The 72089-nt window shown below is 37.5% G+C and overlaps 3 protein-coding genes across 3 annotated transcripts; 2 read left to right on the top strand and 1 right to left on the bottom strand.

Moving 5' to 3' along the window:
• The first annotated feature begins 6071 nt into the window (after positions 1-6071).
• Positions 6072-14464, top strand: LOC121428202 (Y-box factor homolog). The gene is made up of 7 exons (XM_041624811.1): positions 6072-6216; positions 7562-7625; positions 8678-8711; positions 9758-9847; positions 10694-11005; positions 12213-12497; positions 13025-14464. Exons 1-7 carry the CDS (start codon positions 6156-6158, stop codon positions 13106-13108), a joined length of 930 nt encoding a protein of 309 aa, XP_041480745.1. The 5' UTR covers positions 6072-6155; the 3' UTR covers positions 13109-14464.
• Positions 14465-20220: 5756 nt separating this feature from the next.
• On the bottom strand, positions 20221-45933 carry LOC121427361 (peptidyl-prolyl cis-trans isomerase H-like). The gene is made up of 6 exons (XM_041623718.1): positions 45768-45933; positions 43021-43109; positions 41508-41595; positions 40061-40153; positions 23755-23883; positions 20221-20995 (listed from the first exon to the last, which is right to left on the bottom strand). Exons 1-6 carry the CDS (start codon positions 45831-45833, stop codon positions 20927-20929), a joined length of 534 nt encoding a protein of 177 aa, XP_041479652.1. The 5' UTR covers positions 45834-45933; the 3' UTR covers positions 20221-20926.
• Positions 45934-45949: 16 nt separating this feature from the next.
• On the top strand, positions 45950-48853 carry LOC121427362 (N-alpha-acetyltransferase 38, NatC auxiliary subunit-like). The gene is made up of 3 exons (XM_041623719.1): positions 45950-46036; positions 47038-47302; positions 48255-48853. Exons 2-3 carry the CDS (start codon positions 47053-47055, stop codon positions 48356-48358), a joined length of 354 nt encoding a protein of 117 aa, XP_041479653.1. The 5' UTR covers positions 45950-46036; positions 47038-47052; the 3' UTR covers positions 48359-48853.
• The last annotated feature ends 23236 nt before the right edge of the window (positions 48854-72089 follow it).

The following is a 72089-nucleotide window of genomic DNA, read 5'->3' as shown; positions in this document are numbered from 1 at the left end:
TTGTAACAGGTACATGTACCATCACATTACTCTGACTCTCACGAACACACTTCTGATGTCCACAAGATGAATATGCTACACTAAAATTACAATTCCTGTTCACTCATGCATTACATTTCAATTTAGTAATTCATGAAATATGCCTATTAAAATCAAACTTATCTTACTCATGAATAGCATAACACCCTTAGCTTTGTAAGTTCCAAAGGACTAACCTCTCAAAAAAATGTATGGCTAATTCCTGCCCAGCCTAGCCAAGGTTAGTCTCTCAGGAGTAGAGAAGTGGGGGAGGGGGTAGAGATGGAGGGAGGGGTTGCAAATGTTCTGTTGACCTTTAACCCATCAACATTACTTACTTCACCTACCTAAGTCATATTATACCCTCTTCTCCTGACTGTCATGAACACATTGTTGAGATCCACATGATCCATATGATAAAGCTGCACTAAAAATTTCAATTCATTATCACTCATGCATTAAATTTCAAGTTAATAACCTATGAAATTTTCACAAAGAACAAACTGATGACATCTGATCTTTAATTCACCAAATAACCTTCAATTTTGCAAGTACCAAACAAAAAAATCTAAAAGAAATTGGAAGGCTAATCCCAGCCCACCCTAATTTGCATACCCTTTGTTTCAGTGGGCAGTGCTCGCTCAAGCATGAATAATTTCCCAACTTTTTTGTGTCATTTGAAAGTTGACTTTATTGGCTTTCCATATCTATAAGTCTTTTCCCCAAAAGTGCTTCATTTCTTATTTGGCAGCCATTTCAAAAGTGTATAGTTTTTTTTGGGACGCACTGTATAAAGATTATTCAAAATCTTGGCTTTCTGGCAATATTTTTTCTTTTAATTTGCATTATTGTGCTATTTATACACTGTAAAACTACTAGCAATTTTACAAAAAAAATCGTAAATTTACAGAATGTTTATCTACCTTTTAAAAACAGACGACAGAGTGAGTTAGCAAACCAATCGTATTTATGCAGTGATATTATGTAACGTAGAATTACAAGTTAAATGTAAAATATAATATTTGTAAACAGGTAAAAATACCAACGAAATATCGTGTTTTAAGTTGATTGCAGGGCATCTATCGTCACGGTAGTGTACATATTTGTAAAATAAAATTAATGGCGATTTTCGTGATAAACGAATGTTAAAATTATACACTTATCCATTTTTTTTAACAATTTACATTGTTTGTGAGTCACAGCTGTCCGGTAATAATTACTGTTTTTACAGTTTTGTTTTTAACAGTGCACCTTTTGGGGTTTTACTTTTCCATGGTCAGCTCCTCTCCTCTATTTTCAAAACTTTTCCGCCGCCCCTAATTCTGATTTTCGAGGGATGAACACGAAATAGGGCCATCAATGTATTGCTTTGATTTCGTGAAATCTAGAAAATCTCGAAATTTCATTTTTTCTCCTTCACTGCTACAGTAATTCAGTGAGAAATATTTTTTATTCCGAAGATGAGGAGCAAGATGACTGGCCATTGACGTGCAGATTGAGGTGCCATGGATTCCCCCAAATTTTTACGACCCAGAAAAAAAAAGAGAAAGGGAAGGAAAAGGAAAGCGTGAAGAGTGAAATAATTATTAATTTATGAATATTATGTCAAAATCTATCACAAAATTTGAGTTTGGGAGTTCAAAATGCCTAAAATTTTGCTCACTCGCAACTTTTTTTTTCTTTTTGCCAAATACGCCATATCTGGCCCTCTCAAAAGTTTCGGATAATTGGGCCACTGATCATAATTTCCCACGTGTTCAGAGCTACCAAGTCTCACGCATTGTGCGTGAGACTCACGCATTCAGGGTCCGTCTCACGATCTCACGCATAGCACCCATTTTTCTCACGCATCGGGACCCGACAGAAAAAAAAGGAGAAAAAGTAGCATTATTCGCCAGATTATACGACTGGCCGACCGCCTTCGTGTCTAGCCAGGCACGCGAGACGAATCGAGAGTGCAGTCAGCGCACAGCTAGTACGTGATACGATGAATCGCGTGCGTGCATCGCATAGTTTTGAAGCCCATTTCTCATGTGCGCGCGCGTTGCGCGCGCCTTTTCGCAACGTACGAGTGTAAGTACTGGCCACGCGCGCACAGAGACGTCGAGTCATGAAAATCTCACGCATAACATTTTTTTGAACTTGGCATCTCTGCGTGTTCAATTTTCTATTGTTTCTCGATCCATCTGTTTCTAACAATTTTGAAAGGAAACTGTGTCTCATTAACAATGAACATCAAACAATGCCGGGAAAAAACATGATATGGTCATCAAGCTTAATTAATACAAGCATCGACCCGCATCACCATCATTTTCCCCTCCTTGTCGTCATATTTAAATTCATTTCTTTATTCCATTCAAAACATAATACAAACTAAGTACAATTTTACAGACGAGTTATCATACTTCGTAATAAAAAAGTATATTGAGCATAAATGGAAATGAGGGGGTCCACTAAAAAGCTATATGAGCTATGGTATGATGTTCGACCGTAAGTTATGAAGGGATGATAACACAGGCCACCCTATTTATACCTGAATTATTGGGGGAATATATTCTCCATCAACCCCCCCCCCCTTCCCGGGAGGGTTGGTCGAGTACAATGTGTTTTTTTCGGGGGGGGGGGGTGCCGGGACACTTTAGCACAAAGCTTGATCTGAGTTAAACCAAGTTTAACCACACTAAATTAAGTCATATTATTATTGGGAATCGCGTGAGGGCCTATAAAATAATGTGTTATCTGGTCGTAATACTTAATTGTGACTGAATTTTATGCAGGGATATAGCAGGGGCGGATCCAGCCTTCGCCAATAGGGGGGGGGGGGCGGAATTTTTTCAGCCATATTTTCCCCGATCGGCCGCTCAAATATGATTTTTGTCGGGATTTTTTGTTCCTTGGAAGGGTAGTCCTAATGGTCACTTTTTAGCTTTATTCTTATGAAACAAATGTGTAATACCATAACCCTTATTTATATAATGCGAGCGCGAAGCGCGAGCTAAAGTTTTTTGAAATCTTGTACTTTTGTATATGTATCATGTACTTTTTCATAAAATTTGAGCATTCTGGGAAAATGCTTGTTTTCCTGAAAAAAAAAGATGTGTATGCAAGTTTATTCGAACGTAAAGAGTTAGCAGAAATGAAGTGATGGAAAAAGGTACTGTAAATACTTGCTTGCAATTAGCCATGAAGACGTTACATATTTTTAAAAATCAAATAATGCGAGCACGAAGTGCGAGCCGAAATTTTTTGACATTTTTACCTAAGGAATGGAAATTCTTAGCACTTTTTATAACTTAACAGAATAGGTATATAATTAAACATGCGAGCACGATCGAAGCGTGAGCAAAAAATGTCGATATTTAGACCTACTGAACAAGACACAATTAGTTTTGTGAATCATGAAAAGGATGAGTAAGTGGGGATCTTCCTTACATTAATAATGCGAACGCAGAGCGCGAGCAGAAAATTTTTGTATACGTTTTGAACTGCTCAAAATTGTACATGTTATGAACTGCTTGCATTTAGCCATGAAGACGTTACATATATTAACATTCAAATATTGCGAGCGCGAAGTGCGAGCTGAAAATTTTTGATCTTTTTTACCTGAATAATGGAAATTCTAAGCACTTTTGTAATCTTGGAAGGACTCTAAGTATATAAACTAAACTTTATTGATGCGAGCGCGAAGCGCGAGTGGAGAAATTTTGGACACTCTATTCATGTTTTGTAAATCATGAAAAGGATAAGTTATTATCAATTTTCATACATTAATAATGCGAGTGCAAAGCGCGAGCAGACACTTTTTGATATTGTGATCTGAAACTGGATAATGATTTGAATAGAGAACAATCTGAATAATCTGAATAAACGTTTGTTTCCACCTAGAATTGGGGTATTCTAAGTACCTTTTTTATCATGAAAATTAATAAAGCGAGCGCAAAGCGCGAGCTAAATAAAATATATGATATTCCGATCTAACAAAGGGTCAATTTAAGATCTGTATTGCAAACACTTTGTGGGAAAATTGTGAATTGTGATGGATCACAGTTAATAAAGAGCTGATGTATATATTATTATTACTTTGAGTTTTTACATAGGACCGGGACATTCTATAAGGGCATTATGTCATCATATGAAAATGATGACTATCTTCCTATTTCTCTTCCTAAGCATGAGAGCGCGAAATCTATAATATTATGGCCTGAAAACTGGACATTTAAAGCACTTTTGTAAGATGCATGACAATATTTATCAATGCGAGAGGAAATCGCGAGCCAAAATTTTTGATAAACTGTCATCAAAGTAGTTTGATTTAAAATTAATATTGGGATGTACATAACTCACTAATCAAAATGATACGTTTTGACAATCTGACCTGAATAGGGATATTTTGAGAACTTTATGGAATACAGGAAAATAATAGGTATCTGACAAATCAAATTTTGCGAGCGCGCTCAGAAAATGATAATATTCAGACCATAACACATACATTTTTAAAGAGCACTTTTTAAAAATCAATTTGTAAATCAAACAAAATAATGAAAGCTCAATTTCCAAGCTGAAATATGTTTTGTATATTGACTTCAAAGTTTGATATTTCAAGCTTTATATTGAGCAAGATATGCAAATCCCCTAAAAGACAATGCGAGTGCGAAGCTCGAGCGAAAATTTTATATCCTAACAAATAGATTTTTCAAAAAAATATTTTCAAAGTCTTTCCCTCATGTTATTTTATTCAATTATGTTCCTCCTCTTATGTTTGCCTTTCTTCTTTTCTCCTCTCTTTTCCCTTCCTTTTCTTTTTTGCTTTCTTTTCCCCTTTTTCTTTTTTTTTTGCTCCGCCAATAGGGGGGGGGGGCGGGCCCCTCGGCCCCCCCTGGATCCGCCTATTATAGGCCCGATCGCATTGAATGAGCTGCAATTTTAGTGAAAAGCGGCTGCAGAGCTCCCCGGCGGAGGGCCGCGCTTGCTGCATGCATCATGCACACATGACCGTTCCATATGGATGCATACGCAATCACACGCTGGCGATCCGTTCTAAGGACCCCCGTTTTCACAAACATTTGTCGTTCCGAAGCCCGTTCCGAGGACCCTCCTTTTTACAATAAGCCCGCTCCAAGGCCCCGGTCCAAGGCCCCCGTTTTTTGTCTCGTCCGCGGCACACCCCCACCATTTGCCCACCACTTTTTTGGTCGAGTGCCCCCCCGGGAGATGGAGTGTTTTAAGGAAAGGACTTGTCGGAGCAACAGTGCTTCCCGGGGGGGGGGGGGGCACTTACATTGACGAGTGGATACCATGTGCGACCAAAAAACACGTAAAAAGGATGTCCTTATTTTCACGATAGGGCACGTTACGTACGTAACGTGAAAAGGGTGTCAAAATCACAAAAATAATGAAAAAAAGGTATCTATTTCTCTAGGAAAATAACGTGTTTAGGGTCGAATTTGCGGGGATGATAAAACAAAATTAAAATGTTTTATAAAGGATGTCCTTTTTGCCCCAACACTACGTGTTTAGAGTCCTATTTGCGCGAGGTGTAGAAGATGGGGTCGTACTAAAACTGGGACTAAACCAAATAAGGTAAAGCCGACAGCCAAAGGACCCGTAACAATAACACATTCCTGTACTTGTTTAGGGGTTCATTTCAGGGAATATTTGCCAAGAGTATCGTTTTGTTTCCAATACTTGTTAAGGATAGGGTTTCACACGCCAATACCTGTTAAGGGGTGCATTTTCAGAATATATGGAAATTACGTGTTTATAGGGTGCTTTTCGAGACCCCATGGTCGCGCATGGTATCCACTCGTGAATGGAAGTGGCCCCCCGGGAGTGCTTCCCAGCCAATCAAAACCAAGAAAAGATGTCAGATCTGACAACCTGTCATGCTTTCGGACCAAAGTGCCTTGATGGAGCCAAGGAGTTGGAAGCTCCAGCTCCTTGATGAAAAAGCGCTCCCCAGAGACACGAATCTTTCGTTTTATGCGTACGTTGGGCGTGTCTCTTTTTCTCTTCCCACAATGCCGCAGTCGAGGTTGCGTTAGCTTTGAGATGTTCTTCCGGTATCTCATCAGCACAAAGAAGACCGTTGTGCGAATGAGACGGAATTTTTCGACCTGAGAAAAACATCATCCAGGAAAATGTCCGAGGGCCAAGAAGACCAGCCCCAGACCAACGAGGCTCCAGAGAAGATCGTTCTGGGTATGTTGATAAAGTTTGGTTGCATTTTGTGAACGGGAATGTGGAGTAATAATTAGTTAAATTTGGGCTTGTCAGAGGAGTCGTTAGTCGTGCAGTCACTTCCCACGAAGTCGCGTCATGCCACAGCCACACAGCATGTGCAGTACTGCACACGTACCGCACACGTGTATGCGCATTCCTGCGTCAGTGCGTGGCGTGGCAAATCTCGGTGAGTCCGAACTTCGCGGATGGTCATTAACTCATAAAACTAGCAAATATCCTTAAAATCTGACAACATTAACGTGAAGAGCGACTTGAAATTATAAGTTGATGGAAGTGTTAAGTTAAAGATTAGTTCAGTATTCATGAAAATATTGACACAAAAATCGGCAGGTACCGTACCCGCGGTGCGTTGTTTATTCATTGTTGTGACGTTACTTGTCTTGGACTTATGTGAGACTACCACATACCGACCACCTCTTTCATGTCTTTTGAAACCGACCACCTTGCGCGCTTTAAAATTATTGCGTATTACAAGGATATGCGCGGGAGAGTAGGCGCAGCTCAGTGACACGACAGTGTCCATAGAAATGGTAAGAATCGATTTTACGGAAAAAGAAGCAACAAAAAGTAAAAATTTAGAATTATTAAATGCAGACCCAAACCCCGCTGAAAAACCAATAAATCTGATAGGAAACTGCTTTAGAACAAATATCTGTCGTCAATCGTCGAATCATGCGCCGGAGCTCACAATGGAAGTAGGCCTAGTGAGACAATCATATGATTTAGCATGTTGACATCATAGAACTGATTTGGAAGAGTCAAAATACTTCGTCATCGCGACAAGAATCGGCCGTAAACTTAGTGTATCGCGGGTGGTCGGTTTCAAAAGATGGGTGCAAATGAGCAAATGTAAAATCGTCGTATTTATTGTTCGTCGATATATGCGCGGAGTGAATCGGAGTCGCTGTGCGAAACATGGGAATCTGATCTGCTTAATTTTCTGCACAAATGAGACGAAAACTGGGTAAAATTGATGAATATTTTCGCAGATACAATGCTTAGAAGATTAGGTGGTCTATAAGGGGTAGTTCCAACCTAGACCAAAAGCTTTGGTCTCTGTTTGTTGGTTGTTCAGCTGAACTTCGTTGGCTTCACTCACCAAATACAGAGACCGAAGTTCTAGCGCGATCTGTACAGGGGACTCAATTGCCATATGTTTATGTACTTGACATGAACTTGGCCATGCCAATTACCCATCCCCAAAGTTCTGACAACTCATTTACTCACAAAAATGTCATAGTACTGGATCTGTGCAAAAATCACCAATCATTTACCTTTCCCTTTTTGCACATCTCTGTTTTAGCCACAAAAGTTTCCGGAACAGTCAAGTGGTTCAACGTCAAGAATGGCTATGGATTTATCAATCGGTAAGGCTCTCTTCGCTATCCATCTATTATGTCAGTTTTGTTAAATGTGAAGAGCTGGATCCAAGATTCAATCATGCAGAGCTGAACATTCATTTTTTTCTTGGGGGGGGGGGGAGGGAGAATGGTTGACAAATTAGTAACAGCTTTATCATTTTTATAATGTCACAATTGTGATAAAAATCCCCAAAGAAGGAGTTCATCACTTCAGAATCAGACAGAATTACAAACTTACAATCAGGGGGCACTTTTTGCTTCATAAGAGAAGGGGAAGTACAAAGAGGGCACTGCATCCCACTGTTATTTGTCTATTGTAATCCATGTTACAGGTTGAATTTCTGTCCAAAGTGATCTGAATTTGGTAAAGATAGGTTTTTGTCTCACCTGCATAGCAGAGCGGGACTATAGGCGCCGCTTTTCCGATGGCGTCAATATCAAATCTTAACCTGAGCCTGAGGTTAAGTTTTTTAAAAAGACATTACTTCAAAAGTATATGGACCTAGTTCATGAAACGTGGACATAAAGTTAATTAAGTATTACTGAACTTCCTGCCTGAGTTTCACGGTCATTTAGGGTCAATGAACTTAGACCATGTTGGGAGAATTATTTTTAAAATCTTAACCTAAAGTGAAGTTTTTGAAATGACATCATAACTTAGAAAGTATATGGACCTAGTTCATGAAACCTGGGCATAGGGTTAATCTAGTATTAGTGAACATCCTGCTTGAGTTTCAGGTCAGATGACCAAGGTCATAGGTCATTTAGGGTCAATGAACTATGGTCAATTTGGGGGTATTTGTTGAATTATTATCATAACTTAGAAAATTTATGCATCTGGTTCATGAAACTTGGACATTAGGTTAATCAAGTACCACTGAATATCCTGTGTGAATTTTAGGTCACATGACCATGGTCAATGGTCATGTAAGGTCAATGAACTTTGGCCATGTTGGGGGTATTTGTTGAATTACCATCCTACCTCTGAACTCTGCAAGAGGCGTTCCACTTGTTTTTTTACCTATGTCTTATCGTTTATCTCTCTCTCTCTTGTACAGAGATGACACAAAGGAAGATGTATTTGTCCATCAAGTGAGTATTATCTGCTTTTTTCTTTACAAATGAATGAATTTTAGGGGTGGTGTAAGCCTTTAAACAAGGCCCTGTGTCTGTGATATTTACATTTCAGTCTCATTTCAGCCACTACCTGACAAAGAAAAGAGCCAAGTTGCGAGGGCCTTGTCAAGAGGCTAGGGTGGTGTTGGGTCAATTTCACAGTCACTATGGCTCAGCTGTGTGTTCCTTGAACAGTTGCTTTTTTATGGCTACTATTTTATTATTTCTTTGAAAGACAACGATGAAGTGGGACCGTTTCAGAAAGCTGTTCGTAAGTTAAGAGTGACTTGAAGAACGACTGGTGATCCTTTTCCTCTTGGTAAATGATACTCACCATTGAATTTTCATCAGATAATGTAGCACGTAAGAAAGGTTTGCCAGTTCTTGAAGTCGCTCATAACTTATGAACAGCTTTATGAAACACCCACCTGAACTAAGCTTGTATTTGATGAGGAAATGAATATAGAAAAAGAGAATGATTTAAGCAAATAATTCAGAAAAAATCTTGGAGGTTTCATAAATTCGACATTTGAAATGAAATGCAGTCTTTAACATGTTAAATGAGGCTTTGGAACTACCGATCAGTCAGTTATTGTACATTGATGCATGTACTCTATGAGAGAGGAGCTTTGATACATTTTGTGAAGTTCATTTTAAGAACAGGAAATAAATGAAGGTTTCTGCTTTACTTTTTATAAATGGGATTTGTAAAAATCGACAATAATTAGACAAGGGGCCTGTTGCAGAAAGAGTTTCGTTTAAACGCAAGTCAAAAAATCAATCGCAAGTCCCAAATGCGCGCTGTTGATTGGTTGAAAATCAAGTTGCGCATGATTTTTAGAGTTGCGATCGACTGTAACTCTTTCTGCAACGGGCCCAAGATCTCTGCAGCAGTTGGTGATCAGGGGCCCATAACTGGTACAGAACACAATCTTGTCAAAGCACTATTTACAACAACAATATTAATTGAACAATTCCCTCATATGTATTGTATGTCTCGTGTGAATCTTGTTTGTTTTCAGTCAGCCATTGTAAGAAACAACCCACGCAAGTACCAGCGAAGTGTTGGTGATGGTGAAGTGGTAGAGTTTGACGTTGTAGAAGGAACCAAGGTAAGAGAGATTACTGCTTCAGTTATGAATTCAACACAGACACTGTTCTCACTACCTTCCTAAAACTAGTTTACTGGAAATTAGTTTAGTGGAAAATAGTTTAACATGTAATGAGAATGGTTGAAGCAATTTTCAAACCAGTTCATAAAACCACCTCGCGATGTAGTTTTTTTTAAGATCACTTTGCCTTGTTAAACTGGTTTTACATGTAGCGTTAGTGAGGACACAAGTCACTCAACCGTTCTGGAAGTAATCTTCGCACATTTTGAGCTCGCTATTCGACACACTGTGTGTAGAATGTGTACACTGCGGTTTCAAATTTTGCGCAAAACATGTTTCCCCACTGTGAGCGCGCAAAATGTGTCCCCCCACTGTTAGCATTCCTGTAGCAACAAGATCGCTTTACATGAAGTGATTTAAAAACCACTGCCAGGTAATCAAACGGGAATGCTAGCAAAATGATCTTCCAAACTGGTTTCCTGAACCGGTTTCCAGTAAACTAGTTTTACAAAGTGTAATGAAAACGCTGTCATAAATGCCAGTAGTCATAACAAACTAAAAATGAGTTTGAACAGAATCTAATAATAGTCATCCCAATTTTATATTATGTACTAAGATTACAGAAAAATGAATGTATGCACCAAATGTTCCTGCCAAAAATTTGTATTTGCTGAGAAATTGACAAAACAACCATGGTATTCAAGTCAAATGTTGGGGTCTTTTTTCAAGCAGAAATAGTACACTGTTCCCCCATGTGCTTGTCTGTGTTGTTGATCGTAAGTGCTTTTAATTGTAAGAACTTTTTAGTTAATGGAAGATTCTGCATATTCTCGTCCCCTCACCCAGGGTAATGAAGCTGCCCGTGTAACCGGTCCTGATGGTGCCCCAGTACAAGGTAGCAAGTACGCAGCGGACAAGCGCCGCTACCGTGGACGCCCACGCTACTACCGCCGCCGCCGACCCCGCAACTCGCAAGGAGACGAGGAAGAGATGGCCTCCGATGAGAAGGATGGAGGAGAAGAGAACGATGCTCCCAAGGAAGGGAGGAGGCAGTATCGCGATGGAGGAAGGGGAGGCTATCGTGGCGGTCGACGGAGGTACAGAGGTCCACGTAGGCCAAGACCAAACCAGGATGGACAACCTCAAGAAGGGGAGCAAGTAAGTACAATGCTTTCTATTGATTTACACTCCAGGGGCCCATAACACAAAACTTAGCAACGAATAAAACAATTTTTTACGTTTGATTGCATTGACTACAATGTACAATCAATCATAAAATTCAAGCGTACGATCAATCGTTATGCTTTGTGTTACGGAGCCCAGAGATTCATTTATTTTGCATATCTTAGGAGAGGTAAGGGGTGTTATTAAAACTGTATAGTGCTGACCAGACCATTCCACTCATTTTATGGCCAAAAGTGCTGTTGCAATTAATCAATTGAAGAGCTTGATTCCAAAAGGGTCTAAATACACTTATGACCAGGATTGATATTTTTTTGTATAATTATATGGATCTTAGATGTGGGAATCAAATGCACCATATTGCATTTGAAAAAAATTAAGGTTGGTAAAAATTGATTGCAAATTTGAGTTATATTCCAAAAGGAGCATTATCTAAAACAGTTTCATTTCAAAAGGAGATAAATCCACTATACAGTTATTTAAAAATGGTTAATTTTATTACTTTACCAAAAGTTTTGCATTCCCATTTATAGGTACATGTTTGTGGATCGTAGTTCACACCATCAGTGTGAATTGTACTATTTTTATGAATATTTTTGGATTTAGCTCCTTTTGGAATTAAACATGTCAGTCCTTAGAAATGATAACAAAATTACATAAAGAAAGATAAAAAATTACTCTGCTAGCAATAGTTGTGTTTCGTGTTCAGTTTCTAATATTAAACATGTTTAAATTTGTTTAAAACATGTTAACAAAATGTAAGTAAGGTTTAATTCCAAAAGGAGCTAAATCCATGAGAAATTAAATTTAAAGAAATTCTTATAAATTGATATTGAATGCTGGATTTTTTAAAACCCGATTTGATTAAACTAAGATCATGGTAATATCAAATAAAACAGCAGTGGATTAGGAAAAGGGGAAAAACAACCTTGATTTACAGAAAAACGCTAAAAGTGTATGTAGCTCTTTTGGAATAAAACTAAAATTTTTCTATTTTGTTGTACTCTTCAGAATGTCAACAAATTAGTTATGATTAATTTAAGGTTTAATAGAAGACAGAACCTCGTAATATCATGGCGAGTTGGGCAAATGGCTTAGATTGAGTTTGCAAAAAAATTGACAATGATTTCAAAAAGATAGGAGTTTGAGTTAACATCTACCACATCATGCATTTAATGTACAGAATGAAGAAGACGGTGAACGCCAGGAGAAGGAAGGCGGTGACAAGCCAAGCGGCAACCGTCGTCGACGTTACCGTCCAAATTACAGGTACAACGGCCGACGCCCCCAGTCCCGCGGTGACCAGAACGAGGATGGAGATAGAGAGAATGGGGAAGGTGGCGAGGAAAAGGAAGGTGGCGATGAACAACGTAGGAGGCAAAGACGCCCTTACCGTCGTCGCTACAATAACCGCAAAGGTGCCTCCAACAAGGGCGGAGAAGGGGACCAAGGAGAGAACGGAAGCCGGGTAAGCTCAATGATAGATAAAGATTCTGCTTATACAAACTTAGTGATTGATTGTAATGATCTTACGGTTTATTGTATTGATCGTCATGTGCAATCATTCATGAAGTACTTGGCAAGACCTATGAGTGGAATTCTAAGTATTTTCAGATTGGGTATTTATTGCATTGCCAGATAAATTGAACTGAATATTAGCTCAGTGTGTTTCTATAGAAATTGATTTCTATTATTGGAGACCTCCATATCTAGACGGTTCAATACTAGTTTCAGTGAGAAGTGTGGATAGCTAATATTCAAACTTGTAATTGGGGAAGCATGCACACAATGCAAAATTATGTTGTGGAGTCTGAGATGGGTATGATATTAAATTGGCAACCAGTAGAGAGTTTGCACGATGTGCTTAAGTGTAGGTTTGTTGCCAGGATAAATCAACAATTACGGGGTATCGGGTAGAATCATTGCTTGCTTTATGCTTCAATTTTTATTGACTGCCCAGTTGTCGATAATTATTATTTTTTTTTGCTCTCGTAGAATGACCCCTCAGACGGACCGGTCATTAAGGAAGAGCAGCCTGCTCCAGCAGATACAAAGGCTAGCATCAAGGTTGAAGAGTAAGCGGAGTTTACCACCAAGAAGCACTGCACCCTGCCTTGTAGAATTTCACCTATAAAATCATCATCATCTTTGTTGGCACGGTCATCCGAGTTTAGACGCTGCTCACCAGCAATGCAAGAACAGTAAAAGCAACCTCTTCCATCGTCATGGACAAGTCACTTTTTTTTTATTTTTTGATATTGATATTAAGTTCAAGAATTTTCATTTGTTTTGTGGATTTTATCAAAAACTACACCTTACAAAAAGTGCATTATCACAATTTTATGTAGGAATGAACCAATGACATAAGAGGCACTTTGAATCGGTAAGTGTGATATGCTAAGCTTGCATGAATACCCATTTTGCGCCACATGCGTATGGGCAGTTTTCGTCGCTTGTATCACAAATTGAGCTGGACGAGGCTCTATACTGATGACATATCTGTTAATTGTGCGAATTCCTCCATACACAAATTCTGATTCTCTGAACTTGCTTTGCTATTTAGAATGATTGGAATTTGGTGAAATTTGAAGATAAGAGGACAAAAATCACATCTATAAGAAAGGAAAAAAAAAGATTTCCTCTTCAGTTGCATTATGCTATAGTTCTCAATTTGTTTGTGGGCAGTGTCGACTGTATATTATAGGCAGGTGCAAGTTATGGTATTAATTTGTATTAGTTCAAAGGAGTTTACAATCAAAGGAAAAAGAAAGATACCAAAGTAGATCTAATATCTTGTAAAGTAACATCTAGAAGGTACAATGTATGACCTATACCTGTTTGATTTGCCTGTTGGCAATACCTCCAGCTATCGCTAGCAGTTGCGCACATTTTGAACATTTTGCTTTCAGTATATTTTCTTTAATTTTTTTCCAGTTATTTTGACAAAAGTTATCCACAGGAAATAATTTATTTAAATGATTTGGAATTTCTACAAGCATTTTATATTTTATATAGTTCTAGTTTTCCACTTTTGAAAAAAAAAATATATGTATGAATTGTAGAAAGGAAACATGCTGAAATAGCTTTAACGGGCATATTTAATATATTTTTGTGTTTTTTAATTTTTTTAATGCAAGAACTTGCGCACAGCAGGGAGGTATTGCTGTTTAACTACAGGCATATATTTTTCTCGAATGCGTCAGCATAAGATTAACACACGGAATTAAAGACCTTTCTATTAACAATATGCATTTTCATGTTAGTGTTGAGACTCATAAAAAGCAAAGAAAATGTCCTTAAGATCAAAAGTTTAACCTACCATCTTGAGTCTTAAATATTGCTCATCACCTCTCTTGTGACACTGACCATCAAGACGACACAAGATGATGGCTGATCATTGCAAGCTCAAGAAAACAAGACCCTTATTTGAGCAAATCGTTGGAGTCTGTGTCTTTTCTGGTGTACTTTGTCTTTATTTTCAACTTTCTAGGCAGTGGCATATCTAGCTGGATTTGACATAAGTCTTATGATGGCCCCCTCTGTGTACATGAACAGTATGGCCCTTGAAATGCTGGTGGTTTAATCCAACTAGATGTGCTACTGTTTTGGGGCCATCTCCATTGCACTTTGCTGCTCTTGGGGAATATCAGTGGGCACCTGCTCTTGCCAGTGTACATCAGGTGGGTGTTTCATAAAGCTGTTCGTAAGATACAAATGACTTCATCACGACTGGTGATCCTTTCTTGTGCTGTGTGATATATCCCTGTGTATTTGACCTACCACCTGAGAACATGTTCCAGTCGTGCGTAAAGGTGTGCGTAACTTTACGAACAGCTTTATGAAATACCCACCTGGGCCCCATCTTACCAAAGGTTGACTTATGATTGATCCGATCAATTGTAACTATGGAAATTCATCTGTGTCAAGTTTTTCTACATAAAATTTCCAAATTGTCCTTTGCAAACAAAGGCGAACACACCAAATTGTCAAGAAAACAATGAATTTATGTAATTTACGTCATATCTAGAAAACATTTTGAATAAACATGCATTTTCGATGGTGACGTTGCTGGCCGTCCATAGTTGTGATTGATTGAATCAATCGCAACTCTATGTGAGACGGGCCCTGTCTTGCAAAGAGTAACGATTGATCTGATCAATCTCATGTCTATGGATTGTCCTATTTTTTTTAAGGAAATTTCCTTTGTAAACAAAATGAAGCATACTGCATTGTCAAGAAAACAGTGGATGTATGAATATACATCATTTCTAGACAATATTTTGAACAAACATGTATTTTTAGATGTTGACATTGCTGGCTTTCAATAGTTGCGAGTGATGGGATCAATCGCATTTCTGTAAATAAACCTCTATGTGATGTTCTGGGTGCTAGGAGCATAGAGAAATTGAGAAAGATTATCAGGGATTCCATGTGGGGACTGTGCCATGAATCTGTTCACATTGTCATGTATGATTTCACAAATGCTTGGAATATTTTCTTCCCCATGAAGTCAGACTCCGTCTGTGTGATTTTAATTTGTGGTCTTTGTCCATCACAATGTTTAAGAATAACAACCAAGGGTTACCCTCCATTTTTAACAACATATTTCGAGTCAATAATGGAATTCACCATTACCCAACTAGACAGATCAATATGTATTACCTGCCAAGGACTCGTACAGCATTTACACAGAACACTTATATTTTTACTGCCCCCAAATTTTGGAATTCCCTTCCCCTGAATACGAGATGGAGCATAAGTTAAGGTACATTTAAAGTTGAAAAATCACTACTTGCCCCCTACTCACAACAAACCCCTTTGATTACTTGATAATCATACAGATCCCACCGACCCCTCTCCCCCACTCCCTTTTCCTTATTTGTCTTTTTCTTATTGTTATTTGTATCTTATTCTTTCTCCTTGTCCCCTGTCCATTGTTTTTTTTTGTTTTGTTTGGTTTTATCATTCATGACCATGCATTTATCTTCCACACTTTCAGCGATTTTCCTACTATATACGTTCCTTTGATTCGAAAGATCATTTACCAAGTTCACATTATATTACGTTATTTACATTATTTAGGTATTCGAGAGATCAGCTTCCAACAAGCCAAGCTTCTCAGCTGGTCTCTCTTCATTTCACCCCTAAAATAATTGAAGTTGTTTGTGAAGTCATGCATTACTTTATGTACAGCTTTAAGGAATACCCCTCTGGCTTTGACTCTCTCACCTGTATTCTTGTAGAGTGAAACCAAAATTTCTGCAGATTTCATGCATGATTTATAGAGAAAGTGTCCAATAATGAAGACGCATTTTCATGACAACACACATTAATATGCCCTATACTGTAGGCTGTTTTGATTCAAGAAGTCATCGATTATGTTAATATGATTTTCATGATTTAAGTGCTCTTGATAAAAGATGGGATGCTTTCTCAATATGTGTCACATGCAGAGTTCAGCGTGTTCGGTGGATGAAATCTGCGTAAACCAAGGTTTCAAACCATTAATGCAAAACCAATTTGGTGAATTTTGGCCACTATAGGTAGTTTTAGATTGTGAGAATGCAGACTGTCCCAGCCTACTGACCCCCCCCCCCCCTCCTGTGCGGTTTTCAGAAAGCTGTTCATAAGTTTAACGACTGGTAAACCTTACCAACTAAATAATCACCAATGAAAATTTAATGGTGTTTATCATTTACCACAAGAAAGGATCACTAGTCGTTCTTAAACTAAGTCACTCTTCACTTACAAACAGCTTTATGAAACGGCCCTCTGATCATGTGCTTGAAAAAAATCTTCAGATCACACCCCACACATACAACCACTCAACACATTCAGCCTATATTCAAAGGCACAACTACGATCATTCAGCAACCAAATATTTGACCTCTATTCAGTGGGAATTCAGTCCATATTCAACCATATATGCATTAATTTGCCTTTTTTCTCTTTAAAAATATCACCTAGTTTCATTCCAGCTAGAGTAGTAGACATTTGCCGTAATTACCCTTATTTTTACAATTTCAAGCACTCTTACTCAACAGAAATGCAGAGGACCTTAAAAAAGACCTATATCTTCTTTCACTTTTGACTAAGCTAAAAAAAAATGTAATTTCTCTATTTCAAGTTCAAGATCAATAAAACAACATATTTTCCAGAAAGACCCCTTTTTAGACAAAATCATGAATAAGAATGACCACACTTTGGAATATATTGGAACAGGGCCTACATTATTGTGAAATGTCAATTATAAAGAGATAATGACATTAATGTAAGTTTTTATGAAAATCAGATAAATAAAATAAATGTGTGGACTAACAGAATGGTGAAAATTTGAGAGAAATGGGCAAGACATGAGAAGTTGGGAATGTTTGAAAAATTTGATACAATTCTGAAGTCAGGTTTAATTTTAAAAGACTATGGATTTAACTATTTGCTAAAAATATGGTGAGCCAAAAATGTCACAAATTTGTTTACATTGCATGTTTCTAATGTTCTTCCTGAATTCTTTATTACTGGAGACAATTATAACATTCATCTTTCCAAGACAGTTAAGAATGATTCGAGAGTCAAATTAGCTGATACAATGAACCTCTACTGTTAGAGATTTATGTAACAATTGACTAGTTAAACTACAACTTTAAACCAGAGTTGAAATTTAAACTGACTTCAGAGTAGGATTCTGCGCAGGTTGCGAGTGTCTGTGAACGTATGTATTGTAAAAGCTCAGATATATAGCTGAGGGCTCGGCCACTTAGTGCCTAGTATTCAATCGACGAAATCTTGAAAGCCATTATCAGGAATTTTTAGCTTTCTCTTTCTCCAGACCACGTTTCCCTAAAAATATAACATTGTTGCGTTTCCTTTGATTAAAACAATCGTACATGGAGGAATTGTTCCTATCATGGAAATCAACGGCCGGCAATGAGCCACAAAGCTTAGCAATCAATCATAGAGGAAATTTATGTTTTTGTGCGTTGAGTACAATTAACAATGCATACTCTAAACTGTTTTGATTTAGACTCTGTGCTATAGCTGTGGTTTGGCAATGTATAGCCAATCGTGATACAAATCTCTGGCAGTGTAGGTTCGATTCTACAGCTCGTCTGTTGATTAGATCATTCAAAACTGTTGGTGAATAATAACTGAATCAATTTTCCTCGCCATTATAGCATGATAAAAGAGCATAGTGTTAACAAAATTCTGACATTTTTGGCTTACCATAATTTTAACAGAGTTTTATAGACCATGACCTACAGTTAATTCAACTCAACTTCAGAATACGGGCCAATGTGGTATATGATAAAAGTAATTGGTATGTATGATAAAATTGACATCCTGAACACGGACAGTCAACCTGCCGAAAACATCGAGTCTATTCTGCTCCTGATACCACTCTTCTCACCGACTCCAGCCAGCCTTCTCTCACCTACTCAAGCCTACCTACTACTACTCGGCTTTCCACCCCTGGTTTACACTCATTTTGAAAATACTCTACTTTCAAACCTCCACTTTCTTGCCTTTCCAATTCACCTCCAATTCTATCCACTTTTCTTATCTCAGTCCTTCCAGGACTTTACACATGTATGCCTTTCACACTGCACTTTTTGTCCTAAATTGGTGGGGCTAAGGGGGGTTCTTATATTCAAATGCTCATAGCTTTCTCATTATTTGTCTGATTTTTCTCAAACTTTCTTTAATCTTATTTTCATATTTTTTCTCTTTCCACACAAGCCCACTTGTTCCAAGGGTTTCATTCCCCTTTAAAGGACAAGTCCACCCCAACAAAAACTTGATTTGAATAAAAAGAGAAAAATTCAACAATCATAACACGGAAAATTTCATCAAAATCGGATGTAAAATAAGAAAGTTGTGACATTTTTAAGTTTCGCTTATTTTCAACAAAATAGTTATATGAACGAGCCAGTTACATCCAAATGAGAGAGTTGATGACATCACTCACTATTTCTTTTGTATTTTATTATATGAAATATTTTGATTTTCTCGTCATTGTCATGTAAAATGAAGTTTCATTCCTCCCTGAACACGTGGAATTCTATTATTTTAACATTTTTTGCTTCAGGCAAGGAGGTCCTAATCGTAAAAATTGAAATATCGTATAATAAAAACAATAAAAAACAAAAGAAATAGTGACATCATCGACTCTCTCATTTGGATGTAACTGGCTCGTTCATATAACTATTTTGTTGAAAATAAGCGAAACTTTGAAATGTCATAACTTTCTTATTTTACATCCGATTTTGATGAAATTTTCAGCATTGTGCTTTTCTGATTTTTCTCTATTGATTCAAATCAACATTTTTCTGAGGTGGACTTGACCTTTAAGTTCTTCATGAAATGGGCCCCTTCTCCCTGGGTAGGTGCATCATAAAGCTGTTAAGAGTGACTGGTGAACCTTTCTTACGTGCTACATAATCACCAATGAACATTTATGGTGAATATCACTTGCCACAAGAAAGGATCACCAGTCGCTCTGAAAGTTACTCTTAGCTTTTTATGAACAACTTTATGAAACGGCACCCCAGGAACCTAAACTCGGACATAAAGAACTTGGTAAAAACTGCCACATTTGTAAAAAGAAAGGTTTATTTACATTTAAACTTAATACAGCAAAAAGAAATCCTGATTGACACAATTGTTCTAGGTTTACCTTTATAGGAATCTTGACTAGATTCCTGGTGTTTCATAAAGCTCTTGATTTGCGAATGACTCAAAGGGCTACTCCGGGCTGAAGATATTTATATATGAATAAATAGCGAAAAAAACTTCAGAGTTGAATGCTGAAAATTTCATCAAAATCGGATAACAAAGTTATTGAATTTTTAAAAATTTGCATTATTCTGGTGAAACAGTTCTAGGCATGTCTTCATGAATGTTCGTAGGTGGGCTGATGATATCACATCCCCACTTTCCCTTTTCTTATGTTATTACATGATATCATAATTGTTTCATTGTTTCATAAATGTGTAAATGATGTGTCTCCATTATGATGAAATAAGCTGCAGCAAGAAATAACTAATGCACTTAATCATTTGTCAATTCATTTGTTTTACTTCTGGGTAGAATTTTTTTTGAATAAACCTAATTTCATATCATAAAATACAAAAGAACAAGTGGGGATATGACATCAGCCCACCTAATGAATATTCATGAAGGTATCCCTGAAACTGTTTCACCAGAATAATGCCAATCTTTGAAATTTAATAACTTTGTTATTTGATATCCGATTTTGATCTAATTCTCAGCATTTTACTTTGGTAATTTTACTCTATTTATTGACATATTTCTTAAGCCCGGAGTATCCCTTTAATTCACTACTTGCTATTTAATATACTAGTAATTCTGCAGAGCTCAGTGTATTAGTGTAGGAAATTGAATACCGGCCCTAGAATGGGTCGATAAGTAAATATATGACCAATCAGATGCCAAAGTCCACAGTCTAGAAAATAGTGTTGGAAACAAAGACATGAAGTCAACAATATTGGGCATCCTGACATCGGAGAAAGTGACATCGCAGATATGATCATCGTATCCTTGGAGACACTACTCTCTGAGACAATGACTTCAGAAACACTTTCGATGTTGACGTTCTTTGACTAGGAGTATGCGATGAAGCCACTGGGCCTGATCCACATCACTTGCCAGCTATGCCACTGTTCACAAAGCATTGAGTATACAAGATGCTAACCTGGGGAGCATTGCATGAAAGGACGTGTCACACTTGTCTCCATAGGAACAGTGCTTCTTGGCCAATTAAAATCAAGGAAAGTTGTCAGATCCAACAAGTGTTTTTAATGAAACACTCCCCAGTTCCTGATATGTTGGACCAGCATCGTCAGTCAAATGATAGTCTTTGCAATGAGTAGTGGATCGTCATCACATTTCTCCACACTGCGAAATCAGGACGGGTATCTTGGGTCTGTTATTAGCTCCAGTGGGTACGTTCTGAAAAAAAAAACATATCAAGCAATACGATGTGATTACTGCCCTGTGTTGCAGTATCAAACGATGGGGTAGGAATATGCATCGCTGTTGCACATCCATATCCCGAAGATGCACATCTCTTCTGGTGACAGGACCCGTTTTTATTGTCCAAAACTTTCCCATGACGAAAAATACTCATTCCCTCCATTTATAACCTATTTCCAGAACTAATTACCTCGTTCCCTCAAGTCACTCACTTATTTCTTCAAATTATATAGTACTTGTTCCCCTGACATAATATCATTCCTCCAAGTCACCATTTTTGATTCCCAAAACTTACCAACTCGTTCCCTCCACTTATTTACAAGTTCCTAGTCTGTGTGCACAGACTCATTTTTGACATTTAAAAAAATAACGGGTCTAGAAATAGGACTTGACGCCAAAGGCTCTCCGTGTGGTACAGCCAGCCACAGTACATCTAGTCTCACTAATTCAGACTCTTCATTATGCACTTTGCGAATTGTAAAAACCAAGGGTCTGAACCGGAAGACTAACATGCTCTCATAACTATCTGTATCTGTCTGTTGACGTACAATCACCAGCATCTGATTGTCACGTACGTTAGGGTTTAGGGGTCATGTGCTAACTAAACGCGTTTAATTTTGGTAATGTGCTTTTGAGACAAGGGTGTTGATTGATACCAAAACTTTCGAGTTTGAGTTTGAATACTCCTATGTCTTTGGAATTTCTAACATCCTCACTTATAGCTTGCCATAATCCATGCAATTTGTCAGTTGGCCGTGGGAACAAGTAGTAGGGACAACGTAATATTAGTCAAGAGAACAGTTAATTACATGTATTACAATGGGTTTAGTTTAATTTACTTTCAACCATCACTTAATGATAATATGCACAAGAGTGACAAGAATGAGATGAGATATCACTTATCAGTAAGATTTTTCATTTTGAAAAGCTGGCGCATTCTGAGCAGACACCACCCCCCCCCCCCCCCGGTTTATTTCCAATTTGTCTAATGCCAATTCGTCCAATTGCCAACTCGTCATTTGGTCTACCATCAGTTCGTCCACTCACCACATGATCTACTTTCATTTAGTCTAATGCCATTCCGTCTAATAACCAGTCGGTCTAATAGGGTCCATATACTATTTGGTCTAATTGGACTAAGTGTTGAATTGTGCAAAATGAATGAAAATGAAAAGGGAATTAGACCAACTGGTTATCAGACAAAATGGTCATAGACGAACAGGGGATTAGACGAAGTGATTATTGGACCAAATGGTTAATGGACTAAATGGTTGTTAGACGAAATGTTGGACGGAATGGCATTAGACTAAATGAAAGTAGATCATGTGATGTGTGGACTAGTTGGCAAGAGACGAATTGATCAGCAGTTTACCGTACAGTAAAATGGGGGAAAGAATTTTAAAGTCGAGAAAATGAGTAACAGGTGACTGCATAGTAAATTCACAATATTTAGGACCACAAAAATTGGTACATGTATACGCGAAATTAGGCTTGTCTGAAATAATGCTTTTAGTTAGGCGATTATTTGACTTGTGAAACATCAACTTAGTATTTTGTGGGAACAAATTCTCAAAAGTATGTCATGTCACTTTAAGGGCTCCACATAAAGAATATGAAATACAGCTCCAAGCAGAACAACTAAATGTGACACATGCATATTTTCCCAGCAAAACCATGGATATTGTGAAGTAATTACAAACAGTTATTAATAATTTACATGTTTATTGATTGTTCATGTGAATCATTTCAATATTTTTACGATGTGTTGGACTTTTCATCTTTATGTATACTTATTGTTAGAGCCATTGGAAACCACATTTCTTTGTATGCGTATATTGACCAATAAAAGAATCTTGAATCTTGTAATTCACATATCTTTACAGATGTACATGTAGGATTCAAAGATATTCAACAACAAAATTTCTGACTTATTGCATCACCAAGAAACAATGAAGGAGCAATTCCCTATATTAAAGTCAGCCAGATATTCCTGGGCCACCGCTAAATGCTGCCTAGATTCGATTTGTATATGTTTAGCAGAATTTTGCTGGTAAATGTGAACTCTTGTTTAAATCAGCTGAAAATCTTGGCATTGTAAGTCTGAACATTCCTCATTTTATTTCAGTAAATATGTAAAAATCACATACATGGACAAAGCCTACTTTTTATCGAACAGTTACCATAGTTACAGTGCTTCTCGGTCAATCACAATCAAGGAAAAACGTCAGACCTGATGGCGGGAATTCACAAAGGTGATTAACCCACGGTTGAGTCCATGGTTTATGCAGATTTCCTGTATAAATTACGCTTAATTTAGTGCGTATCTGGCGCGTGTGTAAAAAATGTCCAATTCCGATGCGCGCTTTTGTCACAGTGCGCCAAATTGACGCCTGTTACCATGGTTAGATACGCTAGTTTATTCATGAGTCCACTGTTTGAAGAGTGGACTCATGAATAAAATAGCGTTGATAACCACAGCAACAGGCGTCAATTTGGCGCGCTGTGACAAAAGCGCGCATTAGGATTGAAATTTTTTATACACACGCCCGATACGCACTAAATTAAGCGTAATTTATACAGAAAATCTGCATAAACCGTGGGTTTTCAAAACCGACTTTGTGAATTCGGGCCAACAACTTGCATTATGGACTTTGTGAAAAGCAAAGGACCGTGCCTTTTACCCTTGGGACTATGTTCCCCTGTAAGCTATCCAGGGAAAGTCAGTGTGTATTTACCTCAATTTTTCTCATGACAAGAAGTCCATCGATCACCTTGCCAAAGACGACGTGCTTGCCGTCTAAGAAATCACACTTCGCGCACGTCACAAAGAATTGACAACCGTTGGTACCTGGTCCAGAGTTAGCCTGATAAGAGAATAACATTAAGAATATTTGTACGGCACTTAATATTGATGTTTTAAAACGACAGTTTAGCACTCAATTGTCTTACAATTAAGTAGGATTTAAAAACAAGTTACAAAGATGAGAAAACATGTAGGACAGCAATGACTTTTACTACTACTACTACTACTACTACTACTACTACTACTACTACTACTACTACTACTACTACTACTACTACTACTGCTACTACTTCTACTGCTGCTACTACTGCTGCTACTACTACTACTACTACTACTACTTCTACTACTACTACTACTGCTACTACTACTGCTACTACTACTACTGCTACTACTTCTACTACTACTCCTACCTGCTACTACTACTGCTACTACTACTACTACTACTACTTCTACTACTACTACTACTACTACTACTACTGCTACTGCTTCTGCTACTACTACTACTACTACTACTACTACTACTACTACTACTACTACTACTACTACTACTTCTACTACTACTACTACCACTACTACCACTACTACTACTACTACTACTACTACTACTACTACTACTACTACTACTACTACTACTACTACTGCTATTACTACTACTACCACTTCTGTTACTACTTCGACTACTACTACTAAACTTTACAACTATGATAATACAGGAAATGCTGCTGCTAGTGCTACTACTTATTATTACAACAAGGAGGTAGCTTGAGCGGTAGAGAGAGGATTTCAAATTTCAGAGAGACATGTTTCATGCCTACTTGGTGCCCTTTGGTATCAAAGGCATTTATCCTCATTACCAGGTCCCTCAGAGAAAACCTTCAGCCCATTGAGTGCTACTACTACTTATATTAATAATAATAGTAATAGTGATAATGATAATAGTAATAATGATGATGATGGTGGGGGTGTCTGGAAAACGAAGACCGAAGACCGAAGACCGGGGACACATATCACACTCGTGTGAAAGCGTTTGTAGTTCACGCACGAAGTGTGTACAAAGCAGTGCAAAGTGTGTACAAAACACGTGCGCGGGTTAGAATGGACTTTGGACCTTGCCCCCTACACATGTTCTCCCATTGACATAACGCATGTCCCCGGTCTTCGATCTTCGTTTTCCAGACCTGTTGTTGGGTGTCTGGAAAACGAAGACAGAAGACCGGGGCCATCGCATCCGTCTAGCTAAAATAAACCATTATTATATTCAGATCAAATTCAGGAATATTCTGATATTGGATATGTAATGAATTATGATTGGTTAATGATTAATTGTATGGATATCGTAATGTGAATGATAATTGATTGAGCAATATATCGCGCTCAGCTCAGCTGGCATTAAAATTTTATACCATTGACATAACGCATGTCCCCGGTCTTCGATCTTCGTTTTCCAGACCTGTTGTTGGGTGTCTGGAAAACGAAGACAGAAGACCGGGGCCATCGCATCCGTCTAGCTAAAATAAACCATTATTATATTCAGATCAAATTCAGGAATATTCTGATATTGGATATGTAATGAATTATGATTGGTTAATGATTAATTGTATGGATATCGTAATGTGAATGATAATTGATTGAGCAATATATCGCGCTCAGCTCAGCTGGCATTAAAATTTTATACCATTGACATAACGCATGTCCCCGGTCTTCGATCTTCGTTTTCCAGACCTGTTGTTGGGTGTCTGGAAAACGAAGACAGACGACCGGGGCCATCGCATCCGTCTAGCTAAAATAAACCATTATTATATTCAGATCAAATTCAGGAATATTCTGATATTGGATATGTAATGAATTATGATTGGTTAATGATTAATTGTATGGATATCGTAATGTGAATGATAATTGATTGAGCAATATATCGCGCTCAGCTCAGCTGGCATTAAAATTTTATACCATTGACATAACGCATGTCCCCGGTCTTCGATCTTCGTTTTCCAGACCTGTTGTTGGGTGTCTGGAAAACGAAGACAGAAGACCGGGGCCATCGCATCCGTCTAGCTAAAATAAACCATTATTATATTCAGATCAAATTCAGGAATATTCTGATATTGGATATGTAATGAATTATGATTGGTTAATGATTAATTGTATGGATATCGTAATGTGAATGATAATTGATTGAGCAATATATCGCGCTAAGCTCAGCTGGCATTAAAATTTTATACCATTGACATAACGCATGTCCCCGGTCTTCGATCTTCGTTTTCCAGACCTGTTGTTGGGTGTCTGGAAAACGAAGACAGAAGACCGGGGCCATCGCATCCGTCTAGCTAAAATAAACCATTATTATATTCAGATCAAATTCAGGAATATTCTGATATTGGATATGTAATGAATTATGATTGGTTAATGATTAATTGTATGGATATCGTAATGTGAATGATAATTGATTGAGCAATATATCGCGCTCAGCTCAGCTGGCATTAAAATTTTATACCATTGACATAACGAATGTCCCCGGTCTTCGATCTTCGTTTTCCAGACCTGTTGTTGGGTGTCTGGAAAACGAAGACAGAAGACCGGGGCCATCGCATCCGTCTAGCTAAAATAAACCATTATTATATTCAGATCAAATTCAGGAATATTCTGACATTGGATATGTAATGAATTATGATTGGTTAATGATTAATTGTATGGATATCGTAATGTGAATGATAATTGATTGAGCAATATATCGCGCTCAGCTCAGCTGGCATTAAAATTTTATACCATTGACATAACGCATGTCCCCGGTCTTCGATCTTCGTTTTCCAGACCTGTTGTTGGGTGTCTGGAAAACGAAGACAGAAGACCGGGGCCATCGCATCCGTCTAGCTAAAATAAACCATTATTATATTCAGATCAAATTCAGGAATATTCTGATATTGCATATGTAATGAATTATGATTGGTTAATGATTAATTGTATGGATATCGTAATGTGAATGATAATTGATTGAGCAATATATCGCGCTCAGCTCAGCTGGCATTAAAATTTTATACCATTGACATAACGAATGTCCCCGGTCTTCGATCTTCGTTTTCCAGACCTGTTGTTGGGTGTCTGGAAAACGAAGACAGAAGACCGGGGCCATCGCATCCGTCTAGCTAAAATAAACCATTATTATATTCAGATCAAATTCAGGAATATTCTGACATTGGATATGTAATGAATTATGATTGGTTAATGATTAATTGTATGGATATCGTAATGTGAATGATAATTGATTGAGCAATATATCGCGCTCAGCTCAGCTGGCATTAAAATTTTATACCATTGACATAACGCATGTCCCCGGTCTTCGATCTTCGTTTTCCAGACCTGTTGTTGGGTGTCTGGAAAACGAAGACAGAAGACCGGGGCCATCGCATCCGTCTAGCTAAAATAAACCATTATTATGATTCAGATCAAATTCAGGAATATTCTGATATTGGATATGTAATGAATTGATTGGTTAATGATTAATTGTATGGATATCGTAATGTGAATGATAATTGATTGAGCAATATATCGCGCTCAGCTCAGCTGGCATTAAAATTTTATACCATTGACATAACGCATGTCCCCGGTCTTCGATCTTCGTTTTCCAGACCTGCTGTTGGGTGTCTGGAAAACGAAGACAGAAGACCGGGGCCATCGCATCCGTCTAGCTAAAATAAACCATTATTATATTCAGATCAAATTCAGGAATATTCTGATATTCGATATGTAATGAATTATGATTGGTTAATGATTAATTGTATGGATATCGTAATGTGAATGATAATTGATTGAGCAATATATCGCGCTCAGCTCAGCTTGCATTAAAATTTTATACCATTGACATAACGCATGTCCCCGGTCTTCGATCTTCGTTTTCCAGACCTGTTGTTGGGTGTCTGGAAAACGAAGACAGAAGACCGGGGCCATCGCATCCGTCTAGCTAAAATAAACCATTATTATGATTCAGATCAAATTCAGGAATATTCTGATATTGGATATGTAATGAATTATGATTGGTTAATGATTAATTGTATGGATATCGTAATGTGAATGATAATTGATTGAGCAATATATCGCGCTCAGCTCAGCTGGCATTAAAATTTTATACCATTGACATAACGAATGTCCCCGGTCTTCGATCTTCGTTTTCCAGACCTGTTGTTGGGTGTCTGGAAAACGAAGAAAGAAGACCGGGGCCATCGCATCCGTCTAGCTAAAATAAACCATTATTATATTCAGATCAAATTCAGGAATATTCTGACATTGGATATGTAATGAATTATGATTGGTTAATGATTAATTGTATGGATATCGTAATGTGAATGATAATTGATTGAGCAATATATCGCGCTCAGCTCAGCTGGCATTAAAATTTTATACCATTGACATAACGCATGTCCCCGGTCTTCGATCTTCGTTTTCCAGACCTGTTGTTGGGTGTCTGGAAAACGAAGACAGAAGACCGGGGCCATCGCATCCGTCTAGCTAAAATAAACCATTATTATATTCAGATCAAATTCAGGAATATTCTGATATTGGATATGTAATGAATTATGATTGGTTAATGATTAATTGTATGCATATCGTAATGTGAATGATAATTGATTGAGCAATATATCGCGCTCAGCTCAGCTAGCATTAAAATTTTATACCATTGACATAACGCATGTCCCCGGTCTTCGATCTTCGTTTTCCAGACCTGTTGTTGGGTGTCTGGAAAACGAAGACAGAAGACCGGGGCCATCGCATCCGTCTAGCTAAAATAAACCATTATTATATTCAGATCAAATTCAGGAATATTCTGACATTGGATATGTAATGAATTATGATTGGTTAATGATTAATTGTATGGATATCGTAATGTGAATGATAATTGATTGAGCAATATATCGCGCTCAGCTCAGCTGGCATTAAAATTTTATACCATTGACATAACGCATGTCCCCGGTCTTCGATCTTCGTTTTCCAGACCTGTTGTTGGGTGTCTGGAAAACGAAGACAGAAGACCGGGGCCATCGCATCCGTCTAGCTAAAATAAACCATTATTATATTCAGATCAAATTCAGGAATATTCTGATATTGGATATGTAATCAGTTATGATTGGTTGATAAGTTAATGATTAATTGTATGGATATCGTGATGTGAATGATAATTGATTGAGCAATATATCGCGCTCAGCTCAGCTGGCATTAAAAATTTTACTACCATTGACATAACGCATGTCCCCGGTCTTCGATCTTCGTTTTCCAGACGTGTTGTTGGGTGTCTGGAAAACGAAGACCGGGGATTTTGTCTAGGTAATTACCACTTATAGCGTGCTACGGACACGTTTTCGTGCAATTGTACTTCGTTTTCTTCAAGTCGACTTATAAAAAGTTATATGTCGCCATGACGAGATATGATATCTTATAAAAGGTCATATAGCCTATGTGGACATGGCATGATTAAGTTTCTCGCCAAGTCGATGGCACTTAAACGTGTAAAAGGGATGGTCCGGGCTGAAAATATTTATATTTTAATACATACAGTAGAATTCACTGAGCAATGTGCCGAAAATTTTATCAAAATCGGATAGCAAGTAATATTAAGTCATTGAAATTTAAAGTTTAGCAATATATTGTGAAAACAGTCGTCTTGAATATTCATTAGGCGGGCTGATATTGTCACATCTCCACTTTCCGTTTTCCTATGTTATTAAATATGATCATAATTTTTACATTATTTCATACTTGTGCAAATAATATGTCTCCCTTATAATGAAATAAGTTGCAGCAATGAATATTTGATGCACTAAATCAGTTGCCAATCCAATTTTTCTAGTTCTTGGATGAAAAAAATTGAATAAACCTAATTTCACATACTAAAATACAAAAGAACAAGTGGAGATGTGACATCATCAGCCAACCTAATGAATATTAATGACGACTGTTTCCACAAAATATTGCTAAATTTTAAAATTCAATAACTTTGTTTATATCCGATTTTGATGAAATTTTCGGTATTGTACTCAGTGAATTCTACTCTATTCATTAAGCTAAACATACTTTCAGCCCAGACCATCCCATTAAAAACTCCGTATAAAATAAACCTAATTGTAATAGAAAGCAATGTCATCGACCTAAGACAGGTGGCAAGCGCGCCCTTGGAGAATGTTTTCCATACGGTCGGCGAACATGAAACACTAGTGTGTCGCTTGCTTACTACTTTGCGGTTAAACCCGAGACGTTCCCACGCGTACATTTCGAGACAGCAACATTCAGTACGCGTTTGGAAGAAAATTACCCTGTTTACACGTGCATCGGCTTTTGGTTCAGAACCAAAAGCCGATGCAGAATTGGCTTTTGGTCTATCTTGCACCGCAGAATCGGCTTACCCTCTCTGGGAATCGACGGGCAGACGACATTTGGATCTCTTAGTCTCGCCTTCACCTCTTGTGGGCGAGACAAACAATGAGAGAGAGAAAGAGAATAAGAGGAGAAAGGAAAAGGACGTAGAGTGAACAAATCTAATCATCCTGAAATAGGGCCTACTATTAAACAAGTGAGAAAGGGGTTAGAAATAAAGAGATGGCAAAGTGAAATGGAAATTTTAGGTGGGAAAGGGATGGAAAAGAGGTCAAAATAAACGGGATGTGAAAATGCTAACATGAAATCTAAATAGAAAACAGAAAAACAAGGGGGAAAAGAAAGAAATTAAGAACACAACAGCTAGTGGCTGTGTCAGGGCGGGGGGCTCCCCCCCCCTGAGATTTGCTGTGAAAAAAAATTGGCAGAGCAAAAAAAAGAGAGAAAGAAAAGATAAAAGGAAAAGAAGAAAAGATAAGTGGAAAATAAGAGGAGGAAGACGAGTGAATGAAATAATGTGAGGGGAAGACTTGCCAAAAAAAATCTTCCATGTTACTATAAAAAAAATATTTGCTTTTGCTTCGCGCCAGAATTGCCTTTTCGATGAGATTCGTATCTTGCTCAATACATGTAGGCTGATATGGAGCAAGTTTTGAATTTATTATACAAAACGTAATTAGCTCGGACATCGAGCTTTCAATATTTTTTTCATTCACAAATTTAAGTGCTCTGTAAAATGTCCGTTTTATTGTCTACATATCAGCATTTTTTCTAAAGCTCACGCTGCGTGGTCACATTGTTTGATTTGCCAAGTTCCTATTGTCTATAATGTTTCATTAAAGAATGTATTCAGAAAGCCCAGATTCTAGGTCTAAATCTAAAACATGCGCGATAGCCTGCATGTTCTTTATTTAAAATCTATTTGAATTATCCAGTTTCACATCATAATATCCGCATACATTCGTAATTCCGAAGCTTCGTAATTCCGAAGGTTCGGTTATTCCGAAGGTTCGTATTTCCGAAGGTTCGTAATTCCGAAGGTTCGTCAATCCGAAAACAAAATAAGGTTCGTAATTCCGAAGGTTCGTTAATCCGAAAACGAAATAAGGTTCGTAATTCCGAAGGTTCGTTAATCCGAAAACAAAATAAGGTTCGTAATTCCGAAGGTTCGTTAATCCGAAAACGAAATAAGGTTCGTAATTCCGAAGGTTCGTTAATCCGAAAACGAAATAAGGTTCGTTAATCCGAAAACGAAATAAGGTTCGTTAATCCGAAAACGAAATAAGGTTCGTTAATCCGAAAATTAAATAAGGTTCGTATTTCCGAAAATGAAAATAATTCATTTTGGTAACAAAAACGATGTTGTCATTACAAGATTACACGATATTATGCAATGATAGTAATAACGATCGATGATGTGTGTTGGGGCCAAAGCATGTATTTCATTAAGAATGGCGCCCTGATCAAGCATAGGCTAATTTCGATTTTATCTGAGCAATTGCTGCCTATAAGCAAATGGTTTAATTAAAGATGCAGGGGATCAAGTGTGTTGGAAGCGTGCGAGCAACCTCTAGATAATAGGATTTGTATTGGAGGGGATGTCATTTTTAATAACAGCTTCTGCTGGTAATAAAAATAAAAATAATACTAATAATGATCCTTGTGAGATGTTTAAAGCGCGAATCGCAAGCTGAAACTAGTAGACATGTCATGTAACAAGACGTGAAGTGAGCATTCGGAGCATTTTTTGTAATCGTGAGAAAGATGTGTATCTTTCTAAAGAATTAATGCGAGGGCAAGTTGTAATTTGTTTATATACTGACCTGGGGCCCGTTGCATGAAACTTTTTACCTGAGAAAACTCAGGTTGTTTTTACAGGAGTTTTTGCCCTGTGCTAAAGTAATTGGCGGAAATCAGACTAACCTTAGTTTTCAGTTTTTACCAGAGTTTTCTCAGGTAAAAAGTTTTATGCAACAGGCTTCAGAAAGTAATCTTTTAAGGACTGCATTTAGTGACTCATGAATAGAATATATATCTCACGAGCTAAATAATGAGAGCGCGAACCGCAAGCTTAAAATTTGTGATATTCCAACCTGAAAACTGGACATTTCATACTTCTTTTTTGTAACCAGGAATAGAATGAGTTCCTCAATAAACAATACCTGATGCGAGCGAGAAACGTGGGCTAACCTGAAAACTGGACATTCTATAGCATTCTTGTAAAAAAAATAATAATAGCTGGGAGAATAGTTTTCAGAACTGAAGTGGCTTCCCTGGGTAAATGATATCTTTATCAATATCATCATTCTAGGCCCAAATGAAATTTCCAAAAGTTTGAGCACGTGATTCGCTCGCAACATCTCACAAGGATGCCCTTTTCACAGTATTGACCAAAAAGGTGAATTTAACATCTTCAGATTTGACTTTTCCCCCCAAACCGCTTGCTCTCTACGCTCGCAGAAATGAAACGTAAATATATAACTTTAGCATGTTTAGTGATCACTTAAAAAATTGTGCTCAATTTAGTTACTACAAAAACACACAACCTCTTTACACAGATGATAATCTAATGATGAAAATATCCGTTTGCACCAAATTGGCCCCTGTTTTTTTTACTTTGCCCCCCCCCCCCAAAAAAAATACGTTCCGCCGCCATTGGCTAAAACACGCATCGTCTTCATGGCTAACTGCAAAAAGTTCTTAAAATGTCCCCTTTAGATCAGATCAGAGCTTATCAGAGCTTTTTGTTACCGAAATGAATTATTTTCATTTCCGGAAATACGAACCTTATTTAATTTTCGGATTAACGAACCTTATTTCGTTTTCGGATTAACGAACCTTATTTCGTTTTCGGATTAACGAACCTTCGGAATTACGAACCTTATTTCGTTTTCGGATTAACGAACCTTCGGAATTACGAACCTTATTTCGTTTTCGGATTAACGAACCTTCGGAATTACGAACCTTATTTCGTTTTCGGATTAACGAACCTTCGGAAAAACGAACCTTATTTCGTTTTCGGATCAACGAACCTTCGGAATAACGAACCTTTTTTCGTTTTCGGATTAACGAACCTTCGGAACAACGAACCTTATTTCGTTTTCGGATTAACGAACCTTCGGAACAACGAACCTTATTTCGTTTTCGGATTATCGAACCTTCGGAATAACGAATCGTCGGAATTACGCCACAAATGTTCGGATTAACGAACCCTTTTTCGTTTTCGGATTAACGAACATCGAGGTATAGGCAATTTACGTGTTTCGGAATTACGAACCTTCGGAATAAAGAACCTTCGGAATTACGAAGCTTCGGAAATACGAAGTGTAACCATAATATCAATAATTGTCTGCTCGCGCCTCACGATCGCATTAGTAATGATACCCAATTAACTATATCTTATTTATGATTTACAAAATATGAATAGTGTCCCGCTTTTAGGTCTGAAATCTCTTTTTTTTCCTCTCGCGCTTCGCGCTCGCATCCATTGTTTCGTTACATACCTATCCCTTTTATTGATACAAAAAGTAATTACCATTCTTTTAGGTCGGAATGTTAAAAAAAATGCTTTATTGAAATATATACCGTCTTCGTGGGTACCTATAAACGGGAGTCCTTAACAGGTCCCTTTTCGATAATGCTAGGACAGTTAATAACAATTTCTGCTCGCGCTTTGCGCTTGCAGTAATTATCTAGTTACATACGCATCTTGTTCAGGTTCACAAACATTGCCCAGAATAGTCAATTTTCAGGTTAAAATATATACATGCAATTCTAAAAATTTTCAGCTCGCGCTTCGCGCTCACATATATGGAGCTTAAAATATCAAGATTTGAAGTTAATATACAAAACATATTTTATCTCGGATATCGAGCTTTCATTATTTTTTCAATTTACAAATTGATTTTTTCTTGAAAGTGCTATGTAAAATATCCTTTTTAGGTCTAAATATTAATATTTTCAGCTCACGCTGCTCAGTCGCATTATTTGATTTGCATAGGTCTACTTCTTTATAAATTCTTACGTACCGTCCTTAAAATGCATCTTAAACGAATTGTTTACTATCATGATTGCCAATTTGTTTAGAAAAAACACTGTTTTTGATTATGTCATATTCTTTACAATTGTTTACAATTTAGTAATTTTGGTACTTAATTTCCTTCTTTAATGTTGCTTTCATCCAAGAGTAAAACACAAAAAAACACCTTGTAATTTTACCATTTAGGGCCTAAATGGTAAAATTACAAGGTGTTCTTGTTTGTATTATCTTTGCATAAAGTTTTTGAGCTTGCTGGAATGTGCACCAATCGTTTCATAATTTTTAGCTTCTTATTAGTTGAATTGTTTTAAAATAACAGGATTATAAGTCCTACTTGACAGTGTTAGTGTTGATAGATGCGTTATCGACTTTCAATATATTTTTACCTATAAAGGTGTCTTTTTACGTTTTATCTATTTGCCTGATTTCTTTCCTGAAATTGAACCCAAAATAAATATTTAAAAAATCAGATCAGTTGGAATCGGAGATATTCAGCATTTGCGATTATTATGACTAATCGTGTTCAATTGATCTATGCAAACTTAGTATGAGGGCCAGTTTACACATTTTCTGATGAATATATGCATAGCCAAACGGGAGATTTCGGGTGCAAGACCCCCCCCCCCATTTTTCAAGATGCAGAAGGCGCCGCTAAACAAAAAAAAAACGGAAAAAAGAAGAAAGTGCGAGAAAAGGAAAAAGAGCTATATCAAAGAGAAATAAAAATTATCAAGGTAAGATAATGTAGAAAATATTTCGAAAAACCTGTGCCACCGACCAAAACTTAAAAAGGGTCCCGCTTCTAACATTGATGCTGGAGAGAAGGGATGACTTTATGGGGGGAAATTGTCCGGGGGATATTTGTCCTCGATGGTTTTTGTCCGGGGGCTAATTGTCCTCGAGGATAATTGTCAGGGGGGTAAGTGTCCTCGGGGGGCTTATTGTCCGGGGGTAGTTGTTCGGGGGGTAGTTGTCCGGGGGGAATTGTCCGAGGGTGATTGTCCAGGGGGTAGTTGTCCGGGGGTAATTGTCCGGGGGTAATTGTCCTCGGGGGTAATTGTCCGCGGGGTAGTTGTCCGGGGGTAATTGTCCGGGGGGTAATTTTCCTAGAACCATTCACACAAATAACCATAACTTATCCGCAGCCAATCATAGCAGATGACGTATCCAAGATCAAAATATTCTTGAACTGGTCCTGAATATTATAGGCCTATCTTAGCTAGACAAAATTATACGCGATCCCCGGTCTTCTGTCTTCGTTTTCCAGACACCCAACAACAGGTCTGGAAAACGAAGATCGAAGACCGGGGACATGTGTTATGTCAATGGTAGTAAAATTGCAAATGCCAGCTGAGCGCGATATATTGCTCAATCAATTATCATTCACATCACCATGATCACGATATCCATACAATTAATCATTAACTTATCAGCCAATTATAACTGATTACATATCCAATATCAAAATATTCCTGAATTTGATCTGAATATAATAATGGTTTATTTTAGCTAGACGGATGCGATGGCCCCGGTCTTCTGTCTTCGTTTTCCAGACACCCAACAACGGGTTTGGAAAACGAAGACCGAAGACCGGGGACACGCGTAATGTCAATAGTAGTCAAATAGTTGCAAACGGCAGTTAAGTTGAGACTGCTTGTACGTAATTGTCCTCAGGCAGGGGTAATTGTCCGGGGGAGAATTGTCCTCGGGGGTTATTGTCCAGGGGGTAATTGTCCTCGAGGATAATTGTCAGGGGGTAAGTGTCCTCGGGGGCTTATTGTCCGGGGGTAGTTGTTTGGGGGGTAGTTGTCCGGGGGGAATTGTCCGGGGGTGATTGTCCAGGGGGTAGTTGTCCGGGGGTAGTTAAATTGTCCGGGGGTAATTGTCCTCGGGGGGTAATTTTACCGGGGGTAGTTGTCCGGGGGGTAATTGTCTGGGGGGTAATTGTCCTAGAATCATTCACACAAATAACCATAACTTATCCGCAGCCAATCAAGGCAGATGACGTTATCCAAGATCAAAATATTCTTGAACTGGTGCTGAATGTTATAGGCCTATCTTAGCTAGACAAAATTATACGCGATCCCCGGTCTTCTGTCTTCGTTTTCCAGACACCCAACAACAGGTCTGGAAAACGAAGATCGAAGACCGGGGACATGTGTTATGTCAATGGTAGTAAAATTGCAAATGCCAGCTGAGCGCGATATATTGCTCACTCAATTATCATTCACATCACGATATCCATACAATATTAATCATTAACTTATCAACCAATCATATCTGATCACATATCCAATATCAGAATATTCCTGAATTTGATCTGAATATAATAATGGTTTATTTTAGCTAGACGGATTGAAGCGATCCCCGGTCTTCTGTCTTCGTTTTCCAGACACCCAACAACAGGTCTGGAAAACGAAGACCGAAGACCGGGGACACGCGTAATGTCAATGGTAGTTGCAAACGGCAGTTAAGTTGAGACTGCTTGTACGTGATTGCGCAGTATGAGGTGTATTGTACGTTATAATTGTTATGTATTAATTATGCCCTAGCTGATAACGATATCCATACAATTAATCATTAACTTATCAACCAATCATAACTGACTACATATCCAATATCAGAATATTCCTGAATTTGATCTGAATATAATAATGGTTTATTTTAGCTAGACGGATGCGATGGCCCCGGTCTTCTGTCTTCGTTTTCCAGACACCCAACAACAGGTCTGGAAAACGAAGATCGAAGACCGGGGACATGCGTTATGTCAATGGTATAAAATTTTAATGCCAGCTGAGCTGAGCGCGATATATTGCTCAATCAATTATCATTCACATTACGATATCCATACAATTAATCATTAACCAATCATAATTCATTACATATCCAATATCAGAATATTCCTGAATTTGATCTGAATATAATTATGGTTTATTTTAGCTAGACGGATGCGATGGCCCCGGTCTTCTGTCTTCGTTTTCCAGACACCCAACAACAGGTCTGGAAAACGAAGATCGAAGACCGGGGACACGCGTAATGTCATGGTAGTTGCAAACGGCAGTTAAGTTGAGACTGCTTGTACGTGATTGCGCAGTATGAGGTGTATTGTACGTTATAATTGTTATGTATTAATTATGCCCTAGCTGATAACGATATCCATACAATTAATCATTAACTTATCAACCAATCATAACTGACTACATATCCAATATCAGAATATTCCTGAATTTGATCTGAATATAATAATGGTTTATTTTAGCTAGACGGATGCGATGGCCCCGGTCTTCTGTCTTCGTTTTCCAGACACCCAACAACAGGTCTGGAAAACGAAGATCGAAGACCGGGGACATGCGTTATGTCAATGGTATAAAATTTTAATGCCAGCTGAGCTGATCGATATATTGCTCAATCAATTATCATTCACATTACGATATCCATACAATTAATCATTAACCAATCATAATTCATTACATATCCAATATCAGAATATTCCTGAATTTGATCTGAATATAATTATGGTTTATTTTAGCTAGACGGATGCGATGGCCCCGGTCTTCTGTCTTCGTTTTCCAGACACCCAACAACAGGTCTGGAAAACGAAGATCGAAGACCGGGGACATGCGTTATGTCAATGGTATAACATTTTAATGCCAGCTGAGCTGAGCGCGATATATTGCTCAATCAATTATCATTCACATTACGATATCCATACAATTAATCATTAACCAATCATAATTCATTACATATCCAATATCAGAATATTCCTGAATTTGATCTGAATATAATTATGGTTTATTTTAGCTAGACGGATGCGATGGCCCCGGTCTTCTGTCTTCGTTTTCCAGACACCCAACAACAGGTCTGGAAAACGAAGATCGAAGACCGGGGACACGCGTAATGTCAATGGTAGTTGCAAACGGCAGTTGAGACTGCTTGTACGTGATTGCGCAGTATGAGGTGTATTGTACGTTATAATTGTTATGTATTAATTATGCCCTAGCTGATAACGATATCCATACAATTAATCATTAACTTATCAACCAATCATAACTGACTACATATCCAATATCAGAATATTCCTGAATTTGATCTGAATATAATAATGGTTTATTTTAGCTAGACGGATGCGATGGCCCCGGTCTTCTGTCTTCGTTTTCCAGACACCCAACAACAGGTCTGGAAAACGAAGATCGAAGACCGGGGACATGCGTTATGTCAATGGTATAAAATTTTAATGCCAGCTGAGCTGATCGATATATTGCTCAATCAATTATCATTCACATTACGATATCCATACAATTAATCATTAACCAATCATAATTCATTACATATCCAATATCAGAATATTCCTGAATTTGATCTGAATATAATTATGGTTTATTTTAGCTAGACGGATGCGATGGCCCCGGTCTTCTGTCTTCGTTTTCCAGACACCCAACAACAGGTCTGGAAAACGAAGATCGAAGACCGGGGACATGCGTTATGTCAATGGTATAACATTTTAATGCCAGCTGAGCTGAGCGCGATATATTGCTCAATCAATTATCATTCACATTACGATATCCATACAATTAATCATTAACCAATCATAATTCATTACATATCCAATATCAGAATATTCCTGAATTTGATCTGAATATAATTATGGTTTATTTTAGCTAGACGGATGCGATGGCCCCGGTCTTCTGTCTTCGTTTTCCAGACACCCAACAACAGGTCTGGAAAACGAAGACCGAAGACCGGGGACACGCGTAATGTCAATGGTAGTTGCAAACGGCAGTTAAGTTGAGACTGCTTGTACGTGATTGCGCAGTATGAGGTGTATTGTACGTTATAATTGTTATGTATTAATTATGCCCTAGCTGATAACGATATCCATACAATTAATCATTAACTTATCAACCAATCATAACTGACTACATATCCAATATCAGAATATTCCTGAATTTGATCTGAATATAATAATGGTTTATTTTAGCTAGACGGATGCGATGGCCCCGGTCTTCTGTCTTCGTTTTCCAGACACCCAACAACAGGTCTGGAAAACGAAGATCGAAGACCGGGGACATGCGTTATGTCAATGGTATAAAATTTTAATGCCAGCTGAGCTGAGCGCGATATATTGCTCAATCAATTATCATTCACATTACGATATCCATACAATTAATCATTAACCAATCATAATTCATTACATATCCAATATCAGAATATTCCTGAATTTGATCTGAATATAATAATGGTTTATTTTAGCTAGACGGATGCGATGGCCCCGGTCTTCTGTCTTCGTTTTCCAGACACCCAACAACAGGTCTGGAAAACGAAGATCGAAGACCGGGGACATGCGTTATGTCAATGGTATAAAATTTTAATGCCAGCTGAGCTGAGCGCGATATATTGCTCAATCAATTATCATTCACATTACGATATCCATACAATTAATCATTAACCAATCATAATTCATTACATATCCAATATCAGAATATTCCTGAATTTGATCTGAATATAATAATGGTTTATTTTAGCTAGACGGATGCGATGGCCCCGGTCTTCTGTCTTCGTTTTCCAGACACCCAACAACAGGTCTGGAAAACGAAGATCGAAGACCGGGGACATGCGTTATGTCAATGGGAGAACATGTGTAGGGGGCAAGGTCCAAAGTCCATTCTAACCCGCGCACATGTTTTGTACACACTTTGCACTGCTTTGTACACGCTTCGTGCGTGAACTACAAACGCTTTCACACGAGTGTGATACGTGTCCCCGGTCTTCGGTCTTCGTTTTCCAGACACCCATGATGGTGATGGTGGTTATGACGATGATAATAAACAAAATTCATTACCATTGATAGTAATCCTGGTGCATCATGCTTTAATTTGAAGTTTTCATCCACGAAGTTAGCTCCGTAGATGCTGAGAGAACCTGAGCCATCCCCCTAAAGAGACAGAAAAGCGATATATTATAAGATTTACTTCCAATACAAAATACTCATCTTCAACAATATTATCAAGCAATCTAAGTTTAGATTCACTAAGTCTTCAAGCAGATGACCTACTTTTCAGATAGTGTTATCACATGGGCATAAGTCCCGAATAAGATGTTGGGGTCCCGGGGGGGGGGTGGATTGCACTTCCCTTGACGAGTGGATACCATGCGCGACTATGGGGTGTCGTAAAGCACCCTAAACACATATTTTCCATATTCTGAATATGCACCCCTTAACAATTATTGGCGTGTGAAACCCTACCCTTAACAAGTATTGGAAACAAAACGATACCCTTGGCAGGTGTTCTTTCAATTGAACCCCTAAACAAGTACAGCGATATTATGTAACAGACTTCGGTTTTACCTTCTTTACCTACATCAATGGGTTTAGTACGACCCCACCTACCACACCTCGCGCAAATCGTACTCTAAACATGTAGTGTTGACTGTTGGGGCAAAAAGTACATCCTCTATTAAAAATTTTAGTCTATTTTATACCCTCGCAGATTCGACCCTAAACACGTAGGCCTGGCTTTCCTAGCAAAATAGATACCCTTTTTTCATTATTACAGTATTTTTGACACCCTTATTACGTTATGTACGTAAAGTGCCCTATCTTGAAAAAGACATCCTTTTCACGTTTTTTTTTTGGGGGGGGGGGGGTCGCGAATGGTATCCACTCGTCAATGTAAGTGGCCACCCCCCAGGTAGGGGTCCATATCCCACAAATCTCACAAGTTTTGTTTTGATTTTCTATTAGTTGTTTATAATTGTCCCATACGTAACTTTCATTTTACCAACAATGCAAATTAGGTGCCCTAAATTAGCATAAATTTGCATATTATCAAATTTTTCTTAATTCACTTTTAAAATTCAACTGTTGGGCTTTCTTATCCCATCAAAGGTAACTTTTTAAACTACAGATGAAATTTTGTCTTCTGGGGTGACCTTTTCTTGGACTTCCAAAAGGGGGGACAAATTTTTCGGAGGAAAATTTTGAAGAGCCAAAAAGGTTTTCAACCACAAATTAAATTAATGATATTTCGTACCTGAAAAAATTTGACAGGCAAAATGAAAAAAGTTTTCAACCACAAATGACGGATATTTTGTACTCAAAATATTTGACAAGCAAAAAAAAAATTAGAAAGAAAGAAAAAAAAGGTTTTCTCAGTTTTAATGGCATTTTTAAATTACAAATTTTAATTTTGCTTCTCAAAGGAGGGGGGGGGGGGCATGTGCCCCCTCCCTCCTCGATCCACGATCCACGCCTGATGAAACACTTCCCATACTCTCCTCTTCCTCACCTTAATAAAATCCCCTCCTTGGATCATGAAATCTTTGATGACTCTGTGAAACGTGGCTCCTTTGTATCCTGTCGGCATGCCATTTTTCCTTCAACAAAATACAAAAAAAAAATAATTTCTCAATAATCACAATCACCGATTTTTGTGGCCGATATTCAAGAATCCCGTTTACTCTCTCAAATGGTAAGTTAATGGAAAGGAAATTAATCAACCAAACTAGATTTTTCCGAAATGTGAATATCAACAAGTGGAATGCCTCTGGCGGTCTCACCTGCATCACGCGTTTCAATATAGCAGCAGTGCTGACTTTGAAAACTACTAACTCGCACAAGATGTTCAGTGATACTTGGTTACTCTTATTTCCACGTTTTATGAACTAGACCAATACACTTACAGAGATATGATGGTAATTCAACAAAATACCCCCCCCCCCCCAACGTGGCCAAAGTTCATTGACCTCACATGACCTTTGACCTTGATCATGTGACCTGAAAATCGCACAGGATGTTCAGTAATACTTGATTACTATTATGTCCAAGTTTCATGAATCAGATCCATAAACATTCAAAGTTATGATGGTAATTCAACAGATACCCCAACTTCGGCAAAAGTTCATTGACCTTTGACCTTGGTCATGTGACCTAAAGAGCAAACAGGATCTTCAGTGCTACTTGATTACTCTTATGTCCAAGTTTTACGAACTAGACCAACATACTTACAAAGTTATGAAGGTAATTCAACAAATACCCCCAATTTGGCCAAAGTTCATTGACCCTTAATGACCTTTGACCTTGATCATGTGACCTGAAACTTACACAGGTTGTTCAGTGATACTTGATTACTATTATGTTTAAGTTTCATGAATCAGCTTCCTATAATCTCAAAGTTATGATGGTAATTCAACAGATACCCCCATTCGGCCAAAGTTCATTGACCCTAAATGACCTTTGACCTAGGTCATGTGACGTGAAACTCATGAAGGATGTTCAGTGATACTTGATTAAACTTATGTCCAAGTTTCATGAACAAGTTCCTTATATTTTCTAAGTTATGATGACATTTCAAACTTAACCTTAGGTTAAGATTTTGATGTTGATTCCCCCAACATGGTTAAGTTTATTGACCCTAAATGACCTTTGAACTTGGCCATGTGACGTGAAACTCAGGCAGGATGTTCAGTAATACTTGATTAACCTTATGCCCAAGTTTCATGAACTAGGTCCATATACTTTCTAAGTTATGCTGTCATTTAAAAAACTGAACCTTTGGTTAAGATTTGGTGTTGACGCCGCTGCCGCCGTCGGAAAAGCGGCGCCTATAGTCTCACTCTGCTATGCAGGTGAGACAATAAAACGGGACACATTTTTTTGCCTATTGTTGTACAGATTCAACACCTACAACCCATTCTATCACACTCAAAATAATCCTGCTATCAGTTTCACCCACAACCCCGCCATTGACCTGTCTTTATGGATTTTTTATTGTCATCTGCTCTAAAAAATGTGTTTCTTACTTAAATTCTCCTGTACAAAGTTGTCTGAAGTTTTCTGCTGTTCTTGGTACTATATCAGCAAATAATTCCATCTTCATTCGGCCTACATCCTGTGAAAAAAGAGAAAGAAAAAAAGAAAGAACAAACCCATTTTACTATTACTCCAGAAGACTCTTCAACTTGTAAAAAAGATTGTAATTTTAAAACTACTCCTAGTACAAAGGAGGTCAAAACATAACACTATGACCTGATGCGGCGATAGCGTGTATTACAAGGTGGAGCATAGTACAAAGTCGGCATCCGCGGTAACAAACAAATGCACATAATGACGACAATAAACTAGCTGCAAATAAACAGACTAATTTCCCTCAAAAAAGTTTATAACTAAAGTAACATAAAAATAAAATCACAAGAGAATTCACCATATCGACAAGCCTAGTTGCAAACATTGTGTGCAATGGCACAACAGGCGGGGGGCAAACTGCCCCCCCCCCTGGCGGATTTCACCGGGAGAACACAAAAAAAAAAACACGGAAAAAGGGAGGGAGAAAGAAAGGGAAAGGGGAAGGAAAGGACAAAAAGGAAAGGGACTTATATTAAGCAGCTTTTTGGCACTGGGCCATACTGCGCCTCTCGTTTTTTTACTCTTCACGCTACTGCCGCAAAGAATCATGTTCACAGTGGCATACAGACCACAAAAAAGGAATGGAAAGAGAGTAAGTGAAATATATCATTCTCTGTATATCATGCCAAAATCTATCACAAAATTGGATTTTTGTATTAAAATTTCAAGATTTTTGCTCGCTTGCTTCCCTTGCTCGCAACTTTTTTTTAAAAGATAAATTCTGCCTGATACACAATGTCTGGCCCTCTCAAAATCGTCACCTCATTACACCATTACGCCTGTTCATACCATATGACCAGGAAATTTTTGGCTCTTGCCCCCCTGGCCACCAACCCGTTACGCCGCTGATTGTGTGCATTTGTGTTAGCACGGGTGCAAACTTTCTGCAAATGTACCAACCCAGGAGCGGATCCAGGATTTTCCAAAAGGGGGTTATTTTTATTTTGTACAGGAAAGTTTTGACAAGTGAAAAAAAACCAAAAAGGTCCTCACTCCTCACTTGCATATGCATGACATAGATCGATTCCCTAAAAAAAAAATATATATTTTGTGCCTCTCAAAGCCAAGGGGGGGGGGGGGCACAGGCCAGATGTGCCCCTTCCGGCTACCTCGATCCATCACCCTATCATGCGCTAATGCCGCCTATGTCATACATTAGCGCATTTGAGGTCAATATAAGCTTTGAACTCATTAGAAATGAAAAATGTTACTGATATCTCATCTTGTCAAACTTCTTGTGTTTAGCATTAAGTGATGGTTGAAAGTCAAAAATTGCAGTCGCCAATAAGATCTGACCAGGGGGGCACTGACGAATGGATACTATGCGTGACCATGGGGTTTCGAAAAGCACGCTAAACAAGTATGTATTGGCCTGTGAAACCCCAACCCTTTACTGGAAACAAAATTCTACCTGCCTGTCCAGAGTATTCCTTGAATTGACAACCTCAAAGGTCAAGTCCACCCCAGGAAAATGCTGACTTGAATAAATAGAGAAAAATCAAACTAGCATAGTGCTGAAAATTTCATCCAAATCGGATGTAAAATGAGAAAGTTATGACATTTTAAAGTTATTTTTCACAAAACAGTGAAATGCACAACTCATTGAGATGCAAATGAGTCAGTAGATGATGTCCATCACTCACTATCAATTTTGTTTTTTATTGTTTGAATTATAAACAATATTTCATTTTTTATAGATTTGACAATAAGGACTAACTTGACGTGACTAAACCATATAGTATTAAACAATACTTATTCCACATGTTCAGGGAGGAATTAATCGTTTTATTACTTGACAATGAGGAGAAAATTAGAATATTTCATATTTCATATAATGAAATACAAAAGAAATAGTGAGAGGATGACATCATAGTCTCCTCATTTGCATACTAGCCAGGATGTGCATATAACTGTTTTGTGAAATTAAGTGAAATTTTAAAATGTCATAACTTTCTTATTTTACATCCGATTTTGATGAAATTTTCAGTGTTATGCTCGTTGGATTTTTCTCTTTTTATTCAAATCAACTTTTTGTTGGGGTGGACTTGTCCTTAAACAAGACATGAGAAGTTGAACTAAAGTTGAAGTAGAAGATCTTAGGCCTACAAGTACAACGATATCTTATTCATAATCTAAATCTTAATTCAAATTGTTATAGGAGGGCATGTAATACATACAGTTTTCAAAGAATACATTATGGATGAAGAGTTTGTTTCACCTTAAAAAAGAGCAAAGAGGCGCTTTGTGGGTATATAATAGTCCATCAAACTCAATGAAAGCCAAAGGGAAAGTTGTTCACATTCACAATATTTGTTTGTATTTTGACTTTTGACTTGCCGCACACGCACATTTATGATTTAGGCCTAGGCATCATTTTTGCCAATATGAATGTCTGTAGCAGGGCCATAACATTATTATTAATTGCAATATCCAAATGCTCATAACTTTCTCATCATTTGTTCGATTTTCTCAAACTTGCTTTGTTCTTCTTTGATTTTTTTGTTTCCACACTAACGACAACGTTACACTTTTCCAAAGCCTAAAGGTTTCATTCCCTTGATCTGAACCTTCACAAAAATCAGCACGTGGGACCACAGCACAGGCACAGAGTAACGGTCCAAAGACCACATGATAAGAAAATTACCTGCCCTCCTATCGTTATGTCAAAGAAAACAATAGGGTTGGTTGGGTTTGAAACTCCCGTCGTCATTGCAAGCTTTTTAGGGCAATCTTAAGCCAGAGAAACGTGATTAAAGGAGAAGGCAGCGAAGCAAACAGCTCGAATCGAAAGACGTATGCAGGCTAGGTCAGGCGTACGGTACGGTACCGTACGCGTAACCGATTCAGTCGAAGCGTTAAGCTGCCTGGCCAAAAAAAGGCAAAATTAACTAACCTTAGACCCCGTCACCCTAGGTAAGTGAAAAAAAAACTTGGAATTTGAACTTAAGTTTTATTTAGGTCTCATTTTCATATGATATGGAAGTAATGCCAATCAGGGAAGCTGCACCAAAAATTTATCAAATACCAAGATTCAACTAGATCTAGAGACAGATTCTATTCATATCATGATATTGTTGTTGGTCTTGCAGAATAAGATACTCAAAGTCAATGCATACCCGACTCGCGATAGCGTCGCAATTAAAGAGGCGAAGTAAAGTTGTGCCTGTGGTGGGCTCACATATTATCATGTACATGTATGTGAATACACACTCATTCAATGAACAAGGTTATGATATAACTACAGTGGATTGTGTAAATGCCAGATGAGATCTTGACTATTGTATTGATCTATTGTATTTTGTTAACAGCTATGGTAAAGTAGGGACTGTGGAAGGAAGGTAAAAATTCAATTGTAAAGGCAGATAGTCTGTTATTTGAATATAGGACCTATGCCTATGGCAAATTCCCCCAAGTCTGTGCAGTCCCCCTTGTCTGCACACACGCGTATCTGCGTGATTCTAGTATTTAGTACTAGTAAAGAAAGATACGCAACGAGCACCAACTTTACACATGAAATACATAGACAGATATTCATAAAAAAATCTGACTCAAAATGGTGGAAAAGTAATGAATTTAGAACATTTCATATGACGGCTTCAAAATGAAGCCTTTTCCATCAAAATCCCTGAATCATGTGCAAAGTGAATGAGTGCACAGACATGGGGTACCATTTTTTTTTCAATCTGAAAATGACTGCCCAAGGTTTTTTAAGAAAAATCCTATATTTTCTTTCATTTTTTAATGACAGATTTGGTACACCTACTCTTATAAGGAACATTATTAAAAAATTTTGAAAGACTTTGTGAAATAAGAAGAAATTTATGTCAAATCTTACCTCAAATTTTAAGGTGCGCAGACTTGGGGCCCACCATCATAATACTAATATTTTACGTTGAATTTCTTCTTGGCCCTAGGAAGAGAACGCAGTCATGGAGGATACTAGATTGTCCATCAATGGAGGAGAAGAAAAGCTCAATTCAGCAGGAGAAGATGCTCCAGGTCAGGAGCAAGTCGATGGAGACAGAGCGGCAGAGATGAGGAAGAGAATGGAATCATGGCTGAATCAACCGATGAGGATACAGATGACAGATGGGAGGACACTGGTAGGCACGTTCATCTGCACCGATAAGGATCGAAACGTTATATTGGGCTCGTGTGAGGAGTATGTGAACCCTCCAGGTAAGAATAACCAAACAGTAGACAGGTTTATTTATTAGCAAATTTGCAGTGAGCTCATGATCATCAACCTTTTTTCCAAACAAAAGAATCAAACAGATCTATGAAAGTTTGAGGAAAACTTAAAAGAAGATTATGAGCATTTGAATGTTTCAATTATGAATAATATTTTGGCAATGCTACCAAGGTGTGTTATGTCATGGATTAACAGTTCCCATTGTTAAAATGTTCCCCCAGACATCTATTTTGTTTGATATTACAAAGGTTTACTTCATGCTGAAACATGAGAAACCTGTTTTACAATTACATGTTCCTCATCAAAAGAATACTTCATCTATCAATATGAATTTGTAAAAATTACAAAGTAAAATATGTGCAAAACTCAAGTAATGGGGAAGTTGTACGTCACAGATCTTGTACAAATTGCCAATGTGAAGATCTTCAAAGCATTAGTGATGTCAACATTCAAGTGATCATAATAATAATAATAATAATATAGGGTATTTATATTGCGCACATATCCACCTTGTTAGGTGCTCAAGGCGCTCCTATATTACCCGGCTAAGCTAGGCGTTCGTAGCGCACACAGCTTTTTAAGGAATTACTTCCTACTGGTACCCATTTACCTCACCTGGGTTGAGTGCAGCACACAGTGGATTAGTTTCTTGCTGAAGGAAATTACGCCATGGCTGGGATTCGAACCCACGACCCTCTGTTTCAAAGTCCGAAGACTAATCCAGTGGGCCACAACGCTCCACATAATCATAATTGACTCAACTTTTCAATTGTTCTCAAACTTTGTTTGATCTGTTCCTTTCATTTTTAACCCAATTTGCTGTTTTTATGGATTTCATCCTTTAAATAGCACACTTTGAATTTCATGCTCTTAGATGTTCTGACAGTCTGACACCTTTGTCAGGTCGCTAACTTCCCCCTTGCTTACTCTCTACAACAGATTCACCTGATAAAGAAGAACCAAGAGTGCTTGGACTGGCCATGGTACCTGGTCAACACATAGTCAGCATAGAGATTGATAAAGCAAGTAACTCAGCGTTATGATAGACATATCCAGGAAAAAAGAAAAAGATGTGAAATTTGCAGGTGTGTCTTGAAATCTATCTCACGAGCATAGAATCAGGTGAACCATGAAAGACAATTGAAGTTGTTGGCACATAGTCAGCATAGAGATTGATGAAGCAAGTAACTCACAATTATGACAGACAGATCTAGGATAAAAGAAAAGGTATGTGAAATGTGCTGGTTGCGTCTTGGAATCTATCTGGTATAGACTCAGGTGTACCCTGAAAGACACTTGAAGTTGATGACACATATTCCGCACTGAGATTGATGAAACGAGTAACTCACCATTATTACAGACGTAACCAGTATCATAGAAAATGTTGTGAATTACGCTCATTGCATCTTCAAATCTATCTTGTAAGTCAGCAATGAGATTGGTGAAGCAAGTAAGTCACGATTATCGCAGACATATTCAGGAGAAAGAAGAAAATAGAAAAGTAAAGATTGTGTAGTATGCTCGTATCTTCAAATCTGTCTCGTATAAAATCAGGAGAGCTTTGAAAGACCCTTGATGTTGTCTGGACCAGTATATCTGAGTCAAGACAGTGATTGATGAACTACTGTAATTGAACAAATAGTGACTTTCACTAACTCATTCGCTCGGAGCCAGTCAGATGCGCTGTTTTCAGTTACTCGTAACAATTGTAGGTGATATCACCGACAACGTGTTTCATGACATGATCTCTTGCTGTGTTTTGAGCACTTTGCCATGACAGGACAATAGTGTCTCAAAGTGCATAAGATATGTCCTTTGACCCTGATCATTGGATGTACAATTGCCTATCATGTAGATTTTGCACATTCTCGACATCACATATCAGCCAGGTACCAACGTACAGATATGCTGACAAAAGGATATTGCACATACCATATCAACAGTTAAATTCTATTGTGTACTAATTTTAACAGCTCTATGGAGCAGCATGGTGAATGAAGACTTACGTTTTGGCGAAGTACAGTATTGATGCCACTATTGCCAGTCTGCGTTTTGGGATCCTACATGGTTATCAAAGACTGGTGCCTTGCGCACAAGATAAAAAGCTAGGGAGTTGGGACGACTGATTTTGTACCAAAATCATTCCTGTAGATTGATTTTTTAACAAAATATTTACCGCCAATTCATTTTGTAACAAAAGCATTTTTGTCAATTGATTGTGTGACAGAACCATTTCTGCTGATTGATTTTGTTACAAAATCATTACTGTCAATTGGCTTTGTAACAAAATACCGGTAGTTATTTGATTTTGTAACAATAGGAATTGCAGGGTATTTTTGTTCAAAATCATTGGTTTGTAACAATGTAACCAGTGGCGGATCCCGAGGGGGGGGGGCACACCTGGCCCAAGCCCTCATTTGAGAGCCATAATCAACATTTTTAATGTAAATATTCCATATTTACCCCTTTTGAAAGTGAGGTCCTTTTATTCCTTGTCAAATTTTCATTGGGAGAACTTTCCTCCCCCCTCTTCTTGGAAAATCCTGGATCTGCTCCTGATGGTAAAAGAATACATGGGTTTTGCACTTGGTGCCCCAGTGACAATGAGAGTTGGGCCACCAAAATTCTGTAAATGCCAACACTTGGTGGCCCTGTTGGGCTACCAAAGTTTTGATAAATGGTAATTTTTTTATTTTGTTAGGGCCACTATACTTGCTCACCAAAAAATATGAAACTGGTGGACCGATTGGGCTACCAAGAAAACAAGCTAGTGACAATAGAAATAAGAAAGAAAGAAAATTCATAAAATATTTTAAGTTTGAACAAAATTTGACAGACAATAAGAAAGTAATGATATTTCAAAAGTTGTAAAAAGAAGAAGTCAACAGACAAGGTTTTCAAAACTACCACATACATGTAGGTGATTTTATGAAAAAAAGGACAGATCTTGCCCTCCCCCCCCATAATTATACTTACATGTACTCAGATTGATCAATGTTTTCTCTTTCGTGAGGACATGTAACAATATGCTTTATATTTTGTATTTCTATCATTGTCCAAAAGGAAAGAGGGCGTTAAGGTAAGGACTACTTCAGTACACAAAATGGCTCCAATCGTACAGAGGGGGGGGGGGGGATGTCCCCCCAGTGAAGTTCCAAGACAAAGGAAAATAAGAAAAAGAACAAGACAAGGAAAGGAGAAAGGGAAAAAAGGATAAAAGTATGATGATATTTTCTGAATATTATGTCAAAATCTATTGCAAAATTAGATTTTCATTTGAAAAGGTAAAAATGTTTGCTTGCTTGCTCTGGACCTTTTTTTAAAGAAAGTTGTGCCTGCTCAGATTTGGGACATTATGATACTCCTTCAGACTTGTAGAATTTGTAAACCTCCTTCCTTTAATCATGATAGTAACATTAACAGGATTTATGTAGGATTTTCCCAGGGGCTGCAATGCGTAACTATTATTACACCAGTTAGTTCAAGCTAGATGAATTCAAGGATTAGGGATGTACTTTTGGAGAAAATGGAGTTTAGTTTGAGAGAGATGATATCTAGTATACCGCCCTCTCGTGGTAAGAATTAGGAATTGTACTAGTAAGTCATTTCTATACTAGTAACTTCCTGTTGAATGAGGAAGAAAGGTTCCATGACATTAATTGCTCCGATTTAAATTCCACATACTAATGGAATGACCAACTTCAAACCTGGATTTAACATTATGCCCTCTTAAACCTAACCCTAAATCAAAAAAAAAACTTTTGTAAACATCAGAACAAATGTCATGTCACCAGAAAGGATAATACCTTGATTTGTCACTGTAATATTTGCATTAGAAATTATGCACTAATTTTGATGAATCTAACTGGCGAGTTATTTTGTGTTTATTAAGTGTAATAAATTAAGGTTGTTAACTTGTTATTCCAAAGTTCATGTTTAAGATATTCTCCCAGGCCCGTGTTATTCCAGTTATATGAAATTGAAATTTTCCTATTTTGAAAGGTATTTTCTTGTTTAAAGCACTCGAAATGAATGTAAATATGGAGAATGTGCTTATTCATTGATTTGAAAAGGGAATGTAGTAATGGGGACATTTGAAGGGTGAAGGGGGGGGGGAGGATATTAAAATGATCAAGGATAGTGATCGTGGCATATCTGTAAGAGAGAGACAGAGAAATGGATAGAGAAGTACGATGTTCCGGGGGGGGGGCTGTAAATGAAGAAAAAATTTCACCGAAATTTGAATAGTGTTAGTTGACGGGCAATAACAGAGAAAAATGAAGTGAGCTAAAAGGAGAAATTAATAAAAAAGGGAAGAACAGGCAGTAAAGGGATAGTTTTAATATCCATGATCACTTGAATAAAAATATTATTTTTCTTTGGATAATAATAATAATAGCTGGATTCATATAGCGCCTTTTGCCTGAGGATACAAAGCGTTTATCCCGGCTTTATTTCGAGCTACCATCACCGGCGCTCTGTGCATGCAAGGAATTAATCCTACCGGGTACCCATTCACCTCGCCTGGGTCGAGTGCAGCACAGTGTGGATACATTTCTTGCTGAAGGAAAACACGCGATGGCTACGATTCGAACCCACGACCTTCTGTTTGAAAGGAGAGAGTCAAAACCACTAGACCACGACGCGACTACAAAGGTTAAATCCTTTCTTTGGGTGTGATCACTGATAATGCAGATTCCTCATGAGTATTCATTATCTCCACAATAAGATGGATTCATTACTCAATGGGGACGATGGTAGTGGGGGTGGTTTGGTGATGATGATGTGATGAAAAGAATGACGATGTTGCTGGTGATAACGAAATGATAATGATTATGACAGTGGTGATTAGGCTTTTGATGCTGCTTTTGATAATGATGAAAATGTCAATGATTACAATTATTATACAACACCCAAAGGGCGGATATTCACACTTAATTTCTAAGGTTTTTTATTATGATCATGGTGGTAATGCTGATAGTGACAAAAGTAGATGATAAGTATGACCGTAAAATGATATTTATAGTGATAATACCATAATGCTTCTGATACCAAATACATTATTTGTTGTGTGTATGTGGCTGCGGGGGGTTACCGAGTAAGTAACGGACCCAAACTTCAACAAAAATTGGGGGGGGGGGGGGCTTCGTATGGATATAATCTCTTTCTGTCCAGAAATTGCATTATTGAAATCGAAGATGCACACATATATTCGATCAATCATGACTCTATTTACAGACTTCAGTCATGTGCTGACAAACACTATTTTGCTGAGTTCTAAGCGCACTTCCAGAAAAGGGCACGACGATAGCCTTTTCTCCTTCCCAAACAAATAAGCTTTACAAGTTGGAAAATTGGAGGGTCTTGTCAACATTTACTAGGGGAAACAGTTAACGGGTGGTGACGTGACAGGCATGTCATGTTACAGAAAAACCCTAACCCATATCAACGTTACTCTGTCCTCTCAATATTGCGTTCATCATCGTTACACAAAGGCAAACTTAACTTCATCTTGTTGTAATGGTCCTATTTGGTAAAGTCAATAGCGCTATTGCCCCAATTTCTTTGAAAATGCTAGTCAAAAACCATTATACATTGGAAAAACATTTTACAGGTTTTTGTCGAAAGTTGGTGGTCCGCGGGACAGCAGATCATCCGAACATTCGGACCGGACGGAAAATGCAAACATGGCGTTTGTCCAGAGTCATGCAGACGACACTGCTATTTTGATTCACCGAATTTCGACAAAGGTTTTTTTTTGTCATGGAAGGGCTTTTGAAAAGAATTTCTCTGCGTTGTAGAAAGTGTCTGCTTAATTATTGCGAAAATTCCCTTGTGATAAAGAGTGACCACAGGGGGGGGGGGGAATGGAAAGGGCGACTGCTTCGTTAATTTCCAAAGAGCGAAAAAAAACAACATTATGATACTTGTGGTGAAGAGGCCGTAAGTGGTCGTGAATATTTAAAGACCATCAAGAATTGGCCATTATAAGACATTTCTTTATATCCACAAAGACCACATTTACCATCACTTCTATATTTTATACCCCTCCCCCTCTAATTATTCTGTGTCGATCTCTCACTCTCTTCTTCCATTTCCTTTGAATTCACCTTTGAGTTTTCTTTCATCTATGAAAATATAATGAAAGATAAAACACAAGAAAACCTACAAAACCAATCAACCAGATTAAAAAATATGGTTTCACGAATATGCAATTACATTTTCCTCATGAGGGGAAGATAATAGCCTACTTTCTAGGTGCACAAATTTTGAATAGGCCCAGTAGTTAGATTTGACCATGTTTTTAAGGTTTAAGGTTTTAATTCATAGTGGTTGCATGACGTTGAGAGTGTGCTAATTCAACACATACAACCAAGCTGATAGATTTTACTGATCTGGAATCTGTGACCAGGGAAATGGGAGTTCCCACTTCCCTGTTGTGACCATGCTCTATGAAGACTTCCCCGATCCGACTGAAGCCGGTTGATACACATCGTTCCTGAGCTTGCACTTTATAGCTTTCAATGATAGCTGAGTGCAATTAACTCCGCAGGGGTGATATCTCTATAGCGTCAAAAACACATACTCGTGCTTCTCTATTTGAGAGAATTGGTACCTGACGGAATTCTGAAATACGGCGCAGGTCTGTCGAACATTAATCAGGACTGGGCGCCACCTGCCAGATTCCTCATCAGGATGTTTTGATTTTCAAGGTCAATAGACGAGGACACCCTTATCATGCTATGTGCAGTCTTCGACATCTGAAGCATTCTGAAGAATTTCTTGTGTGACGAGTCCCGACTGACCATCGCTATGAGCCATTTTTATAGGGTCGTGCTCTTTCCGATGACTCCATCGCCCAACAAACTCCTTGGCCATTCCGACTTTATTCCCATCAACCCGATGCAACCGAAAGACTTTGGGAAATACTTGGACCTGCTAGCAAGTTACTGGACTGCACTTCCTTCTTGAATTGTAAAAGTGTCGAAGAAGAATACTTGACAGAATCCTCTTTGAGGGGAAGTACTTCGGGTGCCACTGGCTCAACAGTGTCTTCGCGATGAACTGCTCTTACGACGCCTTGTCCTATCCCACACCCTTCGTGGGAAGATGGGTACCAAGCAGTGCAGAGATCACCCAGGGGACGTACAGCGAAGGTGGTGTTCGGCAGGCACACATCAAAAACTGTGGTGTTAATCGGTGTACATAGAGGACCACACCAGATCTTTTACACCGGTGTTAAATTGGTGATGATAGTTTTACACCTATAGGTGTTATTACAACACCTTTGGTTGTTACATTTACACTCTTTGGTGTTATGTTCAATCAGGGTTCAGGGTGTGATTTTAACACCTCAGGGTGTGGTCCTCTATTAACACCAATTGGTGTCAGTTTTAACAGCACAGTTTTTACAGTGCAGATGGAATTAAGAGTTTGACGTTGATCTACAAAATCTGGAATTCTTTTAGAATGGTGGAATTGAGGAAACCGAGGAATTAACTAAATGATATAGATTTATGTTATACAATCCAACCATATAAACATTAAAAAACATTTACAGCGTTATAGCTTAAAAATCTTCTCTTTGTTTTAGTTTAATGTGATAAAGAAATCTGAGCTGGTACGAGAATGTCCTAAATTTAAACACCTTGAAATAAAGTTGAATCTTTATGTTGGACATATAGGCTTAAAATGGAAACGTACATTGGATTTCCGAGTATTGGTACGAGGATTATATGGCTTTCCAAAATGTTCAATTTACAGTTGTTTTAGTGGATCTGGGTTAATAAATGGGTCTAATTTGCATTCAAGTTGAAGAGTGCATCTCTGTGAACTCTTTAGACTGAAAACGAAAACGCACGTGGCTATTTGCGGGTGTACTTGAGCAAATAGGAGGGTCGAACGTTTGTTTGAGGCAAACGGAATGGTTTTTTCCCTTTTTTTTCGCATATAATGTGGTTCCAGCCTCTATCGCTTCGGGCTATACTGTTGAAGAGAGGAGTATTTGAAGGTTTTTAACAAGAAGTAGCACTTAATATCCTAATACTTCAGATTTCCAATTCCTGAGTTTACTTTGCGATTAATGTGTAAGATATAAACTTTATAAAATTGTCCCAAGCCACTTTGTCTGTTTGTGGCGAGGGTATCTCGGAAGATTGTGACCCTGCATGTATATCCCTCGATCCTAATAGGACATGGATAAAAAAGGGACATTGCAACTTCGAGCATTCATTTCTATAAGATTTTACCAAAATCTATTTTTAATGGTTAATTGCGGGGCCTTTCACAGTAAAAACGCTGTTTGAGATTTTATACAACGCTGTTTAATATACATGTATATGAACCTTAAAGTATTTGTTTAACCGTTTAAACAATCATGTTTAATTCATTGAATATTAGATATTGAAAATCAAACTTTGTTGCTTAAGATTTAAACACTTGTTAAACTGTTTAAACAATTATTGTTTAAGGTTCATATAGTAAACAGCGTTGTTTATTTTTTTTACTGGGTAAATGAAACACAAAATTTTATTGGTATTTACTGCAGACATTTCGAAAAATTCGAATGCCCTTCAACTTCGCAAACACTGGTACATATAACTCTGCACGATGCTTTACCACTACTTTTTTTATCGGCAACGCCACGCAAAGCCCCAAAGAGATAGGGTAGGTCGTCGTGGTTTTACGTCACTACCCCTGGGCATAGTTTAGTGATTTTTCGTAACTGTCATCATTGTCAAGAAATTAATATTTTTTATCAACTTTAGTCTCTTATAGCATTGATTTTCAAGAAATTGCCCGGAGACTGAAGGGGATTTAATGGTGAGATGTTTATGATTAATTTGGCGTATGATGATGAGAAAAGGAGAGAGGGAGAAGAATGAGGAAGAAGTATACCTACAACGGGGGGGGGGGGGGTGGATGAAATAGAGGGGAAGAGAATACAAGAAAATCAGAAAATTGCCCTATGTCAGGGAAGGGGTTGTGCCACAAGGGTAATGACTGATAGCCCTTATGAAAGAGGAAGATAATGTGAGAGGGAGATAAAAAGAGGGAGAGAGAGATATGGGGGGGGGGGGGGGGGGGGGGGGGGCTGGTAGAAGGTTCATAAACATTTGCAACACCAAATCCAAATATTATTGCTACATCTATTATCAGGAAATTAGCGAGACCAGCCTTGCGGCAAATCGGCGATCGCTGCCAAAACAATTTTCCTTCCTTTCCATAACACGTGATTTTTTTTGTCAGTAATTACCACCAAACCCAGCACCGAATACGGGCGCAATACCTGTTATTTATGCCACTTTCTTTAATCAAAAGAGAGAAAGAAATAATTGGCTCGCTACACTGATATGTCATTAACTCTACAATTACACCATTCGAAGGGTAACACTTGCGAGATGTAAGTGTAATTAGGCCTCCGGCTCGACGCAGCTCCATGCTGCCGAACTTTGCTCGGTCCATATGCTGGAGAATATAATACGATAACGAATGCTTATAGTGTGAGGAAGTGATATTGATTACGGTTATATGATCCATAATAGTCCCTGGTGTTTGACTATATAGTAGAATTACTTGTTATTTCTGCCAATATAATCATGATAAGAGATAGAAGTTGATGGACCTCCATGTAATTCATTTCATTTTGACGCCGTGTCCAAAAGACGCCCAATAGCCCGGGGGGGGGGGGGGGCCACTTCCATTCACGAGTGGATACCATGCGCGACCATGGGGTCTCGAAAAGCACCCTAAACACGTAATATCCATATTCTGAAAATGCACCCCTTAACAAGTATTGGTGTGTGAAACCCTACCCTTAACAAGCATTGGAAACAAAACGATACTCTTGGCAAATATTCCCTGAAATGAACCCCTAAACAAGTACACGAATGTTTTATTGTTACGGGTCCTAATTCGGTCGTCGGCTTTACCTTATTTGGTTTAGCACGACCCCACCTTCTACACCTCGCGCAAATCGGACTCTAAACACGAAGTGTTGCGGCAAAAAGGACATCCTTTATAAAAAAAAATTAATTTTGTTTTATCATCCCCGCAAATTCGACCCTAAACACGTAATCTTCCTAGCGAATTAGATACCCTTTTTTCATTATTTTTGTGTTTTTGACACCCTTTTCACGTTACGTACGTAACGTGCCCTGTCGTGAAAAAGACATCCTTTTTACGTGTTTTTTTGGTCGCGCATGGTATCCACTCGTCAATGTAAGTGGCCCCCCCCCCGGGCCCAATAGCCTTTCGGTTATAGCTCGTTTTTCCCAATGTTCGAATACTTCGAAGGTTCGATTACCCGAAGTTTCGTTAATCCGAATATATGTCAATTTGAAAATTAAATGAAGTTCGATATTCCGAAGGTTCGTCAATCTGAAGACGAAATAATGTTCGTTTTTCCTAATATCCGTCAATTCGAAAGTTGGTCAATCCGAAAAAGAAATAATGTTCGACGTTCCGAAGATTTTTTGGAGAGTTGGTCAATCCGAAAACGAAATAATTTTCATCATTCCGAAGTTTTGATGTAGTCTGCAAATGTACAATTTATTAGTTATTTCGCTCTAACGAACCCTTTTCATTTTCTCACTGTCGATCGGATTCAAGAAACTTGGGAATAACAAACCTTATTTTATGAATAATGAACCTTCGAAATGAGAATGCAAATGCTCGGATAAGCGATTTTTTCATTTTTTGGACAAACATTTTATATATATTCAATTTAGGTGTGCCGGGAACCTTAAGAATAACGAGCGGGTACACTGCAAAAACTCCGGTGTTGATTTAACACCAGCCCGGAATCTATACATGTCCACACCAGACATGCCAGAGAAGTGTTAAAACAACACACCAGTTTGGAATCAAACCGATGCTGTTTTGATACTAATTGGTGTTGTATAAACACCTATCTGGTGTTAGACCAAAACGAACCTGGTGTTGTTTAACACTTCTCTGGTGTGGACATAAATAGATTCCGGGCTGGTGTTAAATCAACACCAGAGTTTTTGCAGTGTAGCAAACAAAAGAGCTCATGTGTTATCAGGGTCGGGATCTCTTCCATCAGAAATTGGTTTCACATCAAGTGATTGCTGTCCTTTTTTTCTCATTAAAAAAAGTCCAATGTGTAGGGGAAGGCGGGGTAAGTTGAGCATAGGGGCAAGTTGAGCCACCACCCCCAGGCCGATAACGAATGAGTCATACAATGTGGCGGTGTCATGTATTGATGAACCATTACATAACCCTTTACCCCACCACATTGTTTTTAACTTTGAAACAAAAAGTATTTTTTTAGAGGGAAAAATACAAATTTCAGCTAAAAAAGTAAAAAAGGTGTGAAATAGTTAAGTACTTTTTACTGGCACACGTCTTTGGATATAATAAAGAAATAAGAACAATATTGTTAGTCCAGGTATGGATTCGCATTCTTGTCATAGTCTTTTAGATGATGGATGCATAAGATATGTGTGGATGTGAAAATATCGCATTAAGTTCGGACTGGGGCAATTTGTGCCAGGCAACGTGGGGCAAGTTGAGCCATAGTAATTCTTATGGTAGTGTATAATAATAAAAAAAAACACTTAAAAATCCATTGATATGCAGGCAGAAAGGAGCAAATTCACATGACAATTCTCTTACGTTTAGAGGATGTTAGTATTTATAGAGAATTAACCAGTGAAAAGACGAAAAATAAAAAAATGACATGTAGTATCCCATAATTAGTAACCATCTGGAATAAAATTATTGGAAATGTTTTTTTTACTGATTTGAGTAGGTATGGGTGTCAACATTTACCCAAAAAAAGTAAGGAAGAATACGGGTTGGGGAAAGTGCTTTTTTTCAAGGTCAAAGGTCAATGACCTTTTTAAGTATACTATATCATGGTATCTCCCATATAAAATATTACAGATCGGTGATCATGGTGTCAAAATGCACAGATTCTTACAAGAAGATCAAATAAAATCAAATCAAGTACCTACAATGCTCATTCACCGATGATATTCAAGGTCAAAGCCTTTCAATGTCAATGACCTTTTTACACTATATATATATATATATGTACTGTATAGTGGTATCTCTGAGATGAAAAGGCACAGGTTGGTGATCTTGGTGTCAAAATGCAGAGGTTCTTACAGGAAGATAAAATGAAATAAAATTAAGTCCCCAGAATGCACATTAACCAAAAACTTTCAAGGTCAAAGCCTTTCAAAGGTCATCAACCTTTTTAAAACCATATACGGTATAATGGTATATCTGAGATGAAAAGGCACAGGTTGGTGATCTTGGTGTCAAAATGCACAGATTTTTACACGAAGATCAAATCAAGTACCCACAATGCTTATTCACCAATGAAATTCAAGGCCAAAGCCTTTCAAAGGTCAATGACCCTTTTACATTATATACCATATACGGTACAATGGTATCTCTGCATGAGATGAAAAGGCGCAGGTTGTGATCTTGGTGTCAAAATTCACAGATTCTTACAAGAAGATCAAATAAAATCAAATAAGGTACCTACAATGCTCATTTACCAATGAAATTCAAGGTCAAAGCCTTTCAAAGGTCAATGACCTTTTTACATTATATACGGTATAATGGTATCTCTGAGATGAAAAGTCGCAGGTTGGTGATTTGGTGTCAAAAAGCAAGAATAGGCACAAAATAATCATAAAGAATTAACCTTCACCTTTGATATCCAGAGTCAAAGGTCAAAAGTTAATAAATATTTATACATCCATGCATGATTCCCCCCCCAAAAAAAAGATAGTAATTCATAATTATTATATTCACATTTTATTTGTGAATTATAGAAAAAAAGATACCTATTTGTAATGAAAACTTGGATGTTTCATAATTTCACTCTGAAGTAAGGATAAATAATGGCATGGAAAATGTATTAATAGGGGTTAGAAGTCAATCAACTATATCAATAACGTCAGGGAATTTTAGTAAATAGGTCGATAACTTGATAACTTCATTGTATATAGTGATTCTGATGGGAAAAAGACTGACCTGCATGGAAAATGAACACAAATTTAATAGTTGATTCCTTGACCAATGATGACGTCAAAATACAAGTTCGAGGTGAAATCGATATCAAATAGCACTTTTTAATATATATTGTAGTAATGCATTGCCAAAAGTGTAAAAAAAAATCATGTATGATATAATCTAAAATGGTGAAGTTGTCTAAAGTAGGAGCATTTACATATGCATTTTATAAATCTAAATCAAGGTACTAATTTTTCTGTAGCAATAGGTCACTAACCTCAATTGCTACAATCAATACTATAAACTATAACTTAATCTGTAAATGGAAAGGATAGGCCTAACCCTAATGGCATGCATCATCTAAGAACATTTTCATATAGCCAGGGGCAATGATGAAGAATTAGAATAAGGCAGTCATTACAGCTGTAGCTTTTGTCATAGAAAATGAAGTTAAGTGTCTCAACTTCAGCAAAGAGTAATTAAACTTTTGAAAACCTGATGACAGTTTCAGGACTTTGATCTGGCCCATTCAATGAAAGCCTAATAACGTTCTGTCAAGGGATATCAGACCAGGGTCTATATTATTGCTGATATGTTGCATAGCTTGATTCTCAAGAACTGGACGTGGTGCTGTAGGAGTTTTGTTAGGTCAATGGATGTGTACTTTTAAGCTATTATCTCCTTTTGAATTTCATTATCATATCATATGCCTAATTTGTGCATGATAACACTCAGTTATTCTGGACCAAATAATGATCCTTGTACAAACTGACACCTAGTAAAAATAGCATCATGGGTGACGTACGGCAGAGAGCAGATATGAAGTTTTGTCCTGCAACATTAGCATCTCAAGAGATTCTGGCAGCTCGCAATGAGAGGTAATTAATAATACGGGAATTCATCTTTGTTGAAGTTGATATACATGCAGCTCTAATGATGGCCTTCACTTCATCATCATCCCTCTGCTGTTTGGAAATGCTCTCAGATGATGCTAGCTGTGACATGAGAGTTAGACCTATCCTACCCATTTTCAGAAGATTCTTGTACAAATCTTTGCATTTTGGCACCAAGATCACTAACCTGCGGTGTTTTATCTCAGAGATACCATTATTATTATCTAATGTCAAAAAGGACATTGACCTTTGTCTTTGAATTTTAAGGGTGAATGTGCATTGTTGATACTTAATTTCATTTTATTTGATCTTCCTGTAAGAATCTGTGTATTCTGACACCAAGAACACCAACCTGCGCCGTTTTATCTTCGAGATACCAGTATATAATATGGTATATAATGTATAAAAGGTCATTGACCTTTGGCCTTAAATTTTATGGGTGAATATGCATTCTATGTCCTTTATTTTATTTGATCTTCTGATCAGAATCTGTGCCTTTTGACACCATGATCACCAACCTGTGCCTTTTCATCTCAGAGATACCATTATACAGTATGATAGGCCTATATATAATGTAAAAAGGTCATTGACCTTTTGAAAGCTTTGACCTTGAATTTATTGGTGAATGTCTATTCTAGGTTCTCACATTCATTCTATTTTACCTTTCTGTAAGAATCTGTACATTTTGACACCATGATCACTAGCCTGTACCTTATCATCTCAGAGATACCATTATACAGTATGGTATATAATGTAAAAAAAAGGTCATTGACCTTTGAAAGGCTTTGACCTTGAATTTTATCGATGAATCAGCATGCTAGGTACTTAATTTTATTTGATATTCTGGTAAAAATTTTTGCATTTTGACACCATTATCACCAACCTGCGCCTTTCCATCTCAGAGATATCATTATACGGTATACATGAAAAGGTCATTGACCTTTGACCTTGAAAAAAAAACACTTTCCCCAACCCGTATTCCTCCTAACTTTTTTTTGGTAAATGTTGACACCCATACCTACTCAAATCAGTTGAAAAAACATTTCCAATAATTCTATTCCAGATTGGCTATTTTTGAGGTCTAATTTAGGGATACTAATGGCTCTTCCCGCATACATTTTGTACATAGATTTTGTGGCTCAACTTACCCCAGAAGGTGGTACAATTTACCCCATAGATGGGGCAAGTTGAGCCATTTGACATCGTTTTTTTTCAAAGGTCACAGTGACTTTCGGTGTGGGGTAGAAAGTTGTTTATAGGTGAAAATAATTTTCGAAGAATCAAATCTGAAGGATAGATACTTATTTCTACAATGTTATTAGTCATATCAATTCTAGCATGCAAAATGCAAAAAGTGTCACAACTTACCCCGCCTTCCCCAAATGTCTGCACGAGCAAACCCATAGGCCTAGGCCTATTTTCTGTTATTAAAACTGGAAAAATTCGGAAATCATGCAGGAATATACACGTGAAAAGTAACAGATAATGGTAATACATCTTTAAAAAAATCATAGGCATCTGGAAGTCTGTTGAATCGTCCCCCAGCAATGCTTCCTTATGCTGATAAGGGTGACACGGTGTTAAAACCCATTCAATCTCTCTATTCCCTCGAGATTTATGGCACGCCACATTGCTTGACGTCATGCAGTATCTCTTTATTTTTGTTCATCTTCCATCTGTTGATTACCACGCATCCGAGTTCCATTATTTCCTTTCAAAGCGCAGCAAAGACTATATACTTAAGATACTCATGATATTGTTGTTGGCTAGCAATGAACCTTACTTGGCTTCGACTACACTACCAAAAGGCTGCATTGAGATAATTATTAGCCGCAAACTCGTAAACGAAACTCCGATTCCCCCATAGGAGTAAACCACCAATCCTATCATCACCGCTGGTCACGGAAAAACGGCGACAAACCAACTCTCTATAATATGGTCTCATAATAAATTTTATGAAGTACACTCGAGTTTTGAAAGCTTAAAAATACACCTGATGAAGAAAATGATGTCATATACAAGCATGATATCAATCTTATTACACTCTAAATTTCACGGATCAAAACCAAATCTAGATCGGTTGTGAATACGGACCAGCCGAATATGATATTTAGTTTTAAACCTTGTACACTGTAAAAACTGTGGTGTTAAAACTGACACCAATTAGTGTTAAAAAAGGACCACACACTGAGGTGTTAAAATAATACCCTAAAGATTGAACATAACACAAAAGAGTGTAGATTTAACAACCATAGGTGTTGTGATAACACCTATAGTTGTATAACTAACATCAATTTAACACCGGTGTAAAATAACTGGTGTGGTCCTCTATGTACACCGGTTAACACCACATTTTTTGCTGTGTAGATTTAAATATAAATCTAAAAGATTTGAATGAAATCGTTTGCGATTTGAAAGTAAATCATAAAGATTTAAAATAAATCCAACATTCGGCTGGTCACTACCCACAGCCGATTTGGAGTTATTTCAAATCCTTAGAATTTAGATTATTGAGATTTGACATCTTTTCTAGCATTAATAGTGTTAATGCAAGCACCAATACTCAGTTTGGAAACTACACTCATGAACGAAATCATTAATGGCCGAGGGCATCTTTGCCGATTTAAAAAAAAAATCAGTTCTATTATGATCAATAAACATATTACTTTTCATCACAAGATAGCTCGTCGGTGATGTAATGTTTGAAATATTTTTAGAGCCGAATTTCATCAAATTCTGCTCTGAGATTTTGGAATATCGCATTTCAAATTTGGTATACGGGCTACTATAATCAGAGAGATTATTAGTGATACACGATACGCGTTTTCAGGGCTACCCCGTATAGTATGTTTGCTGTACACTCAAGTAATAGTACTAGTTTTAAATGACAATAAGTCAACTAACCTCCAATCAAGATCGCTCAAGTCATGTTATTTCGTGATAATGTCAATTTACACATGAATGCTATAAACGATAAATGATGGTTTGTTAAGGAAGTTTTCGAAAATGGGTCTGTGCAATCTTTCTTATATAGTTCTAAAAAACACCGTTTTTGTCTTATTCTTGTATAATGTCATGTTTTTTTCTCTTTCCGCTTTAATTATTTCAGTTATTTCTTAATTTCTTTTTTTTCGTGCCAATGTTTGAAATAAAATCTGAACTGAACTGAAACCAGTTTTCAAAAGCTCTCCATTCGCTTTTAGAAAACCATACACATGATAAATAATTTGTCGGTATGATACTGTTTATTATCCGATGTACATTACTTAAAACACCCACAAATTTCTCAAGACGCCACAACATTCAATAGACGTAATATGATTTAAATAAATCATATTTACAAATACTAATTACAATTTTGATAACTTTATAGAGGCATCTTTTGAATAATTACAACCATTATTAATATTCAAAGAGTAACTGATGCAGAATTATGACACGATGGCGTGATAGCTGATTATCAATAGTTGGCGCATTTCGCGAGAGAGACGATATAATTAGAATCACACTTATTCTTTTTTTTTGTTCTTGAGACAGTTGCCCATAAAATATTGATTATCAAGTTGATTCATAAAATATTTTTTAGCAACAGGTCCAGTTATGTATTTGATATCACAGAATCCTGTTATTTGGGGTTTGACGACAGAACAAATTTATGACGGGCTTGTTCTGCCGTGATACACAGCAAAAACTGTGGTGTTAACCGGTGTAGATAGAGGACCACACCAGTTATTTTACACCTGTGTTAAATTGGTGGTGATAGTTTTACACCTATAGGTGTTATTACAACACCTTTGATTGTTACATTTATATGTTCAATCTCTAGGGTGTAATTTTAACACCTCGGGGTGTGGTCCTCTCTTAACACCAATTAGTGTCAGTTTAACACCACAGTTTTTACAGTGTACCTTTAAAAGAAACATAGACATGCATATTGCATCTGATTAGACATCACAACGTGTTAAAACCACTGTTTATTTAGACGTCAAGAGATGTTTGCTTGCTTGCTTTCACCACTGACCAGAAAATGTGACAAACAAGCTTGAAACGAAGTTCTTTGTATTCTGTCGCCATTATGGTATCCATTACGCATGTTACATGGAACTGTTTGGATAAAAACGCTTGTTGTCAAATTTGTTAGATTTTGTTTGCAACCATGTGATTAGGAAATCGTGAGGTTTTAGTCGCAAGATAGAGCATCGTACTGATGATTCCAACTTGAACTGACAAAGGGTGCGTGTGTGTGTGTGTGTGAGAGAGAGAGAGAGAGAGGGAGGGGGTTTAAAATCATATTGTGTTCCATGCTTAGTTTAACAACATTTTTTTATGGTATTTTGATTGTAAACGTAATCAAACATTTTTGGTTTTATGCATTCTCTCTGAAAACATGCAGTTTACAAAAAAAAGAATAAAAAAGATTACACAAGATAATCGTTATTTGCTTCATGCGAATTACCTTAAGTTGTTATTAGAAATAATCCGAAATAAGATTTGAAAGTGAACGAACATATAACAAAAAATAGGAGAGAAGTGGAAATACATTAAGAAGTAGAAATCAGAATTATATGATTTCTTAAGATACTTTTTGAAGGAAGAAAATTGGGGCACGTCGCCACACCCTTTTTCCAAAGAGGAAGGAGAAAATTTTACAGCCAATAAACTGGTATTCAAAGATAAAAAGCCGACATAATTATTTTAATCAAATTGAATAAGAAAGTTGAAACACAAAGAATTACCCCCAAATCAACCTACACTAACATTTGGATACCCAATGAACATTATGAAAAACAGATCTATCCGCTAATTAAGATAGGTCATCTTTGCACGTGACCAAGCAGTTTGACCAATCAGCTACGTTTTTTCTAGTCGCTGCGTAACTGTGAAATTACATCTATTCCTAAAACCACCGCATGTACGCGTGCCGGTGGTAATCCTTTTCTTTTGACAGTCATTCTTTAGTAAAACAAGTCAACAGAAAGATTTTAGACCAATTTCATCGCACTGATATTCAAATTATTGGGGTTTTTTTAATCAACGATATCCGTGATAAATGAATACTCTCCCTAGAAGAGAACAAAATATTTACACTGGATTTTTAGAAGAAAATCATGTTATTTTTAAAATCTCGTTGTTTAAAATACCACAAGTCTACTCCAGGGACCTGTTGCATAAAACTCTTTACCTGAAAAAACTCTGGTAAAAGCTGAAAACTAAGGTTAGTCTGATTTCTGCCATGGACTTAAAAAAAAAACTCCGGTAAAAACAACCTGAGTTTTCTCAGGTTAATTTTTTTATGCAACGAGCCCCAGCTGTCTTCGATTTATGAATGATGTTTTGATACATGAAACTCAAGTAGATTTTTCTGCCTCGATCTTCTATTTTTTGGCTTGTCTATTTAACTACCCACCCTCTCTCCGCCTTTGTTCGTTTAATTGTTTCTTTCTTTCCCTTTCTCTCCCTGTTTGTTTCTCTTCCTATTCTTTTTAAGCCACACTTGTCATCATTTTACAATGATAAATAGGTATTTTGTAAATTTGTTTTACATCAATTTTAATACGCTATCGTCACCCCTCTAAGAACCCGCTATTTACTTTTTGTTTAATTTTCCTCGATTTTCTTTTGTAATTATTTATTCAAGGCTTTCCCCCTTTACCCATTGCTCTCTCTGTCTCCCACCTCGCTCTCTCTCTTTCTCTCGCATTCTCTTAAGCCCTCCCCCTTCTTTATCTCTTCATTTGCCCTTTTCTCCTCACTCTATCCCACCTCTTCTCCTCTTTCCCCATTCCTGCCCCCATCTTAATTTTTCCTCTTTGTTTTTGTTAACGTCAGTCCGAGCAACATCTCACATTCATCCAGACACATTCCGCCGGGAGGGAGAAACGCAACGTGCGAGATATTAAATATGAAACTATTAGACTCAATAGTCAGCTTGTCAACGTCATCTCTTTGCCCTTCCATCTTTCTTTTGATCCTTCTCCCGTCGTCCTTCTCACGAAGTCGCGTCTATCGAAACGAAACCTGGAGGGAATACCGTGATTGAATGTCGGACGTTGAGGAGCGTAGGACGAGGCCACATGAAATTAATAGCGGTTTATTTGTATTAACTGCCAAAAGTTTTGCACCTAATTGGAGACTTTTGTTTCCAGCGATCCTGTTATTTATCAGTAGATAGGAGTTAATGAAGTAGCGTATTATGAGAAGGGAGGAAGACACAGAGAGAGTGAGAATGAGTGGAAAGAAGGTACATGTGGTCTTAATGCTTAACAAGAATCATAAAATCTACTCATCAAAAATATCAATCATCTCATCTCAGACATTTATCACTCTTACACAATTTTTAAATAAATTCAAATCGAACATTATCAGGAATTTAAAGGGATGGTCCGGGCTGAAAATATTAATATCAAATACAAAGTAGAATTCACTGAGCAAAATGCCAAAAATTTCATCGAAACCGGATAAAAAATGATAAAGTTGTTGAAGTTTAAAGTTTAGCAATATTTTGTCGTCATGAATATTCATTAGATGGGCTGATGATGTCATATCTCCACTTTCCGTTTTCATATGTTATTACATAGAATCATATTTTCTTCGTTATTTCATACTTGTGTGAATAATATGTCTCCCTTATAATGAAAAAGGTGGCAGCAATAAATATCTTATGCACTAAATCAGTTTTCAATACGATTTTTTTAGTTCTTGAACAAAATTATTTGAATAAACCTAATTTCATAATAAAATACAAAAGAACAAGTGGAGATGATTGTGACATCATCAATCCACCTAATGAATATTCATGACGACTGTTTTCACAAAATATTGCTAAAATCAAAGTTCAATAACTTCGTTATTTGTTATCCGATTTTGATGAAATTTTCGGCATTTTGCTCAGTGAATTCTACTCTATTTATTAAGCTATAAATACTGTCAACCCGGACCATCCCTTTAAGGCGCAATTTGTTCTCTTTTTAGGGTTTTATCCACATATTATCTGCAGAAATCATCTGCTTGAACACGACAAAGAAGAGCGTCATGGAAATTCTATATATATATATATATATATATATGTGTGTGTGTGTGTGTATATATATAATCATAATAATTGAATGTATTTAAATCCACTGACTTTCACTTCAGTAATCCTTTTACCTCTATGATATATTGTCTTGATAGTTTATTCATTTATTATTAGAAATCTGAAGAAGAATTCATCCACAATTAACTCAAAGCTTCGATTTGAGGGCCATTTAGGGACCTCGGAAAAATATTTTAAGCTGGTCTATATTTATATGGCCAGGGTAATGATTTACTGATGACGCATGCAATGTGGGGTTTATTTCCAGCAATCTATGCTTCAAGTAAAACGTGGAAGATGTTATAGCACCAAGGAGAACATTCTCTCCAAAATAGACAATCGGGTACACCCTATTTACGTCATGATATTCGTAAGAAACCGTAATCTGTATCTGCGTTCTCTATGAAAATATATAACTTAATCATTTTCAATTCAGTTCAATTTATTTTTCATTCTTCAATATAATACAAATAAGTGCAAGATAAATTGATTCGATTTGAATAAAAACATGAATAAAATTCAACATTGAACACTGTAAAAACTGTGGTGTTAAAACTGACACCAATTGATGTTAATAGAGGACCACATCCTGAGGTGTTAAAATCACACCCGAGAGATTAAACATAACACCAAAGAGTGTAAATTTAACACCAAAAGGTGTTGTAATAACACCTATAGGTGTAAAACTAACACCACCAATTGAACACCGGTGTAAAATAACTGGTGTGGTCCTCTATGTACAAGGGGCGTAGATAGCGGGGGGGGGGGGGGGATGGGGGGATGCATCCCCCCAGAATTTTAGGTGGGGGGGATGGTGTGTACAATCATCCCCCCAGGTTTCTGTGGGGGAAGAAGCAAAACTATACAGTAATAAAGCAATGAATGCTAGTTAAAATCAATCAATAATAATAGCAGTAATAATCATAACGTACAGCAATGACAAACATGATCAAAATTGGACTTTTATTCAGAGTCAATCATCTTATATGCATTTACAACTTGCAAGGTTTAAGTAATAACAACTGTCTTGCGTCGTCATATACATTTAAGGATCGTTATTCAGAGTTTCACCAAGTACATTTCCTTATAATAATTATGTATTTGCAAAGGAGATAAGTTCAAAATATTTCATTACAGATTTAAGAAAGTGTCGCTTAATCACTCCCTTTCAGAGCAATTGCTTTCATAACACATTAACACTGTTCAAACGAATTAATTAGAAATTACCTATACACATACACTGACCCTTTTCCCTGCTGGCCATGTCCTCAACCCCTACTTTGCAAAGGAAAGGTGACAATTTTCAGTCTCTAAGGAGCGAATTAGTAAATGAATGATTTTGGAATGAAATAATCCTTTACTGTTAAGGACTGTTTTGCATAACTATATTTTACCCAATATTTTGCCCAACGTTGGGCCGATAGTCAACCCTACCAACTACTGGGCAATATTTTACCCAACGTTGTTGGGGCATTAATGTGCCCAACTGTTGGGTAATATTTTGAACTACATTTTGGGGGACATTAATTTGCCCAACTTTTTAATAAAGTTATTAACCCAACATCTGGGCAAGGCCTACACTCACTTCGTGTACCTGGTCCGTGTCGATCCGGAGACCTTATCCGAAAGTGCTTTGCATGCACAATAACGCTGCATACAAGTGCAAGTGCATATCTCAAGTGAGTGAAGCAAAAACAAAACAGCGTCAGATATATGTCATGTATGTAGGCCTATTCTGATAAATTCCTTACAAATTATGCTTAACGTAAAGTCCAAAATAAAAAAATTAAAAAAACGTTTAAGCAACTCATCTATGAAAGATTCAGCGAGGCTCCCCAGCCCCCAGTCATCTAGAAGCTCCTCCATATCTTATCGACCGTGTGTAGCATGCTGCAAGCGCAACTCGTGATCGTAAAGTTTCGCAACATTTACCACTCAGCAGGGCAATTACTAGCCCAACAATTGGACATCTGTATTTTGGCAGCGGCAGAGTAAAAATTTGCCTAAGTATTGGGCACATAATGCCCAACAAAACAATAACCAACGTATATATTACCCAACAAAAAAATGACCAACGTAAATTTACTCTTTTTTTTCACAGTGTATATTGGGTGAAAATAAACGTCTTCCAGTTTCAAGAAGAAGTAAGTCGAGGCGCAATGTATTTTGGAATTACTTATACCAGTGATTTCTGTACGTGCGCAGTCTTCTAGGTTTGAAGGTTATAAACTGTTACATTTCCTTACCTATGTTTTTATCATAATCATCATAACAAGGTACATAATAAGAAATGAATCGAAATTATGACAAGTTACTATCTATACAGTTTACTTCCGACAACCCGGTGAGGTTTATTTCATTTCCATACTTAATTCAATCAAGCCTTTGTAATCATGGTAATTTTAAACAGAGTGTGCTTATCATTTTAGTGTCCGCATATCTGCACGCGGATAAGAAATATAATGTTGAGCTTTTTTTATTTCAGCCCTATTACTATAATTGTAATTGATATTTTTTTAGTTATTTGGCTGTTTATTTGTTTATTCCTTTAAATTCCTTTTTATTCCTTGCAAAAAAATATACAAGGGGGTGTGACGGAATTAAAATGAATCATAGCCATACGTCATGCTAAATGAGCTACCAACAATATTTTTTCCCGCCATTTCAAACGCGACATATAATAATCCGTGCTGGAAGAAGGGGGAGGGGGGCTTTCCTTTTGCCCCTGGCGCTGTGAACCTTAGATACGCCAGTGAGTGAATTAATTTTTCTATGATACAGCCAATCCAACCGGTGACACGAAATTAGCTTGGGCGAAAATTGCTCCGAGATTTATTTCGTCTAAGATACACAGCAAAAACTGTGGTATTAACCGGTGTACATAGAGGACCACACCAGTTATTTTACACCGGTGTTAAATTTGTGGTGTTAGTTTTACACCTATACGTGTTATTACAACACCTTTTGTTGTTACATTTACACTCTTTGGTGTTATGTTTAATCTTTAGGGTGTAATTTTAACACCTCAGGGTGTGGTCCTCTATTAACACCAATTGATGTCAATTTTAACACCGTAGTTTCTACAGTGTATAGGGTAAGGGTTGCAATAGGGTGTTGAGGTTTAGAATAGGGTATATTGTTAATTCCAGGGTTGAAGTTGGTCATTCCATTAGTGTGTGAAATTTACAGGGGAGCAATAATTGTCGCCGGAGCAATTGTCATGTAACCCTCAAACCAACCCGACCCAAGACCGATCAAAGGACTTTACGCCATTTCCAACGATTATGGTATCGGTTCGTCTGGATCCGGTTTAACAAGTGTGACCGCGTGATATCTGGAACTGATTATGAATTCACATTTTGTATTAAGAAAAACATCACTTCGTTATGATACGTGACTTTCTACTGGGCTGCATTCACTGCCAGACAGATTGCAAGGGGGCTTCCTGGGGACATCAACTCTCCAAATTTTCACGACCAAGAACAAAAAAAGAGGAGAAAAATGGTAAAACATGATAATATGTTCTGAATATTGCGTCACATACTTTATCACGAAATCAGATTGAGTAATAAGAAAGGTCGATGGCTCGCTTGCTCATAGCTTTTTAGAAATTTTGCCTTATACGTCATGTCTGGTCCCCTTATTTTTTTCTTGGCTTGTTTTTTTTTTACATCACTGGTTGCACTTTTTTTTTACCATAATGGTTTGTAGTATTCATGCAAATAGTAAGAATGATTTGCCAGTATAGTGCTGAACAAAAGTTACTCATCATATTCTACAATTAAATTATTCTGTAAACCTTCCTGTATCTAA

Source organism: Lytechinus variegatus, chromosome 14, assembly GCF_018143015.1.
Source record: "Lytechinus variegatus isolate NC3 chromosome 14, Lvar_3.0, whole genome shotgun sequence".
Lineage (NCBI taxonomy): Eukaryota > Metazoa > Echinodermata > Echinoidea > Temnopleuroida > Toxopneustidae > Lytechinus > Lytechinus variegatus.
This window is presented reverse-complemented; position numbering and strand designations above follow the sequence as displayed.

Bases quoted from the DNA above. Each gene is read 5' to 3' on its own strand.
- LOC121428202 (XM_041624811.1), top strand. From the start codon at position 6,156: ATGTCCGAGGGCCAAGAAGACCAGCCCCAGACCAACGAGGCTCCAGAG. The intron at 7,626-8,677 runs GTAAGGCTCTCT...TCTCTTGTACAG, and splicing joins GGCTATGGATTTATCAATCG to AGATGACACAAAGGAAGATG. The intron at 9,848-10,693 runs GTAAGAGAGATT...CCCCTCACCCAG, and splicing joins ACGTTGTAGAAGGAACCAAG to GGTAATGAAGCTGCCCGTGT.
- LOC121427361 (XM_041623718.1), bottom strand. From the start codon at position 45,833: ATGACGACGGGAGTTTCAAACCCAACCAACCCTATTGTTTTCTTTGAC. The intron at 43,110-45,767 runs GTAATTTTCTTA...CTTTTTTCACAG, and splicing joins ACATAACGATAGGAGGGCAG to GATGTAGGCCGAATGAAGAT. The intron at 40,154-41,507 runs GTGAGGAAGAGG...CTGTCTCTTTAG, and splicing joins AAGGAGGGGATTTTATTAAG to GGGGATGGCTCAGGTTCTCT.
- LOC121427362 (XM_041623719.1), top strand. From the start codon at position 47,053: ATGGAGGATACTAGATTGTCCATCAATGGAGGAGAAGAAAAGCTCAAT. The intron at 47,303-48,254 runs GTAAGAATAACC...TCTCTACAACAG, and splicing joins GGAGTATGTGAACCCTCCAG to ATTCACCTGATAAAGAAGAA.